Here is a 52918-nt window from a genome sequence, read left to right on the forward strand (position 1 = left end):
TTTCACCGTCTTCCTTCTGGCAGATCTTGGGAGGCCAGCCACCAGAAAGCCTTTCTCCTTGAGGGAACGCCGCCGAGCAGATCAGCGGATCAACGTCGGGCAGCAGGCAGCTTCCCCTCCGGAGTTTGTCAGGCTCAGTGGGAAGGCATTGCCCCCCCTTCTTCCTGCTGTGACAAGGGACACTGTCCTCCTTCCCCTGCCATGGAATCAAGGATTTGTTGTTCTTTCCCTCTGCCCATCCGGGCTGTAAAATCAGCAGCATTCCTTCCTTCTTCCCTCCAGAAGGCAACCAAAGAGGCTACAGAGAAATCCCAGCAGGGAATTCCTAGAATCATAAGAGTTGGAAGAGACCCCAAGGGCCATCAAGTCCAACCCACTGCAATGCAAGAACACACATTGTGTGTTCCTGCATTGCAGGGGGTTGGACTTGACGGCCCTCGGGGTCTCTTCCAACTCTTATGATTCTAAAAGGGAATTCCCGTAAGTGGCTTTTGTGGATTTTTCCGGCTGCGTGTCCAAAAAACCCCACAACAGCCCATGGACGTAGGTAAGGGGGGGTGGTTCTCGGGTTTGAACCCCCCCCATTCATGTCCGAAGCTCCGCCCCCTCCGTTTGTGGGTTTTAAAAACATTTTAGTGCTTTTCGGTTTTTGGCCTGCAGGGGGCGCACTGCTAGCAGCACCAAACTTTCAGGGATTGTTTGGGGGACTCTCCTGATGATACTACCCGGGTTTGGTGAGGTTTGGTTCAGGGGGTCCAAAGTTATGGACTCCCAAAGGGGGTACCCCCATCCTACATTGTTTCCAATGGGAGCTAATAGAAGATGGGGGCTACACCTTTGAGGGATAATCCACCCCAAAACAGCATCACTTTTCAATGTTGTTTAGCTAGGGACCCCAGATTCTCCCTTTAAGGTGGATTTAAGAGGAGAATTTGGGCTCTCTAGTTTAAACGCCATCGAAAGTGATGCTGTTTGGGGGTGGATTCCAGCATCACAGCGGCTGCCCCAGGGTGGGGGCGCAAAACTCAGATTTTGCACCAGGCTCCATTTTCCCTCTATGCCTCTGCCCAGAGGGGAAGGCAGGGCAGGTGAGTCTGCCATCCCTGACCTCGGAGAGCTGCTTTTATAAGCGCTAGGCGAGGGGCGTGGCTTGGGGAGGCGTGGCCATGCCCTAGGGGCAGGTGGGGGTGTGGCCCCACCCCCACGTCCCTGCAACAGCCAGTTAATTCTGGCCTTTGACAACACAATTCTTATAAGCTTGGGAAACTCCTGGAAATTTGCCAGTGGAGCCTGGGAAAGGCAGAGTTTCAGGACGGCTGGGAGCTCAGCCAGGTATAATGCCATAGGGGTTATCCTCCAAATAAGCCATATTCTCCAACGGAACTGACTTTGGTCATTTGGAGTCCTGGAACTGATTTTGGTCATTTGGAGTTATAAATCCAGGATATCTCCAGGGCCTGCCTGGAAATTGGCAACCCTGACGCAACAGTCAAGCTTTGCAAGGCAAACTGAGGGACCCTCTTACGTGCCGTCAGCGAAGGGAGTGCCGGTTCGGATCCATGACCTCTGTGTTTTAACCACTCTCCTGCAACTGCCTCTCTCCAACACCCCTCTAAAGTCCGAAAAAAGAACATCATTCTCAAATGTTGCCTCTGATTTCATACTCCCCTCCCCCCCGTGGGAAAAACAGTTTTGCTGGTATGTCACACAGGGGGTGTTTTTTTAAAGGTCTGGATAATACTAAACACAGTTCAAGGAAGCAGCGGATGTGCTATTTCGGGGCCAGTTGGAGATGTGCCAAAGAATTCCATTTTGTGGGATCTGTGAATAGACCCACCAAGAGCGGCTGCAATACTTTTATATACTAAAAATCTTTTGCTGTGCTCTGGGGATTTCAGCATGGCCAACCAACTACAGAGTCTGAAGAAGGAGAGTTTGGACTGATACCCTTTCTTTCCTACAAGGAGACTCAAAGGGGCTTACAAACTCCTTTCTCTTGGTATTGTCGAAGGCTTTCACGGCCGGAATCACTGGAGCGTTGTGGGTTTTCCAGGCTGCACGGCCGTGTTCCAGCAGCATTTTCTCCTGATATCTTACCTGCATCTGTGGCTGGCATCTTCAGAGGATCCTCTGAAGATGCCAGCCACAGATGCAGGCGAAACGTCAGGAGAAAATGCTACTGGAACAGGGCCATGCAGCCTGGAAACCCCACAACACTCCTTTCTCTTCCTCTCCCCACAACAGACACTTTATGGGGTAGGTGGGATTGAGAGAGTTCAGAGAGAACTATGACTAGCCCAAGGTCACCCAGCAAGAATCTAGGAGTGTGGGAACAAATCCAGTTCTCCAGATTAGAGCCTGGAGAAGGGGGGAATCAAACCTGGGTTCTCCAGATTAGAGTCTGCCTGTCCTTAACCACTACAACATGCTGGCTCTCAGAAAGAGAAACTAAGGGATAAACTCCATAAAGGAGGAACTGGCTATTGCCTAGGCAAGCAACATCCTGCTATTCTGAAAAACAAAACTGACCCTCTGTAAACACAAAAATGCTTGCATCGCACGTTTTTGTTTCAGATTCTCCAACACTTTAATGCTTTCAATTCAGAGTGAAGTTTTAATATTGCAGTTTCATGCTTTTAAAAAAAAGACGTCCGTTGCCTTCAGGACAAGGCCAGGCTGCACAATTAAACATGTGCACATTTAAACATTAGTTGGCTCCCACCAGGCTTTGGCCCCAGGAACACCTGTGGCAGGTAAGATGGATTTATGCCACCTTTACACCCTATGGAGTGCTTTCCAGTGGCGGCGGTTTGTGTGTATGTGGGTTGCTATTTCTGCCTTGCCGCAAAGCCAGAAAGCTCCCTGAAGGCAGAATCGTGGCACCTTTACTGGCGGACTTGGACCGTAAAGGTAGCGTTTTCCCAACCAAGAGGAATGCTGCCCTGAATCAAGAGCCTCTTGTACTAGTTACTTCTCTTATGCCAAGGTAAGTTTCCAGTTTAAAAAGAGCAGTGGTTCTCAACCTTCCTGATGCCGCGACCCTTTGATACAGTTCCTCATGTTGTGGTGACCCCCAACCTTAACATTTATCCATTTTACAGATGGAGAACACTGATGCAGAGAGTCTTAGGCAACCCCCGTGAAAGGGGCGTTCGACCCCCAAAAGCGGTCCCGACCCCCAGGTTGAGAACCACTTACATATGGCTAGCGTGAGGTAGTGGTTAAGAGCAGCTGCACTCTAATCTGGAGAACCGGGTTTGATTCCCCACTCTGCCACTCAAGCAGTGGAGGCTTATCTGGTGAACCAGATTAGCTTGTGCACTCCAACGCATGCCAGCTGGGTGACCTTGGGCTAGTCATAGTTCTTTAGAGCTCTCTCAGCCCCACCCACCTCACAGGGTGTTTGTTGTGGGGGGGAGGGAAAGGAGATTATCAGCCCCTTTGAGTCTCCTTACAGGAGAGAAAGGGGGTATATAAATCCAAACTCCTCCTCTTCTTCCTCCAAGCACCGAGCCTCATGGCAATCCGCACAATCAAATACACATGCATGAAGCAGGAGCTCTTATTACAAAGTCTTTATTATTGGCAAATACAGATCTCGGCTTTTGCATACAAATGCATACGTGAAACAACCGTGAATTGTGTGCAAAGAAAGTGCTTATTCTGCAGGTGAAAGAGAGAGAGAGGCTCACATTTAGCACCACGGAATGCTGGATTCTCTACCTGCTTAAGGCACAGAAATGCCGTCCTTCTGCCAAAAGGCTTTTCAAAAATCCCACTTTGGGTGGTAAAGCAACGAGCTCTGCAGAAGTAGAAAAGTCGAGTTTTAATGCCTTCAAAGGAAGCAATGGGATTGGGATTGGTTTCTTTTTTTCCTTCTGCTCCCCACGTCGCCTATAACGGTTTATCACATTGTAACAATCCTATATGACAGTGGTGGCGAACCTACGGCACTCCAGATGTTCATGGACCACAATTCCCATCAGCCCCTGCCAGCATGGCTAATCAGCTTATTCTGCCATGCTGGCAGGGGCTGATGGGAATTGTAGTTCAAGAACATCTGGAGTGCCATAGGTTCTCCGCCACGGCTGCATGATATACCCAGCACAATGCAACAGCATCCGACTGATGACTAAACAAAATCATCTATTAAGTTAGAAACGTGTTCCTAAAAGTTAGTAGCTGTGAAAACGATCCAGCACAGATCATTAAGTTAATTTACTATATAAATACATCATATATTTCTGTGGTCAATAAAATGCATTTAAAAATTTCCACGCTAAGTGGAATGTGATTTTTACCTCCCTACCCTCTTGGTTGCCTGGCTAAATTTAATGTGGCTAAGATATATATATATATATATATATACATTAAACAAACCTGCGAGTACAAGCTGGCAACCGAAGGGGAATGAAAAACGTTAAGAGACCCCAAGAAATGCCTATATTCTAATATAACGTGACAGATTTCCCAACTATATTGCTTTTTGAAAGGGAGAACGCAAAGCGACTTGAAAGAAGAGGGTCCAAAGGAGGAGGTTCTCAAATTTAAAAAACCCTTTTCTTTGCAAAATTACCCTATTAAGGTATTGTGTACAAAACTGATTTAGACCTAGTGCCAGCCAAATGAGATTTGACAATTGATTTAGACCTAGTGCCAGCCAAAATGAGATGTATACAGTGTGGCAGAGGTTTGTGCAAATAAGGCAGCGCTTGTGGAAAAGGCACAGTTTTCAAAGGAACTGACTCCGGCGAAATTCATCTGAAATCACCCAGGAAAAAAACCCCTGCGGCATCTCTGTTTTGAGTTATTATTTATATCCTGCTTTTCCCCGACTTGAGGACCCGAAGCGGCCTTTCAGGTTATTCACCTCACTTCCACTGAATGCTAACAGTGACCCAGTGAGGGTAGATTAGGTTGAAAGATCAGTACAGGCCTAGAGTCGCCCTGAAGGCTTCCACAGCAAAGCAGGGGATTCAAAACCAGGTCCTAACTGGATGCTCTGACCACTGGGGCCATGCCAGTCCCCACCTAGGAGTCTTCCAGGTAATTTTAACCTGCCTTATGCTACTGACAGGGAAGCACGAGAAAGCCTCACGGGACAGTCTGGTTCTCCCCGCGTTTGTTGAGGCCTGAAAAAAATTAAGTTGAGCATCTCTTTATCCTGAACTGTAGTATTCACTTCATTTGCTTTCCCCCCCAGTGGGGACCCAAAGTAGCTCACATCGTTCTCCACTTTATCCTCAAAGCAACTCTGTGAAATATCTTAGGCTGAGGGCGCAAAACTGGCCTAGCGTCACTCAGCAGAACGGGGGTTCAAACTCGCCCCTCAGGACCCTAGCCCGACTACTACACCGCACGAACCTTTTCTTCTTCAAGTCTCTCAGAAGAAAGTCTCCTGTGACTTATCAGCTGCGACGCCACCACCCCGTATTCGCCGCCTTCTCGCCATGCTACTCAAGCGGATCACGAGCTGGTGGCTGCGTTCCAGAGGCCGTAGGAGGAAACGTTGCCTGGGACCTTTGACCCGAGACACTCTCCTTGGGAGCGGCCCAAAATGGGATCTGCAGGCAACCCCTGTGTTGGCATGTCACCTTTGCCTCAAAACTGCTCGCCCACCCACACTTCTGACAACTTCCACCATGCCTTTCTATCATCCTTCAACCCGTGTCTCACTGGCCACAGACCTTCACGTACAAAAACATCACAAAAAGGAGACGGGCAAATCCCATCTAAGCTTCCATCTGCAGTTTCTTATGAAGTACGGAACTGGGGGTGCCTGACGACAGACAGGTGAGGCAAACTATTCAGGGCGAATGCTTCACAGTCTGATGTCTTCAAAACAGCCTCAAAAAAAGTGTGTGTGTGTGTGGGGTGGGGGAGTACAGCGTCAGAACTGGGAAAACTCAACTCATCTGGGTGCATAACTCTTACAGCAACTGCAGAAAACACACACACAAAGAAACCTGCATCGCGGTCACCCGAGACTGCATGGCTGTTTCCGTCGGGTTCCCACTTTACTACAGCTTACAAAAATCCTTCATCCCGCCCCGTCCTGCCTACAAGGGTGTCGAAGGCGAGTCCAGTAATTTCTTAGTGGAAAAATACACACGGGGAGAGTAAGGGAGACGTTTCAACAGCCTCCTTCTCTCACCATTCCCCCTCCCTCCCTTCATTTAAAATCTGCTAGCCCCGTGGTGGACAAAACCTTCGTCAAGATTCCCTTGTTGCGTTTTGTCATCTCATTTGGCAAAAAAAAAAAAAAAAGGAAAAGCAAACTCCCATTACGTTAGCCACCCAACACACCTAAGGCGCAATTCTACCATTGCAAATGCTGCTGAATCCCTGAAACCGAGCCAAAAGGAATCCTCAGGTTGCCAGACAACGGCCTTTCAGGAATAAGTATCGCCTCCGTCTGCCTGGCGACTCTTAAGGCAAAGCAAGATGGCTGCCTGCTTTTGCAAAACCGGTTTACAACCACTTTGGATCAACTTCTTTTGCCAAGTCTTCCCCAGGAAAAGGCAATCCACAAAGTCCGAAACGCATGTTATGTCCTGACAACCCCTTGGTCCCCAGGTCACAGGAGCAGCTTCCACAAATACTTCTAAAAAACGAAACTATTTCAATTGACACAGTTTGAGGCAACACAGCTAAGGCTCCAGCGCTGTTCTGATCCACCGATGGGCCACAGTTCCGTTTCGCTGTTGTTGGAGGCAGCCTTACGGTCACGTCACAGAGTTCTTCTTCTTCCGAAAGGGAGACTTCAGCCTTTTCCACACGGGGGTTCGTGGCTTGCATTTCTTCCCCAAGGCCATTGCGGCTTCTTTCTCCTTCCTTCTGATTTCCCGGACAAGCGCGTGAAACACGTCGTCGATGTAATAGCGGAAGGCGGCGGACGTTTCGAAAAAGGGGCAGCTGAATTCACGGGCCAAGGCCTGGCCTTCCTCGTTGGAGACCTTGCAAAAAAAAAAAAAGAAGCAAATGCAGGTCACTACAAGGAGACAAGCCCCCTCCCCCAATATCCCATCATGCAGCCTTGAAAATCCTCTTTCCAGAGTAAATGCAAACATTTATTGTTATAGCCACAGGCCTTAATAACGTAACATAAAACCATTTCAATACAAGAGACACAATAAAACAATAAGATAAAACACAATAATTGATTCCACAGGCAGAATAGAACTGGCAGGTCTATTTCTGAGGGTTGACATGCACGAATGTTTTCCTTAATTCAATTGACAACTACATAGAAGAGGCAACCCCAAATGGTCTTGCTGGGTTTGTCTGCCAAAAGAAAAAAGATTCAGTACTCATCTGACCCCAAAGACTGTCGAATAACTCAGTGTAGATCAAATACTGTCATATAATAAACATCAGAAAAAAGAATGGGCAAGGTATTGTCGAAGGCTTTCACGGCCGGAATCACTGGGGTGCTGTGTGGTTTCCGGGCTGTATGGCCGTGTTCTAGCGGCATTCTCTCCTGACGTTTTGCCTGCATCTGTGGCTGGCTTCTTCAGAGGATCTTCAGAGGATCTTCAGAGAAGATGCCAGCCACAGATGCAGGCGAAACGTCAGGAGAGAATGCTGCTAGAACACGGCCATACAGCCCGGAAACCGCACAGCACCCCAATGGGCAAGGAGCAGCAGTGGCGTAGGAGGTTAAGAGCTCGTGTATCTAATCTGGAGGAACCGGGTTTGATTCCCAGCTCTGCCGCCTGAGCTGTGGAGGCTTATCTGGGGAATTCAGATTAGCCTGTACACTCCCACACATGCCAGCTGGGTGACCTTGAGCTAGTCACAGCTCTTCTGAGCTCTCTCAGCCCCACCTACCTCACAGGGTGTTTGTTGTGAGGGGGGAAGGGCAAGGAGATTGTAAGCCCCTTTGAGTCTCCTTACGGGAGAGAAAGGGGGGGATATAAATCCAAACTCCTCTTCTTCTTCTACATTAGAGGCCTGTGGCCAGAAATGAAGATCAACGGAAATTTTACTATATCTGCCCTGAATGTACTCTTTCTATCATATGACATCCTCAAAAACCAATCTTGCGTTAGATCTTTCTGGGCAACATCCCTACCTGCCGTTCTTGCTCTGTGTTGGAGACCATGTTTCTGCCTGTGCATAAAAATAAAGCTTTTGCCACAGCTGACCGAAGGCTACTCTGATCTGGATGACCCAGGACGGCCCAATCTTGGAAGCTAAGCAAAGTCAGCCCTAGTTATTATTGGGACAGAAGACTCCCCAGGAGGTCCAGGGCTGCAGCACAGAGGCAGGCAATGGGAAACCAACTTCCGGTTGTCTCTTGCCTTGAAAACCCACACAATCTCCAAAAATCGGTTGTGTCTTGACAGCCCTTTCCATCGTCACCAGCTGCAGGTGGGACCTCTCGACACTAGCAGTTTAAATACGCCACAGGTGACAAAGGTTTGAAAACTACACATTCGGCACTGCCTCTCTCCCCTGCCGTTTGATATGAGCATGGGATGTTCTTCCAGGTGAGTTTAGTCTGGCGAAGGGAAGGTTAAGGGGGGACATGCAGAGGTGGGATCCAGCAGGTTCTCACCAGTTCCCGAGAGTGGGTTACTAACTGGGTCCGCTTTTCCATCTCCACGCCCTCGCCTCCCCGAGAGGCATACTGCCTTTGAACATCAAGGTTCCATATAGCAATTGCGACTAATAATGTAACTCCCTGAACTGAGTTAATCCCTTTCAGGTACTGCAATTCATTGATTTTCAGCCTTTCGTACCTTTTATCTCACCAGTCTCTATCAAAGAACCTGTGTGTTTCACCATTGCTGTGTCCAGATTTGTGAGTTGGGGCATTTTCTATAATGTGATGATGATTAAGAAATGACCTGGTGCAAAAAAAATTTTTTGGGTCGTGGTAGGGTGGCTGCCCATGGGGGGGGCATCCAACTCAGGTTTTGCCCAGGGCTCAGGTTTGCCTAGGTACACCTCTGCCCCCTTTGCTGTGGGGGGGGGGGGGTGGTGGTGGCGAGGGAACCTGTTACTAAAATTTTTGGATCCCACCACTGGGGACATGATAGCTATGTTTAAATATTTGAAGGGATGCCATTTTTGAAGAGGGAGCAAGCTTGTTTTCTGCTGCCTTGGAGACTAGGACATGGAGGAATGGATTCAAGGTGCAGGAAAAGGGATTCCACCTAAACATTGGGAAGAACTTCCTGACCGTCAGGGCTGTTCAACAGTGGAATGCACTGCCTCGGAGAGTGGGCCAGTCTCCTTCTTTGGAGGTTTTTAAGCAGGGGCTGGATGAACATATGTCTAGGAACATATGTTGGGAGTGCTTTGATTGTGTCTTCCTGCATGGCAGGGGGTTGGACTTGATGGCCCTTGTGGTCTCTTCCAACTCTATGATTCTATGATATTTAGCAACTGTACTTCCTCTAAACCCACAATTTCCCACAAGTTAAGAGGATTTATGACACTTTGACACTAGCATAAGGACCAAATAGGACACAATATCCTTGCCACACTGTGGAATGTCCTCTTTCGCACGTCCCCTGGGGTTTGTGCTCCAAGCCTGCCACACAGCATTGCTTTTTAATCGATCTCTTCCTCAGAGAGAATTTCGACACCCAGGGCATTCTCCAAGCACGCATCTCCAGCTTATCTTCCTGACCTGAGGCTCCGGCAACCCGCCCAACCCTGCTGATACTATCTCTGCCTCGATAATAGTTATGACTCCATGAACTATTGGAGTCTTCTGTAGAAGACATGTGTTTAGTTTCCCCTTCCTCTTATGCAGGAGCGCCATCCAGTCTGCAGTAAACCCTCCCAAGACAAGCATAGTCTGACTGAAGCTACTTCTCAAGTGCACCCCTTCAACGAACAGCAATCGAGGACTCCAGCCATTTCTACCCTTCACTTTGCTTCCCTCCAGGGGTGTCCAACCCTGGCCCTCCAGGGACCGATGGGAATTGTAGTCCATGAACATTTGGAGGGTCAGAGTTGGACACCACGGCTTCCCTCCCATGCAAACTGCTGAAACCAAAACCCAGCAAAGACAAATCTCGTTCAATGCTCCTCACCTGTCTCAGCTGTGCCAGATCAGATTTGTTTCCCACAAGGACGACGGGGGTCTCATCCGTACGCCGGACGCGGTAGATCAGCTGCTTGAACTCACGCACTTCATGGAAACTTCGGCGGTCCGTGATAGAGTAACAGATAATAAATCCTTCACCTGCCCTCATGTACTGGTCTCTCATGGCAGTGAATTCTGCCTGCAATAGAGGGGATAAATAAAGTCTACCTTTTCCCCCAACCGAGACTCAAATTAGCTGACATCGTTTTCACCTCTGTTTTACCCTCACAACAACCCTGTGAGGTGGGTGAGGCTGAGAGTGTGCAACTGGCCCCAGGTCACCTGCCAAGCATCCATGGCACAGTGAGGATGCAAACCTGGGCCTCCGAGATCATCGTCTGACGCTCTAACCACTACCCTCCACTGAGTTTTTTAAATATAGTTTTAATTACAGCAGCAAGAGCTAGCTTAGAACCTGCCGTCATAAGCATGGCATGTCTAGATATTTGAAGGGATGTCATGTTGGTGAGGGAGCAAGCTTGTTTTTTGCTGCCTCAGAGATGAGGACCAGGAGTCATGGGTTCAAGGTGAAGGAAAAGAGATTCCACCTGAACATTAGGAAGAGCTGCCTGACAGTCAGGGCTCAACAGTGAAATGCGCTGCCTTGGAGTGTGGTGGAGTCTCCTCCTTTGGAGGTTTTTAAAGAGAGGCTGGATGGCCATCTGTCAAGGGTGCTGTGATGGTGTGTTCCTGCATGGCAGGACTTGATGGCCCTTGGGGTCTCCTCCAACTCTAGGAGTCTATGATTCCAAGGAAGCAGGTAAGTATTTCAGGGTCAAATCACAATTGGGAGGAGTGGGGGAACAGTGGCACTTTGCTAGCCATTACGGAACTGCAAAACGGGGAAAGGAGCTTAGCTTGGCACGCAAACAACTCTAGGCTCAAGCCATCAGCATGTCCAGTTGAAAGAGCCAGTCGCTGAAATCCCCTCCCCGAAACTCCGCAGAGCTGCTGCCAGTCAGAGCAGACGGGCTGACCTTGGGAGAACAATGTTCTGACTCAGCAGAAGGCCACTTCCTGTGTTCAGAGTGCTGACGCAGCAATCCATCATGACTGCGCCAGGAAGTCCCAGTGACCTTCGTGTTTCATGAATCCCACCCTTCTTCCAAGTGTGTATAGGAAGGGACTGTGGCTCAGTGGTAGAGCATCTGCCTAGCATGCAGAAGGTCCCAGGTTCAATCCTCAGCATGTCCAGCTAAAATGACTAGACAACAGGTGATGGAAAAGATCTCCACCTGAGACTCTGAAGAGCCAGTCTGAGTATGAAATACGGATTTTGATGGACCAAGTGTCTGATTTTCTAGAACAGGGGTCTGCAACCTGCGGCTCTCCAGATATTCATGAACTACAATTCCCATCAGCCCCTGTCAGCATGGCCATGCTGGCAGGGGCCTGATAAGACCATGGATTCTGACAGGCTATCTGGAGAGCATGGCGTCGATTGTTTCCACCCTAGAAAAGGATCCAGTGGTGATTTCTAGTGGTTAACAGTGGTGGACTCTAATCTAGAGAACTCCTTCACCTGAGTGGCAGAGGCTTATCTGGTAAACCAGATGTGTTTCCACACTCCTACATTCCTGCTGGGTGACCTTGGGCTAGTCACAGTTCTCCCAGAACTCTCTCAGCCCCACCTGCCTTGCAAGGTGTCTGTTGTGGGGAGAGGAAGGGAAAGGAGCTTGTAAGCCACCTTGAGTCTCCTTACGGGAGAGAAAGGGGGGTTATAAATCCAAACTCTCCTTCTTCTTGATCTTGGGAGAGCCGCTGCCAGTCTGGGTAGAGTGGGGTCTGCAACCTGCGGCTCTCCAGATGTTCATGGACTACAATTCCCATCAGACCATGCTGGCAGGGGCTGATGGGAATTGCAGTCCAGGAACATCTGGAAAGCCACAGGTTGCAGACCCCTAGCCATGGACCAAGGGTCTGATTTAGTATAAGGCCATTTTGTGTGCATGCTGTTCAGTCCTCCACTGTACTGTAACAATCACCCTGGGAGACAAAGTGAGGACAAGGAATTTGGTGGACCAAGGAGGGATTTAAACTCAAGTCTTCCCACTCCTAGATCAACGCACCAGTCACTGCACCCCTCTGGTCCTTAAACTCCCAAGCTGTCATGAACAAGTTTCCACATTATGGGAGTAATAACACAGGTTAATTCCAACCTACCTTACAGGGTGGTTGTAAGGGTGACCGGACATTGTATGTAAAGTGCTTTAATCGCACCGCAGTGCTACAGAACTGCTGCGCTACTGCTGCATAATTACGACATGACTACATACCTGGCCCGCTGTATCCAAAATGTCCAGATTGGCAGGTTCGTCGTCAATTCTTATTCGGATTTTGTAAGCATCCTCTGCCGAAAGAGACACACAGACGCTCAGCATCTCAAGTGAAAAAGGGCAACGGGCCGGCTGAATTATTTTGCCAGGGTTTTCCTGAAGGGTTATTTCCCTTTCTAGAAACAGGGTTGGGCTCCTGCCAGCGGACGCAGAGGCACTGAAGCGGGTTTTCGCCAACCGGCTGAGCAAAGCAGAAAAGCAGCCAGTGGAGACCATTAATGGAGCACAAGAGAATCCACGTTTCCCTCTGCTCAGCAACACCACCAAGATGCGCAGCAGACACAGTCTTCATGGGCCAAGGGAAGGGGGGCAAAAAATTGAAGTGTATTGAAGAAAAAAAGGGGGGGAAAACTATTGTTTAACAAAGAGAGAGAAAGACTTGGACAGGGAATTCCCTGCAAGGGAATGAGGAAAGAACCAGCATCAAAAAAAACAACTTGTCACCAAACAAGGGAGTGAAATATCTTCCCTAGAAGAAAAGGGTAAAGAATCTGGGACTCTGCAGGTCTGAAAAGACAAGGGGGAGGCTTATAAAAATTATGCACGGGACAGAAAGAGCGGAGAGCAAACATTTGTCTCCCTCTCCCAAAATCCTAAAACTTGTGGGCATCCAGTGAAGCTGACGACGGGCAGTAGATTCAGGACAAACAAAAGGAAACACTTGTTTCGTGGCGAGTGATTAAAATGGAGAATTCGCTGCCGGAGGATGTGGGGACGGCCACCAGCAAGGACAGCTTTAAAAGGAAATTAGGCAGATTCATAGAGGAGAGGTCAATCAGTCGTTACTAGCCATGGCAGTTGAAGGGACCCTCCACGTCCAGAGGTCGTAAACCTCTGAATCCCAGGGTCAGGAGACAATATCGTGAGAAAGCCCCGGCCTTTGTATTCTGTCAGCCCTCAAAAGAAACTGGTTGGCTACTGGGTGAGACAAGGCGCTGGACTAGATGGCCCACTTGTTCTCATCCAGCAGGGCTCCTCAAACGGAAGAAGAAGGGTTTGGATTTAAATCCCCCTTTTCTCTCTGGTAAGGAGACTCAAAGGAGCTTACAATCTCATTTTTCTCCCCCCTCCCCCCACAACAAACACCCTGTGGGGTGGGGCTGAGAGAGCTCCAAAGAACTGTGACTAGCCCAAGGTCACCCAGCTGGTGTGCGTTGGAGTGCACAGGCTAATCTAGTTCACCAGATAAGCCGCCACAGTTCAAGTGGCAGAGCGTGGAATCAACCCTGGTTCCCCAGATTAGAGTGCCCCTGCTCTTAACCACTACACCAGTGATGGCGAACCTTTTCGAGACCGAGTGCCCAAATTGCAACCCAAAACCCACTTATTTATCGCAAAGTGCCAACACGGCAATTTAACCTGAATACCAAGGTTTCAGTTTAGAAAACCGGTTGGCTCCAAGGCGTGCGTTACTCAGGAGTAAGCTTGGTGGTAGTCAGTGGCTTTGCTTTGAAGCAACCGTACAACTCTTCCAACGGGTGAATCATGACCCTAGGAGAGTTTACTCAGAAGCAAGCCCCATTGCCAGCAACTGAGCTTACTTCCAGGTAAAGGATCGCGCTTTAGTTCGCATGAAAATCAGTGGGGTTTAACAGCGCTTAACAGGATTACCTACACTGCTTCCCCCAAACTAGGTCTTAGGTTTAATGCTAATAATTGAGCCCAGGCCAGCCTGGATGTGTGTGGGGGGGACTCTGTTTGTGCGTGCCCACAGAGAGGGCTCTGAGCACCACCCCTGGCACCCGTGCCATAGGTTCGCCACCACTGCACTACACCAAGCTGAAGCGACAAGCTCAACTGTTCAAATAAAGAAATTCACTCAACACAATATATTTTCCCTCCAGAGGGTTCCCAAGGTTCCACCTTTCCACCCATCATGCAAGGAGGTGCTGCAGTGCTAGAATTACACAGGTCAGCCGTGTAGCCAATCATCCGAGCCGACAGCACTCATGACCGGCCAACATTTGCAAGCTTTGGCCAACAGACCATTCAACAAGGGGGCTCGGCAGGCCAACTCACCGATGGTGGGGTCGTGATCTTCAGGGAAGCGGTGACTGATGAACTGCATGGTCATAGCTGAAAGGGAGAGATTGGAAAGGAAGTTAGGGACCGAAACGGGGAGAACGGTGGGCAATCCCAGACTGCAGGGGAGAAATACTGCCAGACGTTTGCTGCCCTGAAGGAGAAGAAGAACAAGAGTTTGGATTTATATCCCTCCCCTTTCTCTCCTGCAGGAGACTCAAAGGGGCTGACAATCTCCTTGCCCTTCCCCCCTCACAACAAACACCCTGTGAGGTGGGCGGGGCTGAGAGAGCTCCGAGAAGCTGTGACTAGCCCAAGGTCACCCAGCTGGCGTGTGTGGGAGTGCCCAGGCTAATCTGAATTCCTCAGAGAAGCCTCCATTGAAGAAGGAAGAGCCAGCGCAGCTTGACTTTGAGAGATGCCCCGCCTCCCCCAGCAGCACTTCTGGTAAGACAGCGATATCCAGATTTCAAGGAGGAACAGACAGGCGCTGCAGAATCAGAGTCATCTAGTTCAACCCCCTGCGCAATGCAGGATCAGCCCAGAGCATCCCTCAGAGAAGGGGTTACTAACAAGGGAGCAAGCTTGTTTTCTGCTGCTCCAGAGACTAGGACCAGGAGTAGTGGGCTCAAGGTGAAGGAAAAGAGATTCCACCTGAACATCAGGAAAAACTTCCTGACCGTCAGGGCTGTTGGACAGTGGAATGCACTACCTCGGAGTGTGGTGGAATCTCCTTCTTTGGAGGTTTTTAAGGAGAGGTTGGATGGTCGTCTGTCAGGAGAGATTCGATGGTGTGTTCCTGCACTGCAGGGGGTTGGATTTGATGGCCCTTGGGGTCTCTTCCAACTCTATGATTCTGTGACCCCTGAAACGAGAGGGAGCTCACCACCACCCCAGGCAGCTGATTCCACTGTTGCACAACTCTTGCTCTATTGAGCTGCAGGCAAGTTTCTGGGCATGTGCATGGAACTCAGTGCAAAACTGTGCAGCCAGAGGGCCATTTCTGCCCTCCAGCTGCGTGGAGATCAACCGACTCTCCAGTTGGATGGGTGATGCTCCCAAAAGTGACTGCCCCCCTCTGCAATGTTCAGGCACAATAAAAAACAAGGCCTCCCTTAGCTCCAAGGGGATTTCCAGCACCCTCGCTGACCCATGCAGTGACCTCATCTGCTTACCAACAGGACAGAGAGACACTCCCTTTCTCTCGGCACATCAATCACTTCCTTCATTCCTAGGCACCGCCCAGAGCCGCCCCCTTCCTCCCATCCCAGAAACGCACTCCAATAAAAATGCTCCGACTGGGACTGAGTCCAGGGAAACTATCCTGACTGACCCAGGGAGAGCACTCTCAGCCCCAGGAGGGTGGTGGCATCCAGAAAAGCAGCAAGAAGAGTATCTAAACTGGGTGTGAAGCGGCTGCAGGCACATAAGGAAGGGGATTTATGCCATCTTTACGCACGATGGAGGGCTTTCCGGTAGTGAGCCAATCTCACAAATTGTCCTTTCGTCAGAACAGCCAATACCTTGAGTTTCACAGGCAACCCTTCCATCCAAGAGGGAAAATAAGCCCTAGTGTGATTTTTCAGGATTTGGGGAGGATGCCTGAAATATAAGCCCTACTCCAAAAATAAGCCCCAGTTACAGGTTCCCCGGCGCAGCTGATCTGGTCACGTTGGGGGGGGGGGGGGGCAAAAAAATAAGACATCCAGTGAAAATAAGCCCTAAAGCAGTGGTTCTCAACCTGGGGGTCGGGACCCCTTTGGGGATCGAGAGACCCTTTTGCAGGGGTCGCCTAAGACTCTCTGCATCAGTGTTCTCCATCTGTAAAAATGGATAAATGTTAGGGTTGGGGGTCACCACAACATGTGGAACTGTATCAAAGGGTGGCAGCATTAGGAAGGTTGAGAACCACTGCCCTAAAGCATCTTTTGGAGCAAAAATTAACATAAGCCCCTGTCTTATTTTCGGGGAAACACGGATATTTATACGGGGATGCAGTTGCCAACAGTTGCCTGGAGGGAACACCCCCCACTCAACAGAGGGGAGATGGGGTGTAGTTTACCTTCCTGCATGAAAAGCGTCCACACGGTGGAGGAAAATGCCCTCAAGAAGGCATGGAGTAATGGTGACCCCACAGGGTTTCCGTGGACAGCCATTCCAGATAACTGCTTTTACAGGGTACTAGGTACAATCTTGAGGCAGTCAGTTCCACAGGTGCACTCCTCAATTCGTCCCACTGCACTGCCCTCAATCACTGCTTTCAGAGAGTTCCTTGAACCAAGTGAATCTCCCTTCCCAGGAACTGCTCCACCATCAAACCATACCTGGTCTTGAGGCAATGGGTTCCACAGGTAAACCACACCAGTTCTCCCATCTCCCCCATCCCCCTGCCATACAAGCAGCTTCTTCCTTTCAGGCAGCCGGCCCCTTGCAGGAAACCCCTCACCCTTTCCACAAACGGCTTCTCCCTCCCAGCAGGAACCATGCTGAGGCAGTGAGTTCCACTGGTAAAGTCCTCTCATCCAAGCTACCCCTTGTTTTCAAGCAGCCAGCCCCTGTAGGAATCCCGTCACCCTACCCACAAACTACTCCTCCACTCAACCATGTCTCGTCTTGAGGTCGTGAGTTCCACAGGTACACAACCCCCTCCCCCAAAAGCAGGCACGGTTTTGAGGCAGGGAGTTCCAAAGGTAAACCCCATCAATTCCCATCACCGCCTTCCCACCCAGGCAACCCCCTTGCAGCAGCCGTTCCCACGAACCACTCCTCCCTCCCACCACACCCATCTTAAGACAGCGCTTTTCCCACGCGAGCTCTCCCCACGCACCGCCGCCCACTGGACCGCTCCCGCATCGCGTGGCCGCGAGTTCCGCAGACATCCACCCGTACTCCGCCCCGAGCCCTCCGACCTACCGCTCTTGCCGACCCCGCCGGCGCCCAGCATCACCAGCTTGTACTCGCGGGGCTGCCCGGGCGGAGGGGCGGCCACGGCGCGCGCCCCACCGGGAGCCCCCCGCGGCCCAGCCATGTCCATCGCCGGCCCGCACCTCAAGGGAGCCGCGCCGCCGCCTGCATCTTCCCGCCCACCGCCAACAAAATGGCGGCGCTGTGGCCAACTTCCAGCCTCGGCAAAGAAAGGGGCGGGGACTCCGTAGGACACGCCTCCTCCCTCGGAAGAGCACAGCGGGGAAAGGGGCGGGGGCTGCGTAGGGCACGCCTCCTCGCTTGAAAGAGTGCAAAGAGGAGGAGGTGGAATGTCCCAGGAAGGGTGCCCTGCCATTTGCGGCTCCCATTCGAACGTGCGGGGCAAACCGGTGCCTGTGGAAATTAGGCAAAGCCTCCCAAAAAGCAGAGTATCTTTGGACACTGGCAACAGTGTCCTGGGGAACAGGATCTTGCATAAAGTCCTGAAACTTTAAAAAAAATGAATAAGATCCAGCATTTTGGAGAGCTCAGATGTTTAGGGCTAGTACGTGTGCATCGTGTTCTGGGGATTCGGCATTCTCTTTTGCTACCAGCATGGCAAGCAACAATGGCTGACGAAGGGATTGGAGGGTGATGAAAGATCTTAATTCTTCCTCCCCCACGCACTTTTTTGGGTTGGGTTTTGTTTTTTGGTATTTTGTTCTTGCTCCGCCTATGGAGGCGATCAAATGAAAACCGGAAGTGAGGCATGTGTGTAATTCATAAGCGGGGGGAGGGGGAAGTATGGTTTAAACCCCAGCCCCAAAACCGTGAAATGAATTTTCCCTTTGGGGTATCGTACTGGGTTGCCAGCCTCCAGGTGGAACCTGGCGATTCCTGGAATTACCGCTCAACCCCAGACTACAGAGATCAATTCCTCTTGAAAAAATGTACCCAGTGAGGGGAGATCTGGCAACAGACGTGGCTATTTAGCAATTGTTAAAAATGCTGATAAAGCCATATGAGGCTTCTAACAGAAAAAAATTGCCAGTAACTTCTTGCAAGCTTTTCTCCTCTTTCTGAATGTACAATCGCAGGACAGGTCTAATTGGTCCTGGTATTACAGAACCAAAATGTCAAAACAAAAGCACAGTCTTCAAAAAGGCAACAGACACCTCCCTTCCCCTTTTAAGAATCAAATCCCTGCAGGTTGCAGTGCCAGTTGCAGGATGGGAAATTCCTGGAGATTTGGAGAAGAGTCTAGAGATGGGGGGAACCTCAAGGATTTATAATGTCATTTAGCTCATTCTGCAAAGCAGCCATTTTAAGAACATAAGAACGAGCCTGCTGGATCAGACCAGAGTCCATCCAGTCCAGCTCTCTGCTACTCGCAGTGGCCCACCAGGTGCCTTTGGGATTTCACATGCAGGATGTGAAAGCAATGGCCTTCTGCTGCTGCTACTCCCGAGCACCTGGACTGCTCAGGCATTTGCAATCTCAGATCAAGGAGGATCAAGATTGGTAGCCATAGATCGACTTCTCCTCCATAAATCTGTCCAAGCCCATTTTAAAGCTATTTAGGTTAGTGCAGTGATGGCGAACCTTTTCGAGACTGAGTGCCCAAATTGCAACCCAAAACCCACTTATTTATTGCAAAGTGCCAACACGGCAATTTAACCTGAATACTGAGATTTTAGTTTAGAGAAAACGGTTGGCTCCGAGGCGCGCGTTACTCAGGAGTAAGCTTGGTGTTAGTCGGTGGCTTTGCTTTGAAGCAACCGTGCAACTCTTCCAATGGGTGAATCACATTGGAATTACTCCAGCTCACAACCGTGCAACTCTTCCAGCAGGTTGAGATCCGCGATGGAATTCACTCCAGAAGCAAAGTCCCATTGCCAGCAACCGAGCTTACTCCCAGGTAAAGGATGCGTGCTTTAGTTCTTAGCATGAAAATCAGTGAGGGTTTAACGAAGGCGCTTGACAGAGTTTACCTAAAACGCATTGCTTCTCTAAAACTAGGTCTTAGGTTTAATGCTAATAATCAAGCCCAGCAGCCCAGGCCAGCCTAGATGTGAGGGGGGGCACTCTGTGTGTGCCCACAGAGAGGGCTCTGAGTGCCACCTCTGCCACCCATGCCATAGGTTCGCCACCACTGGGTTAGTGGCCCTCACCACCTCCTGTGGCAGCATATTCCTTTTATATAAGGCTCCTTCCGCACACGCAGAATAATGTACTTTTAGTGCACTTTGCAGCTGGATTTTACTGTGCGGAATAGCAACATCCACTAGCAAACAACTGTGAAAGTGGATTGAAAGTGCATTACTCTGCCTGTGCAGAAGGAGCCTGGGAATGTGTCATCTGGAAGTCAGAGGATATCCAAGGCTGATAACAATAGGACATTTGGGAGGTTATTAACTTGATTAAGGGCCACCATAAATCGGAAAAGGCTTGGCGGCGCTTAACAAGCACATGCAAGTAGGGGCAGAGGTGACCCCCTCTAAATCAGTGTCCTTGGAAAAATGTGGCACTGCACTTTTCCTGGCCCAGACACTGGTCCAGACACTGGTCGGGCATTGTCAGATCAGGCAGGCAGGCTGACTTTTGCGCAGCCGGCTATACAGCAAAGATTTTCAGACCCCAGCAACCAGAGGTCCCCCCACACCTTTGAAATGCTCTAGCACAGGGGTAGGGTAAAGGCTGATGGGAATTGTAGTTCCTGAACATCTGGAGAGCCGCAGGTTCCCTACCCCTGCTCTAGCAAAAACACCTCTAAATCAAGCTTTTGTAGTGTTTCCAGCTGTGGGTTGGGAAATATCTGGATATTTGGGGGGTAAAGTCTGTGGAGGGAGGGGTTTGGAAAGGGGGCAACCTCCGTGGGGTATAATGCCATAGAATCCACTTTCCAAAGCAAAATAAAAGGAAATGCATAGTTAAATTAGGCTCCTTCCGCACATGCAGAATAATGCACTTTCAATGCACTTTGCAGCTGGATTTTACTGTGCGGAATATCAAAATCCACTGACAAACAGTTGTGAAAGTGGATTGAAAATGCATTATTCTGCATGTGCGGAAGGGGCCTTAGATTCTGCCTCTTCGCCTAGCAGAAAGTCTGTGGGTAAAAGTGATATTTTTTAAGGGGGGGGGGGGAAATTACATGGTATAATACAGACAAATTAAGAACTCCCATTTAACAAAGTCTGCTAATAAGCTGCCACATGGTAATACTTTGGTGGTAAAAAATCTTTCTTGGCTGAATCGTTTCCAGTAAAGTCTTTGTGGTTCTTTATTCAAAGCAGTTTGACAGTCTTCAAAAAAATTTCCAAATAATACAAAAGACAGGGTGCTGATTCAACAGGGCAAATCTGCTTCAAAAGCTTCCAGTTTCTTTTGACACTCAATGTGGCAATAATTGCTCAGAGATCGCTGAAAAGTTCATCTGGCCCTGCTTGAGAAGTCGATGCAGTGATGAGAGTCATCGAAACATGACTGAACCACAGCCTATTGTTCAATTATTTGGAATTGTTTTGGAGAAGACTGCCAAACAGTCTTGAATGGAATAAAGAACACGAAGCAGCCATACAAATGGTTTAAAGACTTTATTGGAAACAATTCAGCAAAGTTTTTTTTACCACCACAGTGTCATCATATGCCAGCTTATTAGGCGCCTTTGTATGGGAGTTCTTGTTTTGTCAGTAAAATGTATGTAACGAAGAGGGGTAGGAGTAGGAGTTTGGATTTATATCCCCCCTTTTTCTCCTGTAGGAGACTCAAAGGGGCTTACAATCTCCTTGCCCTTCCCCCCTCACAACAAACACCCTGTGAGGTAGGTGGGGCTGAGAGAGCTCCAAGAAGCTGTGACTAGCCCAAGGTCACCCAGCTGGTGTGTGTGGGAGTGTACAGGCTAATCTGAATTCCCCAGATAAGCCTCCACAGCTCAGGCGGCAGAGCTGGGAATCAAACCCGGTTCCTCCAGATTAGATACACGAGCTCTTAACTTCCTATGCCACTGCTGGGTTCTAGATCAAAGCAAGCCCAACAACTCTTTGGAAGATAAAATGACCGAATGGAGGCTATCGTACCTTGGTCACATTGTGAGAAGACAAGAGTCACTGGGAAAGACAATAATGTAGGAAAAGGGGATGTTTTAGAGGTCATTAATTCATTGATGGAAATTTAACACCCCCATATGCAGACTGCATGGTGATATAATTACCACTTAGAACATAGAAGAGAGTTTGGATTTATATCCCCCCTTTCTCTCCTGCAGGAGACTCAAAGGGGCTGACAATCTCCTTGCCCTTCCCCCCTCACAACAAACACCCTGTGAGGTAGGTGGGGCTGAGAGAGCTCTGAGAAGCTGTGACTAGCCCAAGGTCACCCAGCTGGCGTGTGTGGGAGTGCACAGGCTAATCTGAATTCCCCAGATAAGCCTCTACAGCTCAAGTGGCAGAGCTGGGAATCAAACCCGGTTCCTCCAGATTAGATGCACGAGCTCTTAACCTCCTACGCCACTGCTGCTCCTGCTACGCCACTGCTACGCCCCATTTCATTCGAAAGAGGCCTTTAACTAAAGCTCTACCTTAAAAAGCCCCCGATGTCAGGAATGGCACTTGTCAGCAAGGCACCACATGTGATAGGCTTCATACCTGGGTGAGGGAGTATCGGCTCCGCTGTATGGGGATTGATCTATGCCCGTGGTGGCGAACCTTTGGCACTCCAGATGTTATGGACTACACTTCCCATCAGCCCCTGCCAGCATGGCCAATTGGCTGATGGCAGGGGCTGATGGGAATTGTAGTCCATAACATCTGGAGTGCCAAAGGTTTGCCACCATGGATCTATGCTTTACAATGTAACCAGCTCTCTGCCATGTTAATAGATCTACCCTTTGTTTGATCTGTTTCTATGTGCTTGCAAATGTAGACAACTAAGCTGCCCTTGCCTGAGGCTCCGGGAGGGGGAAGGAGAAAGGAACAGAGCCCAGCAGGAGGCTATCTGACTATCTCTGTTTCAGCCTTGGGATGCCTGCTCTCAAAAACAATCTTGTTCACACTTTACTTTCACACATTCTCTGGGAATTTGGGAGGGAGAATACTGGCAATTACAAGGGGATAACAATGAATGTAGAAGCCAGATCCAGCAGAACTGGCTTCCTGAATTTAGGGAACGTTGACTACTGATCCTGCATCTAGAGTCTGCTTATTGATTATTGGTCCAAGACCTGGCACATACCCACTCTCTGAATAGCTTAATGGGTGCCAGAGGTACTGGTGGGTGCCATGGCACTCACAGCCCCCCCCCCCCCCCCGTTGCAAACCCTTGGTTTACAGCATGCAGGAACCTAGATAATATGATTCATTTACTTTGCAACTGAAATCCAACCTTGCTTAAGAGGGGTAAAATTGACACGTGTCCCAATACATTGAGCTTTTATTTTTATTTTTTTTTAACTTTTTGAACACAGATTGCAAAATTCCGTTCCCCCTCCCAGCCATTCTGCCATGCAGAAAAGTTTTACCCGGCAACAGTCTGCCCTGGCAGGAGGAGACTCTTTGCGATTTTTAGTCACTATAAAAACAATCCCAACGGGGGCTCTTCTTCAGCCGTGGCAACATTTCACCAGGTCTCCAAGATCCAAGCATGTAGCATCCCTTTAAATCACAACAGCCGCAAAGCAAGTGTCTGGCTGGGTTCTGGAACGGAACGAGATTGTAGCGATGCCGTTGCTACGGGAGGTAAATCCATGACCGCGGAAGGTAAGTCCTTGGAGATGCGAATGAAACAGGCTGAGAAAACTCAAGAGGGCAAGTTGAAATTCAACACCTAAATCTCCTGCAGTGAAGTCAAGCCTGGTTCTCAAATTTGGGGAAATGGTATGGGGGAGAGGAGGAGGGGGATCAACAAACGTTTGTCCCAAAAAATTCTGAGTGAAGCTAGTTATAGTAAGAAAGCCTGCACTAACTTTTTTTTTTTGGTAAAAGAGCAAGGGGAATAGATCTTAAGCAAAGTGATTTCTACTCTTGTCTGAAGTCCCAAGAGTCACATGGAGAATCCAATTATAAAAAACAAAACAAAAATATAAGCAGAAGAGCAGGAGGTGAATTCCGGAGAGAAACAGGTATGTCACAATCAGTTCAGCTGAGCGGCCCCCTCTTCCAAAACCGAGAACAGGGGTATGCAGGTGGGGGAGTGGAGGATGAGAAATCGGAGGATGCTTCCCACCGGCGTGAATGCTTCCACTGGTACTGGTAGTGATTGTGTTCCAAGAAGCCTGTGATTTGAAGGTGCTTGACAGATGAGTCCACCACAGAAATAACAAGTTAAGAAAAAAAGATCCGCCCAACATGGGGGGGGGGGAGGGATATACTGCATCTCTGAAAGCGTGTGCAGAAATGTCAGGGCAGGTGTACAGTTTTGCAGAGTTTTTATCCATGCGTTATTGCTTGAGGGAGACGAAGGGGAGCAGGCGTGGCCGAGGGCAGCTACGGTGCCATCCAGAACGGCATCTGTTGCTTAGCGCACTGCTGCGACGACGGATACTGGTATCCCAGGCTCCACGTCTGTGAAAAACTACTTGCATTTTTGTGACCTCCGTGATCCTCCTCTTAAGGATCTGAAGAAGTGGCGGACGTAAAGCCACCGAGGCCGACTCCCCTTTCTGCTTTCATCTTCTAGCTGCTTGAGGATGATCTGCAAAAAGGCAGGGAGAAAGAGCACCAAAAAAAGAAAAGAAAAAAAAAGAAAGAAAGACATCCCACCCCAGGTGAGGAAAATAAAAAAGAGAAAGACAGAAAAATGAAGACAAACATTCCCCCAAATATGTGAATTAAAGTAAGAATCATTGTTATAAAAAATTGTTAGTTGGACACCATTTTGAGGTCACAGGGCCAGCCGTCACCCCGGGCAGCAATTCACACGGCACAGCGTCAGCAACGGCATATGTGATCCATCAGAACCATGTAAGAGAACAGAGAAGAGAGAAAAAAAAAGAAAAAAAGACACAAAAAAGAAGAAGAAAAAAGGCAACGTTAGCAAACTAGGCCAAAGGGGTTACGATTTTATTGCTAAAGAACACGCGTCATAGGAAAAGTCCCCAATTACAGTTGGATGCCGCTCCGCTTTCCCGTTTTCCTTCACCCCTTCAAATTTTAACCTTGCGTCTGCAACACGACAGCTGTCAATTCCCTTTTGGGAAAAGGTAGAGTTGTATGGGGGAGGATATGAGATCAGGAGGCTCACGGTTCGAATCCCACACCCACCCCAAGCCACAACGCTTACCAAGTCAACCTTGACAAAGTCCCAAACTTAGCCTAACTTGTTGCCTACGGCCATTCTGAGAACAAAACAAGGAGAGACATAACCTTGCAAGCTACCTGAGCTCCATGAAAGAAGGGTGAGACAATAAAAACACACGCTTGATAGGCGGGGCCAGCCGCCATATTTTAAAGTGTTCTGGCCGGCCTGCTCCAAATTAAAGTGACGGATGACGTGGAACCTGAGTACTAAAGGACTGGAGGTGAGGAAGAGGGCGAGAGGCTGTGTTCGGGGGCAGATTAGAAGGCGACGTTCCATGTCCTAAAAGAACTGTCAATAAGCTACCCGTCACGGAAAAGAGAGAAGACTCACACAGCTCCCTGGAACTCTTGCTCTGAAATGGTTATTTAAAGCAAGTCTGGAAAATACAGTTGCCAAAAGGTAAGGGGGTGGGGGTGAAGTTGAAAGACAAAACTGCAGCCCTTCGTTGTACTTCCTGGATGGAGAACGGGGCTCCCGGAGGATTGGCAACTGAACTGTGCAAAGGACAGCAGACAAGAGTGGGAACCCCCCCCCCCCTTTTGGCTTCAGACAAGGAAGACCTCTGGAGGGAGGAAGTCCGCTTGCGGTCAATGGAGCTACCTGGAATACGAGCGCAAGCCACGCCTCCTCCCCACTGCACACGCTCACCGTTGCCGCCCACCAAGGACCCGTTTCGGTCTTCAGGATCCGCCTTCATTCCGGACACTGGCAAAGCCGGCGGAGGCATCAGCTGCCTGTTGGGAGAAAATGGCACGGCTGTTTAACAAACACTTAACGCTGTGGATGTTCTTTATTTCCAACAGCCCTTTGAGCCCTAAGTTGGGAAATTCCTCAAGATTTTGGGGGAAGCCTGAAGAAAGGGTGGAGAAAGACTTTAACGTGGTAAAATGCCAAAGATTCCACCATCCAAAACAGCCATTACCCGTGTTTCCCCAAAAATAAGACAGGGTCTTATATTAATTTTTGCTCCAGGGGATGTCTTATTTTTTTCCATGATTTTGCGGCCCCCACATGACTAGATCAGCTGCGCTGGGGAACCTGTAACTAGGGCTTATTTTTGGAGTAGGGCTTACATTTCAACCATCCTCCAAAAATCCCGAAAAACCATGCTAGGACTTATTCTCGGGGAACTGATTTCTGTCACCTGGAGATCAGCTGAAACAGCGGGAAGTCTCTAGCCACCAGCTGGAGGCTTAGCGTCATAAAGGGTGAGGTAGGTATGCTCAATGGTACCACCAAAGAAACATACTTAGTGGCTAACAGTAATGAAATCACCAATCCCTTCACAAACTTCAACAAAATTTCATTCAAAGGAGCTTCTGCTTCAATCTCTTATGTTTGTATAAGCAATACAACTCAAAATATACAATCCACAAGAGCTTACACTTATGTCTCTCGTTTTGTATAGATAATGCAAATTAAATGACATTGTATACCTTGTCCCCTAAACGGCTCAAAATTAAGTCCATCAGTTTTTCTAACTATGTAGGGTATTTCCACTCAACATATAATAAAAAAGGGGTTGTCATTCCCCGGAGTAAAATGATTTGGTGAAAGAAGGTTATAAAATCAAATCTCAGCATTCAATCAAATTACAGTTTACCAGGACAAAGACTCTGTCTTACTGCTCTGCTCATCCTCCCACTGGTGTAGTGGTTAAGAGCAGGCGCGCTCTAATCTGGAGGACCAGGTTTGATTCCCCGCTCTGCCACTTGAGCTGTGGAGGCTTATCTGGGGAACTAGATTCGCTTGGGCAACACATGCCAGCTGGGTGACCTTGGGCTAGTCACAGCTTTTCGGAGCTCTCTCAGCCCCACCCACCTCACAGGGTGTTTGTTCTGGAGGGGGGAGGGAAAAGAGATTGTAAACCTCTTTGAGTCTCCTTACAGGAGAGAGAAGGGGGGGGATATAAATCCAGCTCTCCTTCATCTATTGAAAGCTCATCAACCAAGACCCTTTTCCTTCTGACCCCTCCCCCCCACCTTTTCCCCTTCCTTTTCTCTCATTTCTCTTATAGGATTGTTATACTGACTCTTGGATTGATTAGTTTGTTGGAATGCTCTTAGATTTTTAATATTTGCTATTTATATGTGTTTTATTCCTATGATGTTAGCAGCCCAAAACCCAGGAGGGAGGGTGGCCTCTGAAAACCAACACGTTGAACTGAATTGACTCCTCAGAAATCCTACGCTGAGTCTCCCCGGCTTCACAGTCTGGTGCAAAAAGGTTTATTCCTACAGCGACGTCCACCTGCAGAATTCCATCCCCGGAGCGATCCGAATGACACTCAGCCAGCGTTATTTCCAGGGCCAATCTATTCTCCGGTGCATCTGACTGAATTGTTCTAATAGTACTGACAGCTGTTCAGGACCAGAAACTCTGCAAGTCGAGGAACACCCCTTGAAGCAAGCGCCGCAACCTACCTGTCCCTCTCTCTCTCCTTTCCAGAGGAACCCGCTGGCTTCGACCCTCCTCCGTCCATCTCGGTCTGACCGGAGAAGCCTGTACCTAAATTAGTCATATGAATGGGTCCATGCTATGAGCAGAAAAACACAGCAGCATTAGCAAATCTAAAACTGTGACACAACCTTTTAACTCCTTATTGAAATTTTTTTCTCTCAGGAGGCCCAGCTCCATTCCTCTCTTTTTATCCCCTCCCCACAAAAGCATATTATTGCGTGTTGCGCGCTGCGGTTGTGGGCCTTCGGGTATCTCCATCTAACGGGGGTATTTTGCTCGGATGCAAAAGGCTTGAGAGTTTCTGCACTACAGCAGGGGGGGTCGCCAGAGTTAGCAGCAAGATCTAACCCTCCACTAGCGCTGCAAGATCTAACCCTCCACTTGTTGTCAAGTTTCAAACAATACCACTGTCTGCTGTGACTGTGTAGGAAACAGAGATCCCCACAGCTAGTCCTGCCCTGAGCATCGGTGTCTTATTGTGGCTTGAGATATTCTTTCCCCACTCCTTGTAACCATCCTGGCAGGTAGTCCTCTGAGCTGCCTACTGAAGAACTGAGGGAGGCTGAAAGAATAGCCGCTTGCCAAGGCCGCACACTAAATTCGGGGGTTAAAAACCAAGGTCCTTCCAGGTCACCCTTAGCTTAAACGGGATCATTAACTATAGAATGGGATCATTATGCCGGTTCTCATAATTTATAATGCGTTTTCATTTAAATGTGTGATACTTTGAACCCTTTTCTAAAATTAGCGGGGAAATACTGTATTTTGTATTAAGTGTGTTTGGCAAAATAGTCTGGAGAAGTGAAGGTTAAGGGGGGGACATGATAGCTACGTTTAAATATTTGAAGGGATGCCAAGAGCTCGGACAGATTTATGGAGAAGTCGATCTATGGCTACCAATCTTGATCCTCCTTGATCTGAGATTGCAAATGCCTTAGCAGACCAGGTGCTCGGGAGCAGCAGCAGGCCATTGCTTTCACATCCTGCGTGTGAGTTCCCAAAGGCACCTGGTGGGCCACTGCAAGTAGCAGAGTGCTGGACTAGATGGACTCTGGTCTGATCCAGCAGGCTTGTTCTTATGTTCTTATGTTCATGTCAAAAAGGGAGCAAGGTTGTTTTCTGCTGCTCCAGAGACTAGGATATGGAGTAATTGATTCAAGGTGCAGGAAAAGAGATTCCACCTAAACATTAGGAAGCCCCGATGGTAAGGGCTGTTCAACAGTGGAATTCACTGCCTTGGAGAGTGGTGGAGTCTCCTTCTTTGGAGGTTTTCAAAGAGAGGCTGGATGGCCATCTGTCGGGAGTGCTTTGATTGTGTCTTCCTGCATGGCAGGGGGTTGGACTTGATGGCCCTTCTGGTCTCTTCCAACTCTATGATTCTAAGTCCCTGAAGGATCCAAACAAAAACTTTTGAGCTCAGACTGGTAAATAGCCCAGGCTCTTGCAGTGACCAAAATGCATCCCCAGGCAACCAGGTGTGTTTGGCATAATAGTATTTTTTCCCCTTTCAAGCCACCACATTAAGTTAGATATGCATTATTCACATCAGAAGTTGACCCATGAAGCTCAGAGCAACCTGTAAACATTTATCCTTTTTCAAGGGACCTCCACAAAAACCTTGAGCTAGTTTAGGCTGAGAGAAAGCAAGAGACAGAACGACTGCCTGCCAGAAAGCCAACAAATGAACTTCGCAGCTGGGGGAGGATCTGAACTCAAGGCTCCCTGTCCAGTGCTTTAAGCCCTACACCACACCATCTCTCACAAATGGCAGACCACTTAACTCTGGTCAAATTTGCTTGCAAAAGGCTGATTTAATAAATACATAAAAGAAAATCTGACCCCTTGAGAGGAAACAAAATAGTAAATTAATGTAAAGGAATTGTAAACAAATCTTAAAAGCTGAAGAGTACCTCCTACTGCCTGCCCTCCCCACGGTCTATGCCCATGGTGGTGAACCTATGGCACTCCAGATGTTCATGGACTACAATTCCCATCAGCCCCTGCCAATTGGCCATGATGGCAGGGGCTGATGGGAACTGTAGTCCATGAACATCTGGAGTCTCCTCAGAGTCACTCCTACTGGTGCTCTGCTCTCAGGGAGTACTTAGGGAACCCTCTTGACTCTCCAGATGTTCAGGAACTACAAAGATTCCCCATCAGCCCCTACCCGACTACCAAGCCAATGGTGGCCATGCTGGCCAATTGGCCCGATGCTGACAGAGGCTGATGGGAATTGTATGGTCCCTGGGCTATCTAGAAGAGAGGTTCCCTACTGGTCTATCACTCACTCAATGCCAGACCTCAAAACTGAAGGTGCAAACTAGAACAGCGAGTCAAATGAACAGTGGGCCCCAGAGGACAGAGCAACAGCCCTAACCTTGGAGACCAAGAACTCACCTGTAACACCAATTTGGCTCTGCCTGGGACCCTTTCTCGGCATTTTTCCTCTCCCTCCACCCCAATTCCCTCTCTGCATTCCATCTTTCCCTTCTCACAAAAACTTAAAACGAGAGAGTGACAACAAAAAGAAAGAAGATGCACCCCATCACAAGTTGGAGCATAACCCAATTGGGGGTCATCACGGCTGGCCACTGGAAGATGAGCCATGTCGAAAGTTACCCAAAAACATACTTTCTTGTAGTTCTTCCAAACTGGCAAAAAGGCACTTTTTTTAAATTTTAAAAAGTTTTCAAATTAATTTTTTGAAAATTAATTTGAAAAATTAATATTAAGTAATTAAAATGAATTAAAATTGTTTTTAAAATTAATTTGAAAAGAGTCCTCAACAGTTTTAACTCTGTTTTTTATTCCTCCAAAGGAGTTCCATGCCACGTAGGGGTCTGCAACCTGCGGCTCTCCAGATGTTTATGGACTACAAATCCCATCAGCCCCTGCCAGCATGGTCAATTGGCCATGCTGGCAGGGGCTGCTGGGAATATGAGTCCATGGTAGCCCCTCTGGAGAACAGGACACAGACCAATTTCTCTACAATTACCCTATAAATTGTTGTGTGGGTTAGTGTCAGGACCCTGCTGGTGGCGCTGTGTATGGTTGTTCTTTGAAGTTATTAATTGCTTATGCTTTGCCATGCTGCTACATTTAATTAAGACCAGGCTCCTGCCAGGAGGTTGGCAGCCCAGTGGATGCACTCAAAGGTATTCTGTCGCTTGGAAATGAGATAACAGATAAGGTAGCTGCACTCACAATGGTGTAGCGCCAACAGGGCGGGGGGGGGTGTGACACCCCGAGCGGAGCTGCAGCAGAGGTGTGGCCGGGCCGTGGCTAGATTCCAGGAGTGTATGTGGCCAAGCTGAGTGGGGCGTTGCTGTGGCAGAGCAGCAGGGTGATGCCCCGGTGCACTCGTAGTCTAAACCAGGGGTGTCCAACTCTGGCACTTCTGATGTTCATGGACTACAATTCCCATCAGCCCCTGCTGGCATGGCCAAAACTAACCAATTGGCCTTGCCAGCAGTGGCTGATGGGAATTGTAGTCCACGAACATCTGAAGTGCCGGAGTTGGACACCTCTGGTCTAATCTATACTGAAACTGCTGGGAATCACTCGTGCTGGTATGGGGTGAAGAGGGTTAGTGCTATTATACCTGGGATAATCTTCCTGTGCTCCTTAGAACTGGTTTTACCTAATTGGGTACCTGCTTCTGGATTCTTAATAAAGACTTCTGTACTATAGCCCAGAGTCTGGTTAATGACCAAAGACAGCCAGTCTGCACAGGGGAGAGGGGGCAGTACATGGCCATTGAACGTGATACTCTGGATCATTTAAAATTAGGACAGGTTGCACGAGCTGCAAACAAAGTCAGGGGCCACTAAAGGCATACAACGGAGAGTGGTTCTAATCTCTACTAGAGATTAGAGCCAGTGTGGTGTAGTGGTTAAGAGGAGGCACACTCTAATCTAATCTGGAAAACTGGGTTTCATTCCCCGCTCTGCCACTTGAGCTGTGGAGGCTTATCTGGTGAACTAGATTAGCTTGTGAACTCCAACAAAGGCCAGCTGGGTGACCTTGGACTAGTCACAGTTCTTCAGAGCTCTCAGCCTCACCCACCTCACAGGGTGTTTGTTGTGTGGGGGGGAGGAAGGGAAAGGAGATTGTGAGCCCCGTTACATAAAAGAAAGGGGGAATATAAGTCCAAACTCTTCTTCTTCTTCTATTAGCTTTTTTGAGCGCAGGGCCAAGAGTCCATTGCTGGTTCCAGCTTAAGCCGATCCACAAAATGAGACCTCGCAAGGAATGCTACCGGTCTTTTCTCCAGGCCTATAAACCTAAATTGCAGAATGACTTTAAAAAAATACCAGACCGCCTCCCCCTACCTAAAACCATCTAGTCAGAATGTGCTGAAATGTTGGGTTTCTGTCTCATGAAAAGAAACAAGCGACCGCTTCCTGATCAACTGCTCAAGATCCTACGAGGAAGCAGATTCTTCTGAAGAAGAAAACCGAAGTTGCAGAGATTATTTTCCTGGAATCCCAAAACTAACCATCAAGACAGTCTCTTTGTCAGAACTGGTTGGGGCTGCATTTTGGCCAACTTTTTCTAGATCCACATAAGGAACGTTAGCTCTAAAATTAGGAAAACCCACTCCTACAGTCTCTGAACCACCCCAGATCGTAACATCCCAGAAGCTGGCATGGAATTAAGCTCTGTCCTTAAGGGAAAAAAGAACAAGGGCAGGGAGGGAAAGAAAGAAAGAAATGGGCCACTGCACCTGGTATCCCAGCAGCCCAGATTCCCGCTCGTCCGGCAGCTCCTCGGTGAAACGCCTCTTTTGGCCCTGCTGGGATTGTGGCTGCATTTGCGTCTGTGCGTTGGCTGGCAATGTTGTTTTCACAGGGGTGGCCGGAAGGAAAGGGCTGCTCAGAGGAGTCTGGAAAGCACACCGGGAAGAAAGCGACAAGGATTCTTTTTTGAAAAGGGCGGCATCATACATTTGCCAGCTATGCACCCTTGTTTCAAACATCTGTTCTCCCTCTTTTGAGCAAAAGGTTAATAGATGAGCTCCATTTGCAGAACACACTCACATTCATGGGGCAGAATGAACACTCTTCTCTACCTGTAAAACCCCATTTCGTTTTAACGTCTTTCTGGAACAGTTTCTTAATTTTTTTAAAAAAAACAAGTCAGCTATTCAACTGGTAGGATGCCTCACAAATAGAAAAAGTATGGGATGAGACTCTCCCAGCCAGAGCCCCAACTGTACATACATTTTAAAAGAGGAAGTTTAGCCCCCTACCTAGCCAAGGGACTCCTAAGCATGCTTCCCCCATTTCCACTGTCCTATGATAGTGTTTACCATCTCTCGCAATTACGCACAGCATTCCGTGAGCCTTCCGAAATCCATGAACACAACAAATTAACACATACAAAATAGCATTCTGACCCTTCACTGAACCAAAAGGAAATCTCCTTTGGATGAGTGCCTTCAGTAGCTGCAGAGCAAGTCTCTTCCTATTCTGCTCTAGTCACCCCCCCCCCCCCCCCCGCAACATTTCTGCCTTACCTGTCCAGTGCTAGCGGGAGGCTGCACCTGTGTGATCGGGTACTGGGTGGGCACGGGTGGAACTCCAGTGGGCAGCGCCAGCACACCTGGCGCCAAGGGGACCGCGGGAGGGACAATGCCCGGCACTCCGTAAGGGGGCTGAACTGGCTGCTGAGGCGGTGGAACCACAGGGTAGCCTGCCTGGAAGCCGTTTGGTGGGTAATACGGTGGCTGAGCGGGAACGGTGGTGATGGCTGCGGGCTGAGCAAACCCTGGGAGGTGGGGATTTCAACAGAGAACAGATCAGCTGCATGATCCATACAACCTAGGTACACGTTTTTACCCTTCTTCCTCTAAAATGATATCCACTCATAAAAAAACTGTCTTTTCCTTTTCCCAGGAGTTTTCACAGTGCCATCCCTTGCCTCACTTCCACACTCCAAATTGCTCCACCAAACCCACCTATTTAACAATGCTCTCATCTTAGCCTTTGCACTATATATGTTTCCCTGACCTGGAAAACTAATCAGGTGAGTACTGGGAGGGAGCAGTGCAATATTGACAGAAAATGGAACTGGGGCAAGAACTGAGTAGGGGCCCCCCCAATGAAGCCTGGGGCAAGACCTGAGTTTTCTGCCCCCCCCCCCTTGGAGCCCAGGGCAAGACCTGAGTTTTCTGGGGCCCCCCATGGAGCCCAGGGCAAGAACTGAATTTTTTGGGGGGTCCACCCCCCAACCCCACTTACAGCACCTCAGGTGTGGGGGCCATCCTTGGGCCTGCTGGCTTGCCTGGGGCTGCTGGGGCTCTTGCAGCTCGCACCTAAGCTGCCTGCCAATGAGCTGCTTGCTGTCTGCCGTGGCCGCAGGCCTCCTGCCCTCCCCGACTTCCCTGCCAGATGTGGGGGCCGTCCTCGGGCCTGGCAGGGATGCTGGGGCCACAGGGATCTTGCAGGTCGTGCCTAAGATGCCCCCGAGGGGTCACTTGCCACCTAGTTGTCTGCCTCCTGCCCTCCCCAGCCTCCCTGTCAGCCCTGAGGATGCCCTCCCCACCTGACAGGGAGGACAGGAGGCCTGCAGCCATTGGAAGGCGGCTCATGCCTGAACCGCCCACCAATGGGCCACTTGCCACCACGGCCACAGGCCTCCTGCCCTCCCCAGTCTTGCTCGCATGGTGGGGGGAGGGGGGTGACTTTCTGCCCCCCCATGTGACTTAATTGGCAACACCCCGGGACATTTGCCACCACATGTCCCCATGGGGGGGTATGCCTCTGGAGGGAAGATCACCAAGGAATTCCAGGGTAGCTATGCAGAAGAAGGCAACAGCAAACCACCTGTTAGTCCCTTGCATCGAAATTGCCCTGTCAGCTACAACACACACACTTCCCGCTATTTTTATTTATATCCAATTTTTCTGCCTGATGGGGATCCAATCACATGGTTCTCTTTTCCTCCATCCGGGCCTCATGAAAGAAATGCTCGGAGAGGAGAAAGGCAGAACTGGACAAACAAAGGGATTCCCGTCCTGCCTGCTTTATCTGCATCTCTCCTCCCCTTTCCACCACATTCTTTTAAAACACCTTTCTCTGCCCCAGCAAAAGCAGAAGAAGAATACAATGCAAGATGGGAAAAGCATCCAAATTTCATCCAAAATCAAAAAAAGCATGCCTACTATACTCTATCACTACTCTATATCAACTGCAACAATACATCCAGAGCAGGGGGATTCAAACTATGGCCCTCCAGATGTTCATGAACTACAATTCCCATCAGCCCTGCCATAGCTGTATGCTGGCGAGGGGGCTGATGAGGTACAAGTGTAGTCCATGAACATCTAGAAGACTCATAGTTTGAAATCCCCCCCCCCTGCCTAAAACTCCTGATCTGCACTTTGCTCTAGGGCATTTACTTTTCCAGTGTCCTTTCCCCTTTTACTTAACACACTGCTTCGGTACTCATTTTTCATTCCCTTTCTCTACGCATCAAGCTACGTTTCCATTGGCTTCACCCTCCTATTTGGTCTGACTTCCCTCCTCAAAAGAAACCTCTGGTTGACCCATGCCTCCCTCAAGGACCTTCTCTTTCACGTCCAATTTCTCTAAGTGCTCCTATAATTTGCTTGCTCAATTTCTTCTCACCTGTGATTTATGTGAAGTTGCAATGAGGCCAGCGTGAGCCTTCCCAGCAGAACAGACACATAAACCTGGTTGTCTTGGGTCCCAGTCGGACACTACGCCACGCTGACCACTAATCCCCAACACCATCTCAATGCAACAATAAGCAAATGCCACATACTGCCGATACATACCTGTTATGGGCACTGCCGTGATTATTTGGTTCACAAATCTTGAGTATTCAGCATGAACCTTGACCAAGCAGATAAGATACATAAGTGTCAACAGGCCTGATTCAGTCTGTTCAAAATATATATTTTTATAAGAGCAGGATTTCTATCCCTTTTTCTCTCCTTTAAGGAGACTCAAAGGGGCTTACAAACTGCTTTCCCTTCCCCTCCCTCACAACAAACACCCTAAGAGGTGGGTGGGGCTGAGAGAGCTCCGAAGAACTGTGACTAGCCCAAGGTCACCCAGCTGGCGTGTGTTGGAGTGCACAAGCTAATCTAGTTCCCCAGATAACCCTCCTCAGCTCAAATCCAGAGCAGGGAATCAAACCCACTTCTCCAGATTAGAGTGCACCTTCTCTTAACCACTACACCACACTGGCTCTCATGAGATTGGGAGGTTCTGGTTAGATATATAAGTTGCAAGTGTGTAAACTGTCAAAGTCCCCGTATCCTAGAAATGGAGGTGAGGGGGAGACAGCAGAAATCACATGCAACCAAAACAAAATAGGAGTCCTTAAAGACTAACAGCATTTATTCCAACATGAGCTTCTGTAAGTCAGAACTTGCTTCTTCAAACTTAATAGACGGAGACCATTTCAGAAATATTAAAATAGAAGGAGAGTTTTTTCCCCTGGCAAATCATTATTTTCCCTATAAAAATCTTTGAAATTATTTCTTTCAATAAGTGTCTGGAGAAGTGAGCTCTGACTCACCAAAGCTATTTTAAAACCTCCAAAGAAGGAGACTCCACCATGCTCCGAGGTAGTGCATTCCACTGTTGAACAAACCTTACTGTCAGGAAGTTTTTTCTGATGTTTAGGTGGAATCTCCTTTCCTGCACCTTGAATCTATTACTTCATGTCCTCTGGAGCAGCTGAAAACAAGCTTGCTCCCTCACCCTTCAAATATCTAAACATGGCTACCATGTCACTTCTTAGCCTTTTTTCCACCCAACTAAATATACCCAGGCCAGCAGGGCTCACCAAGCCAGATCAGAGGCAAGTAGGAGAGGAGGGCTCACCTGGCTCACAGACCTAATAAGCCTCTTTGCAATGGTTCGCTTGGCAACACAAGCCCAACCTTCAACCCCATCTGAGTTTTAGAGCTCTTTATTTCCTTGTGCCTAAAAAAAGCTTTCAGGTTATACAGGTGTGCACAGGAACAGCACAGCGTACAGTTATATTGGAAGAGGCAAAGCCCTTCAGGTGGGCAAATTTGGCCCAAAGGTTAAGGGTTTCCATTCGATCAAGACAGTGCAAAAAAAAAAAATCAGAACAGAGGGATTGCTTACAGTCTGCAGTAGATTTTCACACAGTTTTTTGGCAGCTGCAAGACCTTCTGGCTTTGGGTGGCTGGAGGAAAAGAAAAAAAGAGAAACATTTGGGTGCCAGAGTGAAACTTCGGCAGAAAATGTATTGTCGAAGGCTTCCACGGCCGGAATCACTGGGGAGCTATGTGGTTTCCGGGCTGTATGGCCGTGTTCTAGCAGCATTCTCTCCTGACGTTTCGCCTGCATCTGTGGCTGGCATCTTCAGAAGATTCTTCAGAGGATCTTTAGAGGATCTTCAGAAGATTCAGATTCTCTGAAGATGCCAGCCACAGATGCAGGCAAAACGTCAGGAGAGAATGCTGCTAAATGCAACCCTTAACTCCGACAGCTCCTTCGATGGCAGAAAACCTTCACTAATGGCACATTTGGCGCAGGGCAATCTATTCTGACCAGTTCATTGGAAGCCTGAGGAACCAAGATTGCTGACAGGACAGGGAGGGAAAAATCAAGCGTCCACCTTGAGGATCTTGAAGGAAAGGCGGGATAAAAATGTGATCGAAGTTAAATAAAAGTCAGCCACTTCTGACCCACCTCTTCGCCCCTTACCTGATGTAAATGTACATTGGCTCAAAGGCTTCCCGGCCTGAGGCAGGTTCGATGCACCCGGATCCTTTTCCGCGCAGGAAAACCTTGGCGCCCGTCTCAATCTGGATGTGCTGCAGGTAGGAACAGCCCGGCCCTTCAACCTTCTCCTTGACGTTGAAGGTCGGCACAGCGTGTTCCAGGCCCACAAACAACTTGTCTTGGACATAATGCATCTGTGAGCGCAGAGAGGGACATATGAGTTTCGGGTCCCCTGCAAGTAGCGCAAAGTTCTGGCGACGTGCTGATCACAGTATCCTCAACGTGATCATCAGAGTCTTTGGGCGTGATGACATACACGTTTTGGATTTGTTTACATATACACGAGAAGAAATCGGGCTGCTCATCTACAGCTTAAGAGGTGAAGGCCAAGACGACAGGAGCATAAGAACTGGAGCCGAGGGAGAAGGCGAGAATCTTAAATTGGGATTAAGATGGACAAGGAAACAGAGCTTCGTGAGGTCAAGGGTCAGCCCTCGGAGTCGCCCAGACCGAAGGCACGCCTGGTTGTCAGATGGTACAGTGAGGCCCCGGCTCTCCTGCAAGCTGGGCCCCTCTCTCCATCTCGTTGCTCTAAGAGGATGGTATCAGCAGAGCCTTGCTCAACAGGCTCTGCCTTCTTAGTCCTCTAGGTGCAGAAATCATACAGGCATAAACCACACAAACAAAATGTCCAGGGGAAGTACAATAACCAACAAGTACAAGCAGATGGGTTAAGGTTAACCCCTCCCCTTTTTCTATCTTCTTCTTCTTTCTCTTTTCTATCTGCTTTCTTCTGTGACAACTGGCTTTTTTGGAAGTTTTTTCTACTAGCTAATATGTGGTGCTACTAACTAATATGTGCTAATATAGAACTATGTCTATGTTATATTTGTGATATTATGTTTATTATGTTATGATGCTCCGTTTATTGAATGGTTGTTGTACAATGTTATGTTTACTTATGTTATTATGTTGTTGTGCACCACCCTGAGCTTTTGGGAGAGGGCAGTATATAAATTAAATATACCAATACTATAGAAATGCAGGCACCAAGACCAAGTAGAACTCTAATCACATTACAGGAAACACGGAGCACGGGGTCCCCAACGTTTTTGAGCCAGCAGGTACCTTTAGAATTCTGAGAGGGGGTGGCGCACAAAAGCACAGGAGGCGGAGCCAATGGCAAAAGGCCGGAGAGTAAGGTTATGCATAATCCTAACAGTAATTCTTCAACGCCTCAGGCAGAATCTCTGTTTAACAGGACGCCTTGTCAAACAAACACATGGTTGAAAAACATTTTTCTGGCAGACACATGGTTTACTTCATGAGAGCTAGCACTGGAGAACCAGGTATGATTCCACACTCCTCCACCTGAGTGGCAGAGGCTTATCTGCTGAACCAGATGTGTTTCTGCACTCCTACATTCCTGTTGGGTGACCCTGGGCCAGGCCCAGTTCTTTGGGACTCTCTCAGCCCCACCAACCTCAGAAGGTGTCAGTTGTGGGGAGAGGAAGGGAAAGGAGCTTGTAAGCCACCTTCAGTCGCCTTACAGGAGAGAAAAGTGGGGTATAAATCCAAACTCTTCTTCTTCTTCATATGACGAAAATCTTTGTGCTGTGATGGCAGCTGCTGCCATAGCAACGTTTTTAAAGATCTGCCCAGTCAGATCTCCAATCAAAAATCTGCCCAATCAAAAGCTCTCCTGGACAAAAGCCACACGCCCTTTCTTAACACTTGGCTGGCACCAGAAAAGGCACCTGCAAATGCCTCGGCCTAGGTTTCTCATTTATATCTTTCACCGGCCCCAAAGAAAATTCAACTTGCAATACGTACACCTCCAGACTGGAATGGGGGCTTCTGTCCAACAGCTGGGGGAAGCTGCGTGATGGGGGCAGGCTGGTGGTAGACGGTGACAGTGGCCCCGTTGAAAGTGGGGCTTGACCCAGTAGCAGCTTTTACGACGCCGTTCGTAATGATCTCTTTGATTCGGTTGACAGCTCCTGCGGGGCAAAGGCTTACTTTTCAGGGTGCCATTACGAAATGTCAGAAGGCACATACATCACGTCACAAACTTCACAAGCCTTATTCACCATTAAGGATAATGCAGACCGCTAGAAGGGAGGCAGAGGAGGCGGCGTTCCCCTCCACCCCCGTCAAGCTTGAGATCTGCTCCAACTGAGACATTCCCTCCCTCCAGCTATTTTATTCCTTTCGTACACTAAAATCCCTCTTTTATCCTGACCAACCAGGGCGTAAAGCAGCTACCGAGGGAGGGGGTGAGCACCCCCACCCTGGTAGTCTTCACGCAGCAGCTGGATAAACACTTGTCAGGGATGCTGGGGGGTGGATTGGATGGCCTCTATGAACCCTTCTAACTGTGTGTTTCCATGATTCTACTACTGACGGAGCCACTGGAGGGAATGCGAGGAGCAGCCAGCGTACCCCTTCCATCACGCCCAGAGCAAACTGAATTCAGTAACAGGTGCTCTGGATGTTCACATTTGCGTTTTATGATGCAGCAGTCATTTTACCACTTCCAGCCCCGCCTGGATTTACGAGTGCCGTGCAAATACAATTAAACAAGCAGATGAGCAGACATCGAGGATGCGTTCCTCCTCCAGGCAAGTTTAAACAGGGGCACGTAGCATGACACACACTGAAAAACTAGAGAGGGCAGTCTGTAAATCCATCACTAAGTAAAGCTTGAATAATCTCGTAGTGAGCCTGAATGACTCACTGAAACAGCTCACAAACATATCTTCTGCCTTTAAAAAAAAACATGTTATTGAGATGCGGGGTTCTATTTTGGTGGTTGAGATGTGGGGTTCTATTGGCAAGTGCTGCGGCATCTGCAGGAACACAGAGCTGAGATGGTCAGCAGATAGAGAGGGTGCTGAATTTCATTCTTGTCCCCTCTCCCCACTTTGCTGTAGCTTTAACTTCAGTAGCCGGGGCCTTGATTTATGCCAGGGGTAGGGAACCTGCAGCTCTCCAGATGTTCAGGCCAATTGGCCATGCTGACAGAGGCTGATGGGAATTGTAGTTCCTGAACATCTGGAGAGCCACAGGTTCCCTACCCCTGACTTATGCAATCAAATCATAATATTTTGGCCAACATGCCTTGTCCAAGGTGCTGAAAAATGCAATTTACTTACGGTCCACCAGCTCACGAGTCTGACCCTGGACGTGCAAGTAGAGCGGACGGTCCCTGCAAGATACACACATATTTCCATTGGAACCAAGGCTCTCTGAGTGAAATCCCGCTTTCTGACCACACCCTGAGCTTGTACGATCCCTTAACATAGCATTATATCATTTTTTTAAAAAAAATTCATGTAGGCAGCCATGTTGGTCTGAAACAGCAGGAAGAAAAGAGTCCAGTGGCACTGACAGACAGCGTGGTGTAGTGGTTAAGCTCAGTTGGATTCCAATCTGGAGAACCGGGTTTGATTCTCCACTCCTCCACCCGAGTGGCAGAGGCTTATCTGGTGAACCAGATGTGTCTCCGCAGTCATACATTCCCACTGGGTGGCCTTGGGCTAGTCACAGTTCTCTCATAACTCTCTCGACCCCACCTACCTCACAAGGTGTCTGCTGTGAGGAGAGGAAGAGAAAGGTGTTTGTAAGCCACCTTGAGTCTCCTTAAAGGAGAGGGAGGTGGGGTACAAACTCTTCTTCTAAAACCAACAATTTTTTATTCTTGGTATAAGTTTTTGTATTATCTGAAGATGTGTGCCTGCACACAGAAGGTTATACCAAGAACAAAACTTTGTTGGTCTTAAAGGTGCTACTGGACTCATCGTTAAAAAAAGAGAGAAAGCACAATACTATAATGATTTTCAGCCACTGGAATTTTTACTCAGAGCATAAACGCTGCCTGTGAAAGAATGAATACGGAAATCAGAACAAGGCAAAGTCCTGTGTCTCAAGTCACAGAACTGGTTCTCTTCACTGTGGTGCTGAGGAGCATCCAGAAAAAAAGGGGGGGAGGTGCTCCATCCACCCAAAAGCAGAGATCCTGCTTAATTTGAATAGGGTTGCCTATGGGGGTAGAGAGCAGAGTGAGCCTCACCTTTACGCACCTGTTCAGATCAGGTGGGGGAGTCAAAAAAATCTGCTCAAAGCGTCCTGAAAGAAAGCCACTGAAAAAAAAAAAACAGAGGGCAGAGTTTAAAGAGGAGGGGCACCAATGGTATGACTGAATGAAAGGTGGCCATTTGCATTTGGATACAGGCAAGAGGCTGGTTAAAAAAATCACAAAGACTGGGCCCCGCAGAAACCTACCGTGCACACAGAAGAAACTGATTTTCCTAATCACTTACGAGAAGCTAGGCAGAATAACTGAAAGCGATAGAGGCACGTACCCAGGTCCGACTTTGGCTTTCTCTTCTGTGGTCATGTACCTGCCACGAGTGGAAACGGCTGCACCACTCAGCCTGCTTATCTGCAGGTAGGGAAAAAATAAATAGCTCTAATGACATCAATGCAAGCAGCTTTGCTGGACTCCAAGCACTTCTTGACCAGAGTCCTGTCTCTAGGAGCAGCAGTGGCATAGTGGTTAAGAGCAGGTGTACTCTAATCTGGAGGAACCGGGTTTGATCCCCCAGTCTGCCGCTTGAGCTGTGGAGGCTTATCTGGGGAATTCAGATGAGCCTGTACACTCCAACACACGCCAGCTGGGTGACCTTGGGCTAGTCACAGTTCTTCAGAGCTCTCTCAGCCCCACCCACCTCACAGGTTGTTTGTTGAGGGTGGGAAAGGGAAAGGAGTTTGTAGTGTCCTTGCAGGAGAGAAAGGCGGGATATAAATCCAACTCTTTGAGTCTCCTTGCAGAAAAGAAAGGGGGGATATAAATCCAACTCTTCTTCTTCTTCTCTCCAAGGAGTTTGCTTCCCAGGACTGAAAGCAATAGAAGTCCTGCTAATCTTGTTGATTCATGGCAGGATTCACACTCATCTTTCTACCTCCACTCTAATCTTTTCCCTTACAAAGAGAATTTACGCTTTACAGATTCATGACAGATTTGAAACCTGTCTGCCTCAACTCCTCCTTCCTTGTAATCTTCCCAGTTCAAACAACAACATCTCAACCTTTTAGATTTTTAAATGAATAAGATCACAGCATAAGTGTAAGCCAGTCTGGCATTAGCCTTTTTTTTGCCCAGGAACTTAGCACAGCAGTGCTCTTTCGGAGGGCATTTGCAGAATACATATGCTAAAGCCAGCAGTTTAACTGTTGGATATTCATCCTTTTGATTTCCCCTTTGTTTGAGCAGCTGATGGCGGCTGATTCTGAACTATACTTTTTCTGCTGTCAATCCCTCGTATTATATTGGTTTAAAGCACTTTTTGAGGAAACAAACTGTAGGTTTTTTGGCCTGAAAAGCACAACAGGAATATTGAGATGTGTTTATTCACATTATTTATAGTTGGCTTTTCCCCCTGTGGATTAAGGTACGGGAGTCGATATGATCAGCAGAATAGGATGTCCAATAAAACAGTGTGATGGGATTTGGCTTGCGGAAAACTGAAACCAAGCAGAAATTCTGAAGTTTCATGTTTATCAGCCTCTAAAAGAGGCAAGAACTGCTGTTTTAGGGAGACTCTTTATGGAAAACCTCTCAAGTTACACCCTGCCAACTCATAGAGTTGGAAGAGACCCCAAGGGCCGTCAAGTCCAACCCCCTGCAATGCAGGAACACACAATCAAAGCACTCCTGACAGATGGCCATCCAGCCTCTCTTTAAAAACCTTCAAAGAAAGAGACTCCATCACACTCTCAGGTAGTACATTCCACTGTCAAACAGCCCTTACTGTCAGGAAGTTTTTCCTGATGTTTAGGTGGGATTTCTTTTCCTTAACCTTGAACCCATGACTCCTGGTCCTAGTCTCTGGAAAACAAGTTTGCTCCCTCACCAACAAAGCAAGGTATTTTCTCCCTTCAAATATCTAAACATGGCTATCATGTCACCTCTTAACCTTCTCTTCACCAAGCTAACATAATGCACTGGAAATGAAACCCACGAAATTCCATGCGATTTGCATTGCTGAAGGTTTTCACTGCCAGAATCTTACTGTAAAGATGCCAGCCACAGATGAGGGTTGAAGCTTTAGGTGCTAAAACCACCAGGCCACGGCAACACTGCCTGGAAAACCCACAACATCCATGAGATTAGCTTCCCAACGAACGAGATTAGGCTGGCAGTTTTGCCTCACTATTTAATCCAGGGGTCGGCAACCTGCGGCTCTCCAGATATTCATGGACTACAAATCCCATCAGCCCATGTCAGCATGGCAATTAGCCATGCTGGCAGGGGCCATGCTGCCATAAGATCACAGCATATGGCATAAGGGGCCATGCTGCCACTTGGCCATGCTGCCAGGGGCTGATGGGATTTGTAGTCCATGAACATCTGGAGAGCCGCAGGTTGCAGACCCCTGCTTTAATCCTATGCACATGTACCTGGGAGTCAGTGCGACTGATTTCACTGAGATCTACTGCACACAGGGCTCAAGGACAGTCAATAATACGATCCAAAAGACTAGAGTCATCAGCACAACAGACCTCGTCCTGAGTTTGACCTCTGGTCAGGAGGTTTCTGCACGTGAGGGGAACGTCGTTGATTTCCACTTCTGCTACAACAAGGTCATCTTTGCTTTTGCTCGCGGAGGAGCCTTTCCCTGGAGCCTGGAGCTGTGAGAAATACAGAAGGATCGTTACGGTTACAGGGAAACAGAACCTCCAAAACACAACTAGAATCATTTACAGACCTCTAGTAGGTCATGAGAATCCGTGAGAATTAGAAATGTTTTTAAATCAAATGATGAAATCTGGATTTACGTAAAAATGTGTGGACTGTATTGTCGAAGGCTTTCACAGCCAGAACCACTAGTGTGTTGTGGGTTTCCCGGGTTGTATGGCCGTGTTCCAGGAGAAAATGCTATTGGAACACGGCCATACAACCTGGAAAACCACAACATACTAATGTGTGAACTGCTATTTACTGATCTGTTGAAAACTGCCCTGAGTTCAAAAGGGGAAGGGCGGCATAAAAATATAATGATTTTTTTAAATCTTGTTGTAATAACAGTCCTCTGGCATACGCTTTACTGGTGTCCCATATTATTGCATCATCATTAATGGATTTTTCATTAAATCTAAAGAACTCCTCCATATCTTTCCTTATTTCTTCTTGGATTTCCTTCTTCATTAAAACATTATTATTAATCCACTGTCTCCTTCTTTTTCTTTCTAAGTTTAACTGCCATAACATTGGATTGTGGTCTGCTATTACTTTAGGTAGGTATTTCACATTTTTATGTAGTTTTATCATCCCCTTAGATGCCCATATCATATCAATTCTCGTCAGAGATTTGTGTCTATTAGAATAAAAGGAATATTCTCTATCGTTACCTTGTGTCTCCCTCCAGACATCATTTACTTTTATTATCTTACTCAAATGTAGGCGAAACATCAGGAGAAAATGCTATTGGAACACCGCCATACAATCCGAAAAATCCACAACACACTAATGTGTGAACTGCTATTTACTGATCTGTTGAAAACTGCCCTGAGTCCAAAAGGGGAAGGGCGGCATAAAAATCTAATGAATGAACAAATAAGACTGTCCTTAAGGTGTATTGGCAATGGGTCTGCTGGAAGCGAGGAATCGTAAGGAAAAATTCTCACACAAAGAGAATGCTCAGGAGTTATCTTCGGTTAGCATGTTGAGGGGATTAGGCCCGGCTCCATCCGGAAATACTCGGAAACAAGGAACAGTCATCTTTTTCAATCAATTAAGACAGCTTAAGACATTTGAGTCATCACTCAAAAAAGAGGCGTGTGAACTGGTATGAATCCTCACTTCTTGGCTTATCTTGAGTTAAGGAAATTCCATCCCCCACCCCCACCCCCCATTGCTGACTTCTACCCCATGCCTTCACCCTGTGGAAACTGACCTTGTCCGTCGAACTGGTTGTCGGTTTCAGCTTTCCTTTGGCCATTAACATGGCATTGATCTTGGCTGCCACGGCGGCGGCAGCGTCGAGGGCTCCCAAAGGGGCTGCTGAACCCTCAGACCCTGACATCCCAGACACCCCGTCTCCGGTGCCCTGGACAGGGCGGCCAGCCATGGGGGTTGTAGCAGGAAGAAGGAAGAGAGCTGGAGAAGGCCCAGGCTGATCCCATTTGCTGCGACGCCTGGAAAAACAAACCCCAGGAATCGTCATATCCTCTCCAGAGCCCCTCCACATTTCTTCCTATCCAGCAATCCCATTACTCAGGATGCAAATGATGCATTTCCGCTGTGTCTCAACGGCAAAGCCCATGCTTTATGCGCAAAACATAGCAGGTTCAATCCCTGCCACCTCCAGTTAAGGGATCTGAAGTAACAGGGTAATGGAAAAGAGTTATTTATTTTTTTGCCTGAAATACTGGAGAGCTGGAAATAACAGCATCCGTCATTATTATGACACTTTATGGTGTGCCAAGGGCTTCATGTGTATTTTCATGAAGGAGCAGCAGTGGCATGGTGCATTCTAATCTGGAGGAACCAGGTTTGATTCCCCGCTCTGCCGCCTGAGCTGTGGAGGCTTAACTGGGGAATTCAGATTAGCCTGTAAACTCCAACATACGCCAGCTGGGTGACCTTGGGCTAGTCACAGTTCTTCGGAGCTCTCTCAGCCCCACCTACCTCTCAGGGTGTTTGTTGTTGGGGGGGTGGGGGGAGAAAGAAGGGAAAGGAGATTGTAAGCCCCTTTGAGTCTCCTTACAGGAGAGACAGGGAGGGGGGTATAAATCCAAATTCTTCTTCATGTTGTTAATCCTGTACATGAGATCATTATTACTACCCACATAATGCCAATAGAGAAATGAGGCTGAGAAATTGGCTTGCTAAGAACAGTTACTGAGTTTCACAGCCAAGGCAAGATCCAAAATACAGGAAAACAGGGAAGCACAAAAGATGGAGCAAGAGAACAACGAAAATGGTGCGGCAGCAAAAAATAGTTGATTCATTCAGATATACTGCCCCTCTATGCTATGCCTACACTTATTCAAGGGGGATCTAAAATAATATAAATAGAAAATAGCACACGATTTGAAACAGAATTAAAAGATAATAAAGGGAAGTAAATCCTGACCATGTGGAAATCACATAAATGTATCAGAACCACAAATTCATGAGAGTGTTACAGACGTCATACAGGTGTAATGCATAGTTGGAAAATACATCTCTTACAACAAAAATGTATACAGCACTCCAAAACTAGGAAGTGTCCATCTAAGCATCGCACCTGACCTGGATGGCCCAGGCTAGACCAATCTCAGGAGCTCTCAGAAGCTAAGCATGGTTGGCCTTGGTTACTACTTGAATGGGAGATCCCCAAAGAATACGAGGGTCATGACATGGAGGCTAGCAATGGCAAACCATCTCCAAACATCTCTGGCCCTGAGAACTCTATAGGCTGCCATAAGTTAACTGCGACTTAATGGCAAAATAAATAAAATTGTATCTGCATCATGACTATAACATTCTCATGGATTTGAAATCCTGGTTACATTTATGCATTTTTCACCTGCTAAAGATTTACTGCATTTTGTAACTTTTTGAAAAAAATTATGTTTTTAACTGCAAGGCAAGATCAAAATCAGGTAGTTCCTGTTTCACCAATCAAGACCTAATACCGTTATGTTCAGTCGCTCAAAATCAAGCGACACAGCAATCTTTTATCTGGCCTCTATCCCAGGACAGCTTCTGCAAACAAATATGTCAGTTGCCATGAGGTTCCTTTCCTGTTTTCCAACTCAGCAGTATTTATCTCTAGGTAAAGTACACACAGGATTGGAACCAGTGTAATGTTGTAGGTAAAGTGAAGTGTATTACTGGGGAGAACTAGCTTCAGTTCCCCACTTGGCCACATCCCCTTCCAGAGAGAGCCAGTCACTCAAGCCTAGCTTAAGAAGTGTTTGGATTTATAACCCCCCTTTCTCTCCTGTAAAGAGACTCAAAGGGGCTTGCAATCTCCCCCACCCCCACAACGAACACCCTGTGAGGTGGGTGGGGCCGAGAGAGCTGCGAAGAACTGTGTCTAGCATGTGTTGGAGTGCACAAGCTAATCTGGTTCACCAGATAAGCCTCCACAGCTCCAGCGGTAGAGAAGGGAATCAAACCCAGTTATCCAGATGCACCTGCTCTTAACCACTACACCATACTGGCTTAACCCCCTCACAGAGTTGACGTGAACATGCCTGAAACCTGACTGGTACACCAATGAGAGCTCATAGCCATGCTGCTCTATCAGTTGCACTGGTCCAGGTAGAGTACCAGATCAGGTTCAATGTTCTGGTGTTAATCTTCAAAACCCTAAACAGTCTGGGACTGTTGTACCTGTGCTTCCTCCAATATTCCCCCCAAAGGGAATTACAATTGGCAAATAACAACTTGATGGTGACTCCTGACCCAAATGCTATTTGGCTGTCCTCAATTGGAGCCAGAGCCTTTTTGGCTCTGGCCCTGGCCTGGCAGAATACTCTGTCAAAGGAGACCAGAGCCCTGTGGGATCTTGCCCAATTCTGCAGGAAATAGCATAAATTGCTCAAAGCCCATGCAAACGAAATATATATATATTTAAGTAAGAAGTATCACGCTGAGCTTAAAACTTAAAATAATAACAACAATATCAACAATAGCAATCCACAAAGACCCCCCCCCCCCCGTCATGTGTGGAGGGCGACAGCTATGTACAGGCTAAACAAAAAATAATTACCTCAACTACCCCAATCCAGAGATCCACAGAGGGGAGTAAAGGATTAAACTATCAGGTAATTGGCTTCTTTGACAAAAGACAGGATAAAAAAGAGACAGGAAGCCAGACCACCCACACTGTAAATTCTGACTGACAGCAGCTCTTCAAGATCACAGCCAAGGATCGTTCACACCCCCTACTGCCAAATCCTTTCAACTGGAGATGTCGAGCATTGAACACGGGGCCCTGCTTGTATTCGACCATGAGAGCTGCAGCAGTTTCAGCATCTACACTTCCAAAGCAGGAGGGGAGAATAGAGCAAGTGCAGAGTGTCTTCTGGGAATTAGAAAAGCAGGGCCCCTGAGTAAGCTCATAATGCCTTCGTGGCAGGGCCCTCTGAACAAGTGTAAAGTGCCTTTTGGGAAATAAAAGTGCCTTCTGGGAAATAAAAGGGCAGGGTCCTCTGAACAAGTGTAAAGTGTCTTTTGGGAAGTAAAAGACAGGGCTCTCTGAGCAAGTGCAGAGTGCCTTATGGGAAATAAAAGAGCAGGGCGTGTAGGTACTAGTAGGCCCTGCGGTTTCCTCTCCGGGGGAGAGACTTTGCCCCGCCTGTCCGTCGCGTTCCCATCGGGCCCCTTCACCTCCCTCATGGCGCCCCCTTTCCAGCGTCCCACCCCCGTCCCCACCCTCCCGCCCGCCCGCCCGCCCCCTTGGCCAGCCTGGCCGACCCCCCGCCTCGCCTCCCCTCCTCACCCTCCGGAGGCCCCCGTCTCGCGCTGCCCCGCGCTCCCCGCAGACATGGCTCGGACGACCCCGCTCAGGACACCTCCGCTCCGCTTGAGAAGCAGCTACGCTCCCCCTCCCGGACCTCCTCCGTCACTTCCGCGTTGCTGGCAACGCCACTTCCTCTCGTTGCTGTAGCGACAGGAACAGACTGGGGGCTGGAGGAAGGGAAGCGGCCCGTCAGAAGGAAGAAGCCGAGGAGATTTCGGAGACTTCCGGTAAAGGCCGCTGTCGACCTTCCGGTAAGAGAAAGCCTTTTTTCCGTTTCCAGGCGGCTGGGAGGGCAGTGGCGGTCGAAGGTCAGGGTGAACTTCCGCTCAGTTCCGGAACTTTCGGGGAGAAGCCGCTCTAGGACTGCGCAACGTCTGTAGGAAACAGGATTCTTTACATAGGCAAGGAGCGGGTGTAAAAACCCCTAAGAATGAAGTGGTTCTAACGATTGTGTTTTTACTCTATGGGTCAGGAGGTCATGTGGGTCAGAGGTGCTCTAATCAAGATGATTGCATTATGCATCATACCTTTGTGCCTTTTACAAATAAGGTTGTCGGCCTCCAGGTGATAAGTCTCAGCATTTACACTTCCAAAGCAGGAGATGGGAATGGAGCAAGTGCAGAGTGTCTTCTGGGAATTAAAAGGTCAGGGTCCTCTGAGCACGTGCAGAGTGCCTTCATGACGGGGCCCTCTGAACAAGTGCCAGTGCCTTCTGGGAAATAAAAGGGCAGGGTCCTCTGAGCACGTGCAGAATGCCTTCATGACGAGGCCCTCTGAACAAGTGTAAGAACCTTAAGGAAATTAAAAGACAGGGCCCTCAGAGTAAGTGCAGAGTGCCTTATGGAACTAAAAGACAGGGCCCTGAGCAAGTGCAGAGTGCTTTCGGGAATTAAAAGACAGGGCCCTCGGAGCAAGTGCAGAGTGCCTTATGAGCAATAAAAGGGCAGGGCCTACAGGCGAAGCACCAGAACATAGGGAATCTGACTCTGCACCAAATAGCTTTAGATCAATAAAGACCAATAATTATAAACAGCTCAAATAAGCTTATGAAATACATTGTTTTTATTCTGTTCTCCCCACAACTATGGTGCAGAGTGGTATTCCTCACATAGCCTCCAGGTGGTGGCTGGATATTTACCGGGAAGACAATAATCAAAAAGAATAAATGCTCCAATTAACAAAAACCCTGTTGAAATCAAAAGGAAGGGAAAAGTCAGCATCAGCTGCTGTATTTTGTGTGGTTTAAATTTTGTGTGGTTTAAATTTTACCATTGTTTTATGCTGATTTTATTGAATTTTATGTGGATGTACACTGCCCTGAGCCCTTTGGGGGAGGTAGAGAAGTCTTCCATTCATATGTGTTAGAGTTGGTTTTTTTTTTTTTAATAGGTGTAATGTCACTGACAAATTGAAATAAAACCATTGTTTGGCCTGAAATAAAGTGCATTTTTAAAAGTGATCTCTGGGCAACAGAGATCAGTTCACCTAGAGAAAATGACCACTTTGGAAGGTGGACTCTGTACCCCATTGAAGTTCCTCTCCTCACCAAACCCAAGGTCACTCCACCCCCAAAATCTCCCGAGTATTTCCCAACCCAGAGCTGGCAACTCTACCAGCATTCTTTACAACACATCTCCCACCTTTTGACTAAAATAAAAGGCCTCAGATCTACATTTCTGCTCCACTGTGTCTGATGAGGGGAGATTTGAAAGCCAGCGTGATGAAATTATTAAGAGCAGTAGAGGTTTGATTCCCCACTCCTCGACATGAGCAGCGGACTCACTCCTCGACATGAGCAGCGGATAACCAGATTTGTTTTCCCTACTGGATGACCTTGGGCTAGTCACAGTTCAGAGCTCTCTCAGCTTCACCTACCTCACAAGGTCTCTGTTCTGGTGATAGGAAGGGAATGAGTTTATAAGCTGCCTTGAGTCTCCTTAAAGTTGTAAAAAGTAGGGTATGCATCCAGACTCTTCTTCTTGAAAGCTTTAAACCCTGAAAGGTTTGTCATTCTTTCAGGTAGACTCTAACTTTCCCCCAAGCAGTGATTCCACTCAGCTGCATTTTTACTTTTTGCACAAGGCAAGCAATATTAGCATTAATTATTGTTCACAGTTATTTTATCAATTAATGATGTTTTTATTTTTATAAGAAAATGTTATATCTAACAAAAGCACAACTAATGGCAATCATTGTAATTATTCCGTATCACAGATTGGCTATATAGGGTTGCTGACCCCCCACGTGGGAGATCTCCGGGAATTACTCCTGATCTATATTTGAGAATAGCTGCTTTGAGGAAGAAGAGTTTGGATTTATACCCCACTTCTCTCTCCTGTAAGAAGTCTCAATGTGGCTTACAAGCTCCTTTCCCTTCCTCTTATAATAGGCGTGAGGCAGGTGGGGCTGAGAGAGTTCAGAGGGAACTGTGACTAGCCCAAGGTCACCCAGCAGGAATGTAGGAGTGCGGAAACACATCTGGTTCCCCAGATAAGCCTCTGCCACTAAGGTGGAGGAGTGGGGAATCAAACCCGGTTCTCCAGATTAGAGTGCACCTGCTCTTCACCACTTTACCACGCTGGCCTCATCCCAGGAAGAACAAACTACCTTTACATTTTTCTTCTTCTTACTGGTAGTTCTAATGACACAACCTGCAAGGTAGCAAAAATTTGTGCTATGGCATGCAAAATAAGGCTTGGAGACACCTTGTGGTAGAGACAACTCTTCTTGTTGTCTGCAGCAAAGCTCGTTGCCAGGTTCAAATAAACTGCAGAAAATCAAGGGAAGTGACTCATGCCCAGCCATCTCCTGCTTTCATCTGACTTCACCACTACTCCTTTTCTGGTCTTCCTGTATAAGGCCATTATCGTTACAAGGAGGGGAGCAGTGTGGATGAAAACATTGATCAGATAAATTCGAGTTGCAGCGTGTGTTCATATTTTTCCACTCTCCTTTGGTGCCATTGTGTGTGAGGGTGGTATCTATGCCATGAGGAAGTCATTAGAGCAGGGTTCTGGCCCAGGACGGAGAACAAAAAGAGATTTGTTCCCTGAAGAAAATGATTGCTTTGGAAGGTGGACTCCATGATATTATATATTGCTGAAGTCTTTCTACACACCAAACCTCACCCTCCGAATCTGCTCCTCCCAATCTCCAGGAATGGAGTTGGCAACTCCAGTTGCAATTCCAAACGCAAACTCAGCCTCTTGTGATGCCAAATGGCAAGCCTTAATTAGGGCGGCAAAAACCAATGATTCCAGAACTTTTTGGAGACTAATAGCATAGAATAACAATTTTTACAACTCTACCATGGCAAACACAATCCCAGCAGAAGTCTGGGAGAGTTATTTCTCTGACCTCTACAAAGATCAGCAGGCTCTAACGTGGCATCACTCTGTCTTGTCTGATATCCCACTATGGCCTCCAGTGACCACGGAGGAAATTAAAATCATGATCTTGCAATTGCAAGATGGCAAGGCCCCGGGAAACGACTTTATACCACCAGAATTACTGAAAACTAATGTAGAATGGTGGGCCCCAGTTTTGGCTGAGCTTTTTTACTCATATCAATAGCACCACTTCTGTATTCCATCTGATTGGAGTGCTGCAATTATAGTCCCTGGCACAAGAGGCTTATCCTCAAAATCCAGTTCGACACAGACGGTTAAGCTTACTTAGTGTTTTTAAGCAAACCTATATGCCCCTAAATATCTGTGTATAAAACTACTTGAATGGCTGAATAGAGAAAAAACTACTGGAGGGATGAACAGGCTGGTTTTCGTGAAGGCAAGTTCAACTATGGATCACTGCCTGATACTAAACTACCTGATAGAGAAATATGTGCTTGTCAAAAAAGGATCCACTATACTAAACTTTCGTTGATCTTAAAGCTGCATTTGACAATGTAACTTCGTGATGCGGCTTTGGTCAAAGTTAGCAGAAACTAACTCGATGGGGCTCTTACTCCACTTAATTGTCAAGTTACATGGGGCACGACCATGTACAGGTAAGGTTCTCACACGAAGGTCATCTAACAGCGCCCATCTCTACTCAGAAAGGTGTAATGAGCAAGGGTGCCTTCTAGCACTTTATTTGTTTAACTTTTATGTTAACACATTAATAACAAGGGACTTTACTTAAGAATGATACCCATGCACCTATCCTTGCATTTGATAAGAGTATAGCCATTCTCATGTATGCCGATGATGCTTTCATATTATCATTGACAAGAGTGGGGCTAAAAAGAGCGCTGAAGATATTTGCTCCAGATATGCACAGTGGTGCTAAGTATCAACTACACAAAGACCAAGATAGTGCATTTTAATGCCAAATTTAAGAAACTGAAATGGCAGTTGTTAAGGTCATCAGATTGAACAAATGAAGTGTTTCAAATACCTAGGTGTGATTTTTCCAGTACAATGGAAAACCCTCAGCCCATATACAAACAATACATACACACAGCACAAAGGAGCTCACAGGCAATCCTAAGATGACTACGATCACAAGGGGGTGGATTTGTTTCCAGCGGCAATTAGATGTTGAAGCTAA

The 52918-nt window shown here is 47.9% G+C and overlaps 2 protein-coding genes and 1 non-coding gene across 8 annotated transcripts; all 3 read right to left on the reverse strand.

Moving 5' to 3' along the window:
• Positions 1-3560: 3560 nt before the first annotated feature.
• On the reverse strand, positions 3561-17582 carry RIT1 (Ras like without CAAX 1). Of its 2 annotated transcripts, none has more exons than XM_048511415.1 (5): positions 17374-17582; positions 14458-14514; positions 12379-12452; positions 10050-10241; positions 3561-6956 (listed from the first exon to the last, which is right to left on the reverse strand). In XM_048511415.1, exons 1-5 carry the CDS (start codon positions 17492-17494, stop codon positions 6726-6728), a joined length of 675 nt encoding a protein of 224 aa, XP_048367372.1. In that variant the 5' UTR covers positions 17495-17582; the 3' UTR covers positions 3561-6725. The 2 variants fall into 2 exon arrangements, with proteins under 2 accessions (XP_048367372.1, XP_048367380.1); XM_048511423.1 differs by lacking the exon at positions 17374-17582 and adding an exon at positions 15173-15539.
• A 5194-nt stretch (positions 17583-22776) lies between these two features.
• On the reverse strand, positions 22777-48603 carry KHDC4 (KH domain containing 4, pre-mRNA splicing factor). Of its 5 annotated transcripts, none has more exons than XR_007245789.1 (14): positions 48350-48602; positions 44810-45050; positions 43416-43544; positions 41216-41295; positions 40007-40059; positions 38685-38851; positions 36834-37045; positions 36249-36309; positions 34922-34979; positions 32639-32889; positions 31847-32005; positions 27084-27168; positions 25309-25394; positions 22777-24054 (listed from the first exon to the last, which is right to left on the reverse strand). XR_007245789.1 is itself a non-coding variant. In XM_048511377.1 (14 exons), exons 1-14 carry the CDS (start codon positions 48394-48396, stop codon positions 24029-24031), a joined length of 1683 nt encoding a protein of 560 aa, XP_048367334.1. In that variant the 5' UTR covers positions 48397-48602; the 3' UTR covers positions 22777-24028. The 5 variants fall into 5 exon arrangements, 4 of the variants coding, with proteins under 4 accessions (XP_048367334.1, XP_048367325.1, XP_048367318.1 ...); XM_048511377.1 differs by having other exon boundaries at positions 27084-27196; XM_048511368.1 differs by having other exon boundaries at positions 25261-25394; positions 27084-27196.
• LOC125425663 lies at positions 37375-37502 on the reverse strand. The gene has a single exon (XR_007243425.1). It is a non-coding gene; the product is annotated as a small Cajal body-specific RNA 4 (non-coding RNA).
• Positions 48604-52918: the final 4315 nt, after the last annotated feature.

The sequence above is a fragment of the Sphaerodactylus townsendi genome, linkage group LG01 (genome assembly GCF_021028975.2).
Source record: "Sphaerodactylus townsendi isolate TG3544 linkage group LG01, MPM_Stown_v2.3, whole genome shotgun sequence".
In the NCBI taxonomy this organism is placed as follows: Eukaryota; Metazoa; Chordata; class Lepidosauria; order Squamata; family Sphaerodactylidae; genus Sphaerodactylus; species Sphaerodactylus townsendi.

Coding starts and splice junctions, on each gene's coding strand:
- RIT1 (XM_048511415.1), bottom strand. CDS start 17,494: ATGGACATGGCTGGGCCGCGGGGGGCTCCCGGTGGGGCGCGCGCCGTG. Junction 12,453..14,457: donor AGATCACGACCCCACCATCG/GTGAGTTGGCCT, acceptor CTCTTTCGGCAG/AGGATGCTTACAAAATCCGA. Junction 10,242..12,378: donor TTTTGGATACAGCGGGCCAG/GTATGTAGTCAT, acceptor CCTCTATTGCAG/GCAGAATTCACTGCCATGAG.
- KHDC4 (XM_048511361.1), bottom strand. CDS start 48,396: ATGTCTGCGGGGAGCGCGGGGCAGCGCGAGACGGGGGCCTCCGGAGG. Junction 45,051..48,349: donor GAGACGGGGGCCTCCGGAGG/GTGAGGAGGGGA, acceptor TTGTTTTTCCAG/GCGTCGCAGCAAATGGGATC. Junction 27,197..31,846: donor CTGGGCTGCTGGGATACCAG/GTGCAGTGGCCC, acceptor TTCTGCTCATAG/CATGGACCCATTCATATGAC.